This window comes from Pollicipes pollicipes, unplaced genomic scaffold (assembly GCF_011947565.3).
Source record: "Pollicipes pollicipes isolate AB1234 unplaced genomic scaffold, Ppol_2.1 Scaffold_4002;HRSCAF=4701_pilon_pilon_pilon, whole genome shotgun sequence".
Lineage (NCBI taxonomy): Eukaryota > Metazoa > Arthropoda > Thecostraca > Pollicipedomorpha > Pollicipedidae > Pollicipes > Pollicipes pollicipes.
Window position 1 is genome coordinate 13095454 of NW_023596420.1, and position 69168 is coordinate 13164621.

Below are 69168 nucleotides of genomic sequence, written 5' to 3' on the forward strand. Positions count from 1 at the left end.
GACTCAGGGGCCCTTATCATTGCGCAGAGCCTTTGGCTGGCATTGGAGCGTCTTCTCCGTTTGCTTGGTGTCCTATTGACGTCGTAGACACCATGCGGAAAAAAATGCAGAGACCCAATTCAATCGGTAATGACGTCATGATCAGCTGGCTAGTGTATGACTGTGCTACACCTACTTGAGAAGATATGCCGCAACTGTGAACAGCACTGGTGGTGAGGTTGGGGGCTGGAGAGGAGCGCTGTTATTATAAATATATGACAGTATATGAAAAGACTTACGGTATAAACAGCGGTATTTTCCAAAGCAATATTCTTGCGATGGCATGTCGTCAAGTTTTTAGGACAATCGTGTGATTGGAACCCATTGTTTCGCTACCTGAAAAGTAAGTGACGTCTACTTAGGCGGCACGTTGGTTACTTCCTACCACAGAAACAACTGGTCTGAATGAAAGAACAACATAAAATGCTGTTCAACAATGATGAAATGCCATGTAATATTTATGAAATGTAATTTGATAATCTGTACAATTATTGAATGCTCTGAAGCTGTTGGTTGATTCAACTGATGTACTGAAAATCTGACATTGGTGCTAGGCTGACATATTGGATGGGTTTGTCTGTGCCTTCTTGCAGCCTGGTCATGTCAAGCTGTAGGATCTTTATTTTGGTGCTGAGCACATGATTTTTTTTCTTTTGTTCCAGTCATGTGGAAGCCTACTGCTGCATTGATCAGAGGGATGAGTGTCCTGATGCAGCACCATGCACGACTTGTGACACCACATGCACCTGTTCTGTGGAGCTACAGAGTTCTGTCTGTGCTGCGGTCTCAGTATCTCCATGGGACAACTTCATCGCTGCGGCCATCAGATGTAATCTCTGCTCCCTCTGATGTTCCTGGTGACAGTGGTAAATCACCTGACAAGGCATCTAGTGCCTATGACAAAGGTGCATGATCCAGTATACCCAGCATCATGTGAGGCAGAGCCCACATCTGCTGTAGCTGACCCCAGGTCAGACCCTGCCAGTTCCATCACCAGCACATCCAGCCTCGACATTGGTGCGGCCAACTCTCCTCCCGGCACAGCCCTTTTGGACCCTGATGTGGCGGACGCTGACCTCCCCATGGTGGACGCCCGCGCCGATGTGACCCCGGCGCCGACCGCCGCCGAGCCGCTGCCCAATCGGAGCCACAACTTGGCGCCGCTGGTGCTGGCCTCGGCCGACCTGCGCCGGCTGGTGGCGCTCGGCGTCGACGTGTCCGGCTGGGACAGACGGCCGGGCATTGCCCAGTTCGTGGTGGGGCTCGACTTCGAGCGCCAGGTGTGGCCGTGCGTACGGTGGCTGCACGGCGCTGGCGTGCCTGACGACCAGCTTGGGCCCTTCATCTCGCGCAACCCGCTCATCTTCAAGGAGCGCCTCGATGACCTCCAGGTGGGCTGGCGGGCGGCAGCGGCGTCTGGCATTGGGGCGCGCAATGTTGTCGGTTTACTTCGCTCGTTGAAGTAGTTGATGACTACATGCGAATGTGACGTTTGGTGACAAATGATTGTCGCGGCCACGTGCGCAAGTGCGTAGGCATTAACAGTGTGCTTGCGTCGCCAAACGACAGAATTTTGAGTTAACATGTGCATTCTGCATGCATCATGATTCGCACGCTTAGCGACCGGTGTGGTTCCCGTACACCGACTCATGTCGTGTGGTTCGTAACCGGTGGAAGGCTGTGATGATTGCTCAGGTACAGGGATTTTGTTGTTTAGTTGGGTTTTATGACACTAAAACTGCTTGGTTATTTATCACTTACAACGAGAAGTACAGATAGGCATGAGCGTTGAAAAGGGAGGAGCGAATTGCAGCTGCAGGCCAGATTTGTGGTTTACCAACATGGAGCAAATCCTGTACAGTTTATTCAAAATCGGGCAGTAAACACTGCCGCCATTTAAAAACACATCCCTTTAAAACAATTTATGTTCATGCTTTCCTGTAGCCATCTGCACCATTCGCCAGTAATTTTTCACTCAATGTGTGCAGCTTCCTTTACAACGCTTCGAGCAGAGGATTGGAGATGGTCACTTGTCGCAATTTTTGCCGCGAACGATGACTGAACCGGGACTTGAACAAGTGCCGCCGGCCGCCAGGCGGTACACAGCGCGTGTTTTCCGATGCTTGGCGTCGAGTTTGACGTCGGAGACTGAGCGGTCGATCGCTGATAACTCGGATGTCGCGAGAATGTGAGATTGGCGTAGTTTTCATGTAATTAATCTATTGCCAGATTAGGCCAAAACATGTCCAACGATAATGCGGAAAATGTGTTAGGTAAATCGGGGCACATGGCGATGTAAATTTTGCTGTGACCCATGAGAGCTTTCATGTTTGGCCACGGTTTTGAAGGACCAACAATCCAGGCTTCCCCACCGAAATGCAGCCGTAATCCGCATCCTTTTCATGTTAGATTCATGGCTCCATTTGGTAGACTACCGAGGTCTGTTATAGAAAATAAACTGTCCAAAATCAATGAACTTTTCGGGACCGGCCCTGTAAACGTGGCAAGTGGCACTTGGTTTGGCGTCGCTCCGGCGCCTGCCACTCGAGACGTGGCCGCAGGTTTGCAACGGCTGCTCACCCTCTCAGTCCAGCTCTGCGTGTCACCTTAACGTCACGCAGGCCAATAGACTAAGTGGCGTACTGTCTTGCAGCGCGCACGTGAGAGCAACAGGCGTGTCATACGGTGCCCATCAGCCGTACGCGCACGCAACTTGTCCTCGCAAAATGTCTCGTGCGCACGTGTATCGTGTCAAAACGTCATATTTAAGCGGCCCACCGCCAGCGCGTGCAGGGCGCAACGCAAAACGCGCGCAGACAGACATGTACAAGTGCCCTAGCCAAGTCCCATGCTTTAGTGAATTGTCGTGTTAACCCTCCATTCATATTGCGTATGAATGGAATGTGAAAGCACCAGTTGTCCAACGTCATGCCCATGCCCACACGCATCACCAGGTGCGGGTCAACTACCTGGAGGCGAAACGCTTCAGCCGCCAGCAGGTGGCCTCCGTCATTACGCGGGACCCGTTCTGGCTGCTGTTCAGCACGAGCCGTATCGACCGGCGCCTCGGCTTCTTCGCCCAGCTATTCCGGCTGGAAGCGAGCGAGGTGCGCCAGCTGGCGGCCAAGAGTCCGGGCGTCATCACCAGCCGCCTGCGCGACATCAAGGTGCTGCTCTGGCGGCCGGTGATGTGGCCGTTCGGCCAGGGAGAGAGAGAGAGAGAGAGAGAGAGAGAGAGAGAGAGAGAGAGAGAGAGAGAGAGAGAGAGAGAGAGAGAGGAGAGGGAGAAGGGAGAGGGAGAGGGAGAGGGAGAGGGAGAGGGAGAGGGAGAGGGAGAGGGAGAGGGAGAGGGAGAGGGAGAGGGAGAGGGAGAGGGAGAGGGAGAGGGAGAGGGAGAGGGAGAGGGAGAGGGAGAGGGAGAGGGAGAGGGAGAGGGAGAGGGAGAGGGAGAGGGAGAGGGAGAGGGAGAGGGAGAGGGAGAGGGAGAGGGAGAGGGAGAGGGAGAGAGAGAGAGAGAACTATATATATATATATATATATATATATATATATATATATTCGCTCTTGTCATGGACTTGCGCGGCGCTGGATGCTCGGACTGGACGGCGCTGGATGCTCGTTTGGCTCCAATGACCGCGGCTGCGTGATACCGTCTATGGCGGCGGATTTGCGACTAAGCGAAGGAATTAGGCTGGCATTGTTTGGCCGTGTTGTAACATTGCATGGCAAAGAAGCGGCGCAAGGCGTACGCTGCGACTAGTGGGTCACCGATAGGTGGCTCCAGCATGCGTGGTTGCGTGTGGCGTGTGGTTATAACTGTGGTGATTAACATGCATAACAGTTATAAGGACTCACCATATGGTGCGTGGTTATAACTGTGTGTTGAAGGGTTGTTTTTACTATGTTTGTGGTTGACAGCGTTGCCGGTATCCGAACTGTAGATAAGCGACCGCTGTCGGTACCACCATCTGTTTGCTGATGGCAGATTAACCAACAGGCCTCAAAGTGGCGTTACCGCTCCAGATATTATATATATATATATATATATATATATATATATATATATATATATGCATTGTGCAGCCTGACAACGACGTGGTGCTCGTTCTGCCCTGATCCGTCCGTCTCTGGACGCGTTTCCCTTTTTGTCACTCCGGGCCGGCATCACCTTGATGCCGGCACCGAAGTTTCACACCGGACCAACACAACCACCGCGGCAGTGCAGGTCCCGGCCACTCGGCCGTGACCAGCCGGTCGACAGCACGGGTCCTGAGGTGCGGGGGATCACGCTTGTGTCGCACTGCTCGGGGCTCGACTTGTCAGCTGATGAGAACAACAGGGCAACTTCTGCCACCTTTCTTTGGCGTCGCCGAAGATAGTGACGAGTGCGACAGCACATATGAATGGCAAAAATGTCCTTTCAGCTGGAATAAGTACGTGGCAGGTTGGGTCAGGGTCTTGGCAACCAGCCACGGTTTGCGGGGATGGATCCCAAAACCATTCCTGGAAAATATGCGGTGTTCCTCCCTGCTTGTTCGCCTAGCATTATCGTTCTATGTGTATGTTCCTGTCAGCTGATTGGCCTTGCCCTCACAGGATATGCGGTTCACCATAAAGGAGGAGTTCGGCTTCAGTTCTGCCGAGATGAGGCTGATCCTGCTGGGGAAGCCCAAGGTGTGGACGTTGGCCCGCTCCACTGTGCAAGAGCGGCTTCAGTTCCTGCACAATGTGATGGGCCTTCCGCACCGTCTGATCGCCGAGTCGCCCAATGTGCTGACGTTTCGCACAGTGGCGCGTGCGGCAGCGGCATCTGATGCTCAACATGCTGGGCAGAGACCAGTACGACAGGAGCCGTCCGGGCTTCGTCAGCCTCGACAGCCTGGTGGGCTCCACGGACGAACAGTTCTGCCGGGATGTCGCCAAAGTGCCTGTCGCCACCTATAATGAGTTCTTGAAAACCCTCTGACCTGCGAGTTTGCCCGGTTATGTGTATGGCTTCTTTACAATAAATTATGTCTACAGTGTGAGCGTGTTCCGGTGGGCATCAAACAATATCTTGGGCGGAATGTTTCACGTTGGATGAATGCATTAAGCAGCTTGCGTACTCTGGCATAAAGCATTTCCATTGTTTTGCGTCTTGCTCCTATTCCGTTTTTTTCTATGGAAAAGACCATGTTTATTTCTAACAAAACTATCGGCAGTCCATGTACCGCGTCACGACCGAAGATCTGGTGCCGAGTGGTGACCATATACATATATGGTCATTGGTATGACTGTTATATTCATATATATATATATATATATATATATATATATATATATATATATGTAAATAACAGATTTCAGCTACATGCAGCATGAACGTTTGCACCCCAATACGCAGCACGCCACCCTCTCGGCGAGAAGGAGTCGTTTCGGAGTCCAGCTGGTTTATTGAACCTGAATATATATATATATATATATATATATATATATATATATATATATATATAAACTACATTGCGCACTATCAGAACGATGACGAGTTCAAGCCTGCGAAAGATCTTTCGAGTGTGGACGGTTAGGGTCAGTGAAGCATCGTCTTTAGGAAACTGAATGGCCCTGCTGTCCCGCGTCATGCCATCTGTGATGCGTTCCATGCATGCGAATGCGGCTGGCTTCCTGTGATTATGCCAGCGTCAATTCAAGTGCTATGGAATACGCACTGCCCTCCCCGTCCAGCGATGAGACCTGAGGCCTGGTCAGATGTTCGTGAAATTTAGTTGGTCACCCAAGGGCAATTGCCGGGAAAATGGTCTTCGGTTTTTTTCGGAGGGGGGGGGGGGGGCACTCTTCACTTCGGTGTCAGAAGTCTGAACGACGGATTTGATGTGGTGGATTGACTGGTTCCCAAGGAAATTTGAAGCCAGGGACACAGCCAGGGTTTGTCTTACGAGGTAAACTCAGTGTAAACGCATCACGCCGATCGCCAGCTTCCTGTCAGCAGCCATCTACAGTGGGAATAAAAAATGCGGATCTAAAGACGAGCCCTGCCTTCGCCTTGATATGAAACTCCAGCCATGAATTAATTCAGTGACCTATGTCCAAGTAAGCAGTGGCAGGACCCCTCGGATTTGGTGGGGATTACAGCAGTTATCCTGGTTTTTTTTCATGCAACTCGGGCCATGGCTCAATTTTGCCTGACACGGGAAGCGGCGGCCATCGACTCCAAATGCTCCACTTGAGCTCCGCAGAAACTATTACTGCATATGCTTTTGTTTCTTCCAATAATACAAATTTGTGATTGGTATGACTGTGCCAATCGCGTGTTCGTTGCGTTTTTCAAGTAAAAGCAAAACATAAACATCCACTGAAGCACATGTATTCCAGCCACGAAAGATTTGGCTGCGCTGGCTTATTTCCTCGTGCTGCGTTTCAGCCGCGTCTGCGACAGTTACATGCGTGTGTACCCATCGTATCTTGTTGCCACCATTGGGGTTGTGTGTCATATGGGTCTCTGCCAAAATACGGTAAAGCGGTATGTATGTGCCAGTTGCACCGATGTGGGTTTGATTTAGATTTTGTCGAACTGTCTGATACCGAAAAATTTGAACATCAGCAATAGTTTTGTTGCCATTTATAAAAACCTTTTATAATTCCCGATCACCATAAGGTAAGGAGTACCACCTATTTGGGACCATCGCAATGAGGGCTGTCCATGAATTTTGGGTCATTTACTGACCATCCCCTCTGGTCATGTGCTGATTATACTGAAATAACCTGCATTACCCTGGTGATGCTCTGTTCAATGTTTTGGCCCTAAAATTAGCAGCTTTCTGTTAAGTGCATTGGCTCAAAAAGTAACATCTATTTAACTCTTTATGGAGGTTAAGGTACAAAACCAATAGCATGCAAGGTTATTGCCATGGGAAGAGGCCAACAGCATCTAGATTTAAGGATTTAATTCGTGTTAAAAGGCCTTAGCTTGATTTGCAACTGCACCAAATTGTAACTCTGTGGTGTCCAATAGCTCCATATCCTCCATTGTTGTACTTTGGCTATGCCCATCAACTCCTACCAACTCAGTTGTGTTACATTTCATGCATTGCATATTTATGGACAGTTGCTCAGCCATTGAGACCCAGCATGTCATGGTCACTATGTTTATGACCAGTTAATGCTAAATCTGTTCTCTTGTAAAGGGTAATTTATATAAAGAGTAGCTGTAAATCTATCACTTGCCATTTTTAGCCAGGTCCAGACTGAGGGAGCTGCACTTGACCATAGAAAAACTTCAACACAAGCATCCTTTTACCTTGCTGTCACACTTCCTACAAGCTTAGGTTTGTCACTCCTGTCATATGTTTCATATAAAATCTTCAGCAACAAGAAGCACATTTTAGAATGCTGTGCTGTACCAACTATCATTCATTCACATGCAAGCCCTTTGATCAAGCAGTCATATCTGCAATATCACAGGATCACATTGACTGCCATTGCCCATGTCCTTGCTATTACATAGAAATGTGTAAATAGCAAAACCTTAATGGAATAGGCTGATATGGGTCCAAACTGTCCCAGTGTTATAGCATTGTTAAGCTGACAGATTTCATTGGAAAAACACAAACAATCATACTGGACACATTTGATTTATGGTGCAGTAGATCACCATGCACTTTCAAACAAAAATGAATGGTCTTCCCATTTTGACAAAAACTACTAGATCTCAGAAACTGGAGCAGATGTGGCTTTGGAGCTATCTACATGGTGTAGTTGTATGTGCCAGGTACTGCTACCAACAAACTACAGATTTCACAGCCACCCAACCCATTGGTGCACCAGTAAACAGCATGTGAGTAACTTATGCCGCTTTCTATTGAATGATCAGGAATACAAGACACTGTAGCTTTTGCTGAGAGAAATTGGGCAATTAAAACTTCACTGGCATGTATACTCCTAATCCTGCTAATATTCACTTCAAAGGTTGTTTTTTAGAATTATTTGGTCATGATCACCAAAATCCTGTAAATTGAATCTACTGACGTGCACTGAAATATGCACTGCCCAGCCACACTCATAGCCAAGTAGTTTTGGGCAATGCTATTCGTGGACTGGTTGTGGAGGCAGCATTGTTGTATGCTGGCTGTTGACTCCCATGAAGGGCAGAACTTCCAATACAATTTTCAAATGAAATGGGGGGGTTACCAAAAGTGTTGGGCTTAATTTGTGTAGTTTTTTATGTCAATCACATGGTGACAATTGACTGATGTCACTCATGTCTTGCTCATCTGTGCTTCATATGGTTTCTTGAGAGGTAATGGGAAGATGGGGAAACCAAATATAATTTTGTTACTTGTTACAGCTTTTCAACAGCAATCATGGGGGCGAAAAGTAAAGGCCGTATGCCAAGGCACAAGAAGAAATCATGGAAGAAACAAGTGAACATTTCTGAGGTTGAAGAATACCTAGATGATGTTCGCCTTCAGGAGCGGTTTGGGTGAGTTGAAGTGTCATGCTCAATCAGCCAAGGTCTCGCAAGTTGCAGGAGTGAACAGCCATTTTTCGTCATTTCATTCCAATCAATGCCCATGTTAGATTGGGCCGAATGTCAAGTTTTCGGAAAGTTGTCATCTTAGTTGGGGATTGGAGTCTCGTGGAATAAGGTGGCGGATGTTTGTGTTTCAGTGGCTTGGTGGCGGATAAAGAGAGCAGTGACATGTTCATCGTCGACAGCAAGCCAGAGGTCCTTAAACCCGACGTGTCTCTGCAGCAGCGACGACCCAGAAAACCGAAAGTGGACCAAGATAATTTGAGATGTTTCCAGAATTTGAAAGGTCTTCCCGGAGCCAAAGTGCCTGTAAAGACGTGAGTGAAGGGGTTGAAAAGATAATATGTGTAGTGATAACATGTGTAGTGTTTGCGCGCCTATTTATGTTCCGTAACATCAAACTTAATACTTTGGCATGTGGAAGAGAACATGATGATCCATCTGAGATCACTGGGATCACCTTGAGACCACCTTGAAATGACGACAGGATCCGTCAAGTAGCTTCTGATATCCCAGCGAGGGGAATGTTGATACAGGACATTAATCCATGGTCTCTGAATGGCGCAGGAAAGGGTTACCCAGCTTGGTTAAAGTGGAGTCCAATAATTTTGAGTTTGAGGCGATCCAGGCCCTGTCGTTTGTTGCTGTGTACACTCGCTCACGATTCTTCGCGCCATCTGTGGTGATGGTAACTGGATTAAAGGCCAGGGGACGTTCGAGCCGATGGCCATGATTTGAACAGTTTACGACGGTGCCCCCATTGCGGAAATGGATTCATGGTAGAGGTGAGTTACTTTGGCTAGGTGCCGGTAATAAGCAGAACATCCAGGAGCCAATCTGACGCTGCATTGTACCGTTTCTCGAACATTAGGCGCTGAAGAAAACTTTGTGTTGGTGCTTTAACCTTGTGCGTGCGCTTTCAGGCGCGTTATTAAAGATAAGCGGCCTGCCTTTGTGAAAGCTAAGACCAAGAAAAAGAAGACTAAAAATGCAATTAATGCTCTTCACATACATGATGCAGTTCAGAAGAAAGAAGCTACAGAGAAAAAACAACTTCCTAAAGACCCGTGGGCTGACGACCAAGATTGTAAGTATTCTGGTTATCAGCTTTCTGAGAATTATGTCCAGCTTTTTTAGTCATCGCCAGTCGTTAGAACATGTAGCGTCTCGAGTATTTTTTTCGTTTTGTTGCAATATCAGCAGCATTGGCAAAGGGCCTGACTGCACAATTTTTTTTTATTTCAGGCACTTTTAGGCTCTGACTTGTAAGTTTGGTTTTACTAATATTGCTGCTCGACCCCCTGTGGCATTAACGACACCTGTTTGAAGCAGCTTGACCTCTGCTCGATTGCCCTTCGTGTTCGCTGCTCATCTCTGCGCCCTGATTGGCCGCTTATTCGTTTGTCTTTCCGTCCTGATTGGCTGCCTGCTCGCCGTCAGCTGACGTGGACGACTGGACGGAGGTGGGCGCGACGCACCTGCGCCGGCTGCGCATGGACGGGCGCGTGCGCCGGCCGCTCTACATGCGCGTCAAGACGTCGCTGCTGCCAGCCGTCGAGACGCCGCATGCTGGTGAGGCTGGGGTGCGGTGGTGGACGGCGGGGAGAGCAGGCGACGGGTGGACGGAGGCTGGTGCCGGCACGCGATGGTTTTGGCAGCTGCAAAATGACCACCGCCGGTAGCCAAGAGGGCGAGAGAACGCGTGGCAGGCGTGTGAATTGTGTGATAAACGTGCGTCCCGTCCCCCTGTCAGTTATGGCTGTGGGTAGGGCACAAAGCAACCCGCTGTGTGATTGAGAGGAAAGCTTTGGCTAGGTACCGCGCCGCGGTCAAAATCACTCAAGGTGTATTGTATTCTGCTGAAATCAGTTGTTATCTCAAGACCTTCTCCTGAGCATCCTCCACAACTTGATAAATAGCTGCATGGTTCAGATCATGGTGAGCATCGCTATTACGTCGGCAGCGCCCGGTGTTTGGGCGGAGTTGAGCCGGCAGCCGGCGCGCCTGTACCCTGTCTGCTCCCTTGGAGTGACCCCCTCCTCATCCCCTGCGCCGCCCGCAGGCCAGTCGTACCACCCGGAGGCGGGCGACCACGCGGCGCTGCTGGAGAAGGCCGTCCAGGTGGAGCACCGTAAAGAGGCCGACTTTCAGCGCTGGGAGCGGCAGACCACGGCCAAGTTCCCGTCGGTGCGGCCGACCGAGGTACGTGCGTCCTGATACCAGCCCAGCCCTCGGTCGCCGCCCCAGGTCACCGGCCGTCAGCCTCTGGGGTGCGGCCGACCAAGTTACGTGCGTCCTGATACCAGGCCGGCTCACGATTCCCCCCCCCCCCCCCCAGGCCACCGGCCGTCAGCCCCTGGGGTGCGGCCGACCGAGGTACGCGCGTCCTGATCCCAGGCCGACCCTCGGTCGCCGCCCCAGGCCACCGGCCGTCAGCCCCTGGGGTGTGTTGTCTGATTGGTGGTGCCGAGACTGGTGGAGGGGAAGGGATGATTGGGTTTCAGACGCTGTTGCTGTCATTTGGCAGTGTTCCTGGTCATTTGCATGGCTCCCGTCGTTCATGGCGTTGATAGCGCATTAACTCCTTCGAGAAGTATATATCACTGCAGAGTGCCTGCTTCGCAGTGGGCGTGCCCGTGGTATGTTGATCTGCTACAGTGCTGGAAAGCTAGCGCTGTGGCGGCTCAAGGAATTTGATGAGCTTTTTTTGCGACCAGGGACTGTTGGTGGATCGCGTAACATTCCCATTTTCAATTATTGATCCATAGAATAAAACTCGTCTTTACGACTGCGGTGTGGTATACATGTTGTTTGTTGCCATCAAACTATACCATCTCTTCGGTGCACTGGCGGATCTGATGGGGCCACCAGCTGGCCTCTCTGAGGGGATGAGGGGGGTCACTCTGAAGGGACTAACAAGTCCTTAATCCCCACCCCGCCCCCGCCATTGAATGTAATGCATGGGGCCGTCTGTTGATGCTCGCCCAGCGTTCTAGCCACTTTTAGGGACATTACGGACAGCATTTTGCAGCGCCATGTCCACATTAATAATTCAGCTCTCTCTGTGGGAGTGTTGGTGTGTGGGTGTGCACATTTTCACAAATAACCGACGTCGCGGTATGACTTTGCGTTGCACATTGCCATTCGACATACGTGTGCATTGGGGTCTGAGGATTCGGCCCAGACATTTGCTGTTGCGGTGAATGTTGTTGTTTTTCTGAATGGAATGAGCACATTATGTCACTCGGATCCGACTGTCCACCTCGGCTTTGTAATGAGACTGGTGGCAGGGTTGCCCGCAAGGCCCCTTGTCAGCGCAGGAAGCCCCGAATGGACTTAAATCAACGCCACACTGAGCCCGCAACTTCAGCTCGGCTGCCCGTGTTCGCAGTCGGACTGGGTGAAAGAGATGTCGGGAGGCCTGCAGGACGACCACGACGAGAAGGGCGACGACGAGAAGTCGGCCACGGGTCCGCTGGTGCGGAGGGTGCCCAAGCCGAAGACGAAGCAACAGCGGCGCAAGATGCGGGAGAGGAAGGTGACCGAGCGACACCGGCTGGCCGCCATTGACACACGGCGCACGGAAAACGAGGTGTTCAGGTGAGCGGGGGAGGGGGATAGCAGCGGAAGGAGGACGCACGACCTCCGCGCGGTTGTAACGCCACCTGTGTGGAAGTGCACGAGGTCAGTTGTGACGTTGGACCTCCTGGCTCGTTGGCATGTTCGATGTGGGGTGGTCGAACGGCAAAGTAGTCACCCTGGAGGCGTAGTTTTTTTCTCGTTTGAATCATAAAACCAGTCGCTTGATTCATGGCGATGCTGCCTCGTTGCTCATCACGTGATGTGGTGCAAAATCTGACAATGTAACCTTGCTTTCGACCGGGTCATAGGCGCTGCAGTCTTGATGTTCCATCACGCCACGTGCGACGCCGCTCGAGCCCGCCGCGTCTGTGTCCCCACGCACGCCACCGACCTCAGCCCCGCTGCCCCTCCGCCGTCGCAGGGTGCGCACGCTGGCGCGCGAGCTGCGTGAGCAGGCGGCACGCACGGCGGAGCGCCAGCAGCGCCGCGCCGTGCGCCGCAGCGCGCGCGCCGAGCAGCCGCTGACGCTGGGCCGGCACCGCTACGAGGCGGCGCCGCTAGAGGTCAGCCTGAGCGACGAGCTGCCCGGCTCACTACGTAACGTGCGCACCGAGGGCGACCTGCTGCAGGAGCGCTTCAAGTCGCTGCAGCGGCGCAACGTCATCGAGCCGCGCGTCCGCACCACGTGAGCGCCGAGGGATGAGGCGGGAGGGGGGGGGGGGGGCGAACGCTGCTTCAGTGTGTGATGGTGGAGCTGCGGCGGGGTTTCGAGGAGTGACGTGATGCTTGGCTGTAAGGATACGTTCGGCAGTTGATTCAGGGTATGCTTAAGGTGTAGAGGCGAAGGATTTTGTTTAATAATGAATAGTGCAGCTTTGATTTGCAGCATCATTTGCTATGCCTCCGTCACGTCCTATGGGTACTGCAGACCAGAGGGTATGACTGACTTGTTGCGGACATTTACAGGCAAAAGAAGCAGCTGAAGAGGAAGCGTTTCGACCGCATCACTGGCTCCGAACGGGAGCCAAACAAGCTGAAAACAGAGAGGAATCTGTGATGAACATGGCACAGTGTTGGGGAATCTGGAGGGGACGTAACGGTGCAGGGCGCTGTGCTCTGCCCGTCGTTGGCATATGACGACGACTCGCGGCAAATAAAGATCCATTATTTCCCGGATCGTTGGCTTTTTAGGACCATTCTGGGAGACGTCGTTCCTTTTCTAAACTAGGAACGTTCAAACATGGGTTTTTGCAAGCCTAGACGTGAAATGCATGGAGGCGTGTGCGATGTGTGCTGTGGAACGTTGTCTCTCATGGACCTCATGATACAGGTCTAAAAAACTGACTGCGACGTTCGGTGCCGTTCCTGGGCATGTTCGGCTGTCCTTCATCAGCCCGCACACCTGGCGCCGTCGCTGACGCTGTCGGGGGGGGGGGGGGGGAGTGGGGGGCACCACACGCGCCGAGCCGTGGAGAGGGTGCGCGCACTTACCCGGTGCGTTGGAACTTCTTGGCACGCCGCTGCGTATCGAACGTCGGGAGCAGGCTAGCACGGATCATGTGGAAATAAAACCGGTCCATAGGAGCCAAATGCGTGTCGAAGAGAAAGTTGTCAACAATACTTCAGCGCGGTGCGTGGTAACCTCATCGTTACCTGTCTGGCAATGCTTGTTGCCAGTTTAATCGCGCGCGGGATGTCTAGGCGGCTGGGGCGTCCAGTTTGGCGCTCAATGTTATCGGGAAAGGCATGTGCCGCCTGTGCAGCTTTACAATGTACCATGACATATACCATATCATGCCTGTTAAAAACCAAAGGCCGTCGCCGCCAAGTGCTAGCCTACCTGCGGTAAGCTGGAGAGGTGGTGGACATGAGTGAGGCTCCGAGGCCTATTGGGGATTTTGGCAAAAATTTGGCAAAAGTTCTGGTGTTTCCAAATATTTTGCAATATTGGTAAAATATTGAGGGGGTGAAGCAAGCGCTAGGAGCGGCAATGCCCCATCAAAAGCGATACAAAAGCTCGAGCCTGGGAGGCAAAAAGTCTAGTGTTGATCAATTTCGCAATGCAATAGCACGCTTATACCTTGTGTTTTAAGTGCGGAACGCTCCTCCACGTTTACGCGCGTGTTCGAGCGATGAATTGATGAACCTTAGGCAAGGCCAGCCGGAAAATGGATGGCACCTGTGTGATGGGGAATCCCTGGCTTCCGTGAAAGAAATCCTTTCCTTCTGGAAGTATATCGATATGGTAGGACAATGTCACGTAGTTTGGCGCGTTTTAAAACTGGCGCGAAACACACGATGGCCGGATATATGCGGTAGCGGTGGTGGCGGGGCTTCAGCAAGGTGGCATTAAAGCATATGCATGGTTTATTTTGAATATTTTCAGCCGGGCATACTGGTAGTTATTTGTCTTTTGTGACAAAGTTTCGCTTGTGCAACTTGCGTCGTAAGTTATTGCGGATGGGAGCAGCAAATGCTGCGGTGCCCGCCCTTCCTGTTGGGGTGGGAGGCAGGCGACGCTATATAGCCTCAGCAGTTGAGTGCGTCGTAAAGCCCCAATGACATGACACGGGAGGAGCAATTGAAGGGTAGAGATGCTGCAGAATAGTTCGGTGTGGGTAATTTGTTATGCGGACAAGATCATGTAGGTTTATGACCGTATTGAGACGGGAGGGGCGCCACAAAGTACTCGACCATCAAATGTGTGCTGTTGATTGTTATCAAATTTGGCCGTACCCACACAATATGTTGGTATGCTTAATTATGTGATCTCCCTGTAGTTCTGGAGGAATTCTGCCAGAAATATTTTGATTTTGTGTAGTCTTGCCCTGATGTTGATTTTTGGTTCCTGGTAGGGGAATATTTGGGGTGTTTCTTGTGTTTATGGCAGGATTCAGATGTAGGTATGCATGTTGATTTCTTCATCAGAAGGGTGTGACCCTCTTAAGGGAGATCACTGGGGTCACACAGTGTGGTGTTCTTCAATGTGCCTCCCCAACAACATCCTGTGCATCTTGCCAATTGCATTGCTTAGGGAGGAGGTATAAGCTAGTGTTGGTGATGGTGGTTTAGTATTTAGTATATATATATATATATATATATATATATATATATATATATACATATATATTATGGCAATGTAAAGCTTATTTTTGCATCAGCTTCTTAAAATCATTTAATCTACTTCAAACACCATGGAGCAGAGTGTTTTGCATGCCCACCAGCTGATGATTGGGACATGGTGTTTCAAACCAATCCTCTTAGCAAGGTTAGGAATGTTGGTTTTCATAAAAAAGGAATTTTAATGTTTTTTAAGGATTTGTGTCCTTGTGTGGTTCCTGCCATTGTGTAAGCTTCTGGCTAACCTTACAGCACCTATAGGGCCCAATAAATTCATACTTTCTATGTGTTTGTACCTGAGAGTAAATACAAATTTGAGCAAATTTGTTTTTAGGTTGCTTACACAGCAGCTATATTAACTGTTCAGGTGTTAACCTGCATAGAGACTTACTCTGATTTGTGAAGAAGCTGTTTTATTGGTAACATATATGTTAGTTGTAAGATATATGTCAGCCAGAACATATATGTCAGTAACATATATGTTCATTGATGATAATGACTGGATCCAGCATTGTTTTTCTGCTATATCATAACCATTGTTTTTCAGTTACAGCATACACCTAAATGTGTTAAGATGGATTTGGATGCCAAAATAAAGGAATTTTCTGATGGCAAGAACACTGCAACACACATCATTTCTTCAGCTGTCCCAGATATTTGTAAATCTGAGCCCTGCATGCTGGGCATTGATGAGGCAGGCAGAGGACCAGTGCTGGGTAAGCAGATGTGATGGGTGTAGTTTCAAACAGGAGTGTAGTTTCTCAGAATGTGTTGGGGTTGGACTGCTGAACAGTTAAAAAAAGACCAAAGTGCACCTAAAATATGCCAAGAAACATGCTTATCCCTGGATTTTTCCCACTTTCTAACCAATGTGGGCAGGGAAGCCCTCCCCCAACTCAGTAAGAAACTACACCCCCTAAGAAGTGATGAATGTAGTTGAAACTGTATTGAGTAGGTGTTGTGTTTCCAGGGAACATGGGCTAAAAATATGCCTTTGTGGTGATGTTTGGATACAGTTTGCTATTTTGGTAACATGATACACTATCCTTAATTATTTGAGTACCCTGTGTCTACCTTGTGCATATTAACCAATGCATTCATTGATGCCAAGGCATGCTCTTAATCTAGATATATTCCCCAGGACCAATGGTGTATGGCTGTGCATACTGCCCAGTCAGTAAGCTGGCTGAACTGAAAGCCCTGAAGTGTGCAGACTCTAAGACTCTGAGTCTGGAGGCGAGGGAGAAGCTTCTCATCTTGCTCAATGATAGTGGTGACTTCCTCGGTTGGGAGGTGGAAATCCTCTCTCCCAGCTTTATCTCACGGAACATGTTCAAAAGGTGAGCAACAGTCAGTGTGTCAGTTTTCCTGTAGAGTCAAAGTTGAAAGGCAGTATTTACTGAATGCTAATTTTCTGATATTTTGGTTGAATGCCAATTTGCCAAAATGCCCTGGAGTGGAATGCTGATTGCTGAGATGTTCTGGTGTTACAGCATTAATGTACTGAAATGCTCTCATCAAATATTCATCAGCTGAAATGTTCCTTGATCAAACATTATGTACTGAAATGCATTGTGTTATGAAACAAGTAGCAATGACTGAATGTATTTTGGTTGAATGCTTATGCATCAAAATGTTAATGGGCAGTGGACAGAGCTTCTGTAGGCCTTTTTTCACTGTCACCCCACGATGTGAGATTCCAGCAGTCTTCTCCCCTTGATACCTTGAGAACTATGCAAGCTGAAGCCATGAGAAGGATGCCATTGAGATGCTCTTGTCGCCTGGATCCAATAGTTATGACCGAGCTTTGGTGAATCAGACTTTGGACAGGTTCGACAGTTTTTCCTCTTGTTGCGGCAAAGCCAAGCACGCTACGAGAATACCGAAAAACGGGGTTGAATAGCCCATAAACACCGTCGGATGGGTTATAGTGGACATTAACAGATGTTACCTGTAACATTCATCGATGTTAAAGGGGTGGGCCATCGTTCTGGTGGGCTAATGGGCTATTGGCCCATCCAACCATATTTAGAACTAAACATGTCAAACCGAACCGAATTACTCCACGTCCTTAGCAGTATGTGTTGTCCCACCAACCCATCCCATCCCCATCAATTCTTAGCGTGGCCCATTGGCTGCCCTCGACGGCCTGCCGGCGTATCACTTCAGTGATTTCTAATCGTTAAATCCACATTCAGGTCGTTAATTGGCCAGTCAGTGAATTTCCATTCGAATAATTGACATTCTCCTAAAGGCTGTTTTCGCATCTTGGCATTCATCTTATGAACATTTCGGCTAATTGGCGCGTAGCTAACTAGCGTTCCGTCTTTATTTGCGTTTCGTTAATCGCTGTTTTGCCCCTTAGCCGCCCACCTTTAAGAAGGCGGCAAAAGGCCTGCGAGTTTTTCACATCTGGTGAGATAACATTCGGTTAATCGCCCTTCGACGCTTTGTCTTAGAACCCTTGTACCAGGTTGTAGCCCACTTTTTCATTACAACCGTCATTAATTCACCGTGGATATCACAATATCATCGAAGCTTGTGAAAGTCTTAAACGAGATGAACGTGCATTTACTTTTTTCAAGTCATGACATGGGCATGCATTTTTTCCGTGTCAGTGGCTCATACGTTGTCAGGTCTCGTCGAGATGACTATGTCAAACCGCATCAGCTGTAACGGCACGTTAGTGAGGACTGGCTGCACTGACTCGGCACGCCGGCGCAGGTCCAAATACAACCTCAACTGGATGTCGCACGACGCGGCCATCGCGCTCATCGCCCGCTGTCGAGAGGCGGGCGTCAATGTCACCGAGGTGTACGTGGACACGGTCGGGCCGCCCGAGAAGTACCAGGTGAGCGTACAGTCAGGCCGTCCGTCGGGCACCGGCAGGCCGTCCGACGCGCCGTCGGCGGACGGGTGCAGCTCTACTGAGGGGGGACGACAAGCATCTGAGGCGTCGTGTGAAGCCGGTGCTTCACGGATGTCCTCGCTCCACGCCTGCGTGTCTGGTTACGCTACGTTGTCTGTCGCGCGCTGGCGGCGCCTTCTCCGCTCCGCCGATGGTCCCGCTGGGAGAGGTCGTCACTGCCGCTCGTGCGCGGCTGTGCTGACCTGCCAGCCGGTGTCCGGCCGTGTCGCGTCCCCATCAGTCGCTCGCTGAGTCGCACCGCCTCCCCCCCCCCCCCCCCCCCCCACATACGCACACATAGACACTGCGTGAGAGCGTCGGCTGTTCGTCATACACGTGCATGCTGCCTGGATGAAGACACGTCAAAGCAAGCCGGCAACGGGCGCGCGTGGGCATGCTCTGCACCAGTGTCGACAGCGGTGACGAGGTTCAACAGACGTCGGCGCACGCGCGTCGTGGCGCCGCGTCGGCCGCCGTCCCGCGCCCCGGCACCCGGGCCCTCATCTCAGACGGCTTCCGCGGCCCGCAGGCCAAGCTGGAGGCGCGTTTCCCCGGCCTGAAGATCACCGTCAGCAAGAAGGCCGACGCGCTCTTCCCAACCGTGTCGGCGGCCAGCATCTGCGCCAAGGTGGTGCGCGACCGCGCGCTGGCCCACTGGACCTGCCCCGAGAAGATGGAGGTGGACGTGGCTGCGCTGGGCAGCGGCTACCCCGCCGGTGAGGGAAACGCTACCAGCGGAGCGAGGGCTTGCACGGTTTGGACGTCCGGACTCGAAATCTCGAGTCCGGCACAGTGCGGTCTAATTGGGAGGCTTTCAGCCCGATCGAAATGGGTTAAAACCGTGTGGTGCCGGGGTGGGCAATGGCGAGCCCTACAGCCTCATTGGGCATTAACGGGACCGCAAAACCCCGAAGCCCTCGGTCTTCATGTGTAGAAGTTGAGAATGGACATGTAAATTAGGAACGAACTATGTCTAAAGCAACACCATAGACTTGTGACAATTGCAGATGCGTTATTGTAAGTTTCATGTGCTGTATATCTGCATTTGGCGCCACCTCACAGTACTACTACGCTATGTCCCTCCTTGAATGGGCTAGCGTAAGCATGCCGACACTAAGCCCTGCGTTGTTGATCGCAGCGTGTTTCTTAATGCTCAGTCATGCTGTTAATAATACAGAGAGTACAGAGACAGTATAAAAATAGCATACCCACACACATGCATGAAAAGCTCAAGTAGCCCATGAAACGTTCATAACGCCAGCGATCTCCCCGCCGGCCCTGGGGCCGCTAAAGTCACCAGGCTGCCGACCACATCATTACAACCCCCTGTGAAGCTCGGACACTAACGCGTGAGGCCGCTGACCCCGGCTCGTGCGGCCGCCGTCGCCAGACCCGCAGACGAAGCGGTTCCTGGCGTCCAGCCTGGACCCGGTGTTCGGCTTTCCCAGTCTCGTGCGCTTCAGCTGGTCCACCTGCCAGACCATCCTGGACACGTCGGCCGTCGGCGTGCAGTGGTCAGTGACGGCGGTCTCGGTCCCTGGCTGGTCTTGGTAGCCGGCGGCGTGACCTCCGTCTGCGGTCCGTCTCGTGGTCCGCTCGAGGGCGTCGGCTCACAGAGCAGTGGCGTGGCGTCTGTGCCCGTCGCACGGCCGTCCTGTCATCTGAGTGGTGTGATTTGGAACATGGTGGTAAAATTGTGTAATAGTAAGTGGGATAAATCTGGATATGTTTGTGCGGATGGACGATTGTGTGGTAAGGTGCAGCAGGAGATGTGTGCATGATAGGATTCAATGGATTTGTGGTCATGCTTTGTATTTTATTGCAGTCAGTTCTTGGCTGTCGGTCACATTCTGATCCAATTTCTTTTCACTGGATCTGCAGCCGCAATTTTCTTTGAATGGGGTCGTGAAGACAGGGCTGTGCCGCTCTTTGATCGCTGAGCAGATGCGCTGCAGCACGCTAGCCGGCACGCTACCCGTCTGTTTGTCTCCCCCGCCATGTCTTCCCTCGCGGCGCCTGCATCCCATGCCCCCCCCCCCCCCCGTGCCATCCCACCTACCCCACCACATCCCTCCTGGTGACGCTCGAGTGCTCTGCTCCAGGGAGAAGCCGGACGACGAGAACGCGGCGGCGCGCGACACGCCGTCAGTGGCCGCTCTGTTCGGCGGCCAGGGCGCGCGCCACGTGTTCTTTACGGAGCGCCATCTGCGCCCGGCGCCGCCACTCTGACACGCCGACTCGTGCGCGGCTGGCACTCGCGCCGGTCCCCAGCGCTGGTGGGCGGCACACTGCGAGGACAGGGGGTGACGCAGACTCGTTGAACGGTGGGAGGGGAGCGGCCGGGAGGGCGCTGCGGTGTTGGTCTCGGAGCTGAGGGGGTGTGGTCGGGCCTTTATACAGGCGTGGCGAGCGAGTGCGCCGTATTCCTTGTCCTGGTGTTTGCAGCGCTGTTTGAAGGCTTGTCGTCCCAAGAAAAGCGCCGCTTTTTACATCGCATTTTTGTGTTGCTGGGTCGCATGGAAAACCCCGGACCCTGAGTTGTCAACAGAAGACAATCGCTTCCGTGAAAAGGTGCTTTTGTGAATGCTGAGTGCACGCCACTGAAATGAACTGCAGAATGAGCGTGGCTTTTGACTGAATAAAATGCCGTGAACTTGGGTGCGCCTTGCGTGCTCGGTATCCGTGCAGATTCCGCGTCCCTGTTCTTTTTCTGCGTTTTGCGTTTAATTTTTGCGTCTTTAAAATGAAATGGCAACGGTTGTTTATGGCATTCATCGTCAGCGTATATTATCACCACGGCTCCAGGACACCCGCCCTCGCCACACAGGGCCCTCACAACAGGTCACCGTCGAGCCCCGGTGCGTCAGCAATGTCTCGCCCGCCCACGCGGGCGCTCCGGCGTTGGTCCTGAGCGTGACTGCTGCACGCGCGCGGCCTTCGCGCCGCAGCCACATGCACTACATTCAGATCCGGCGCCGGACCTCGCGGCTGCGGCTCTGGGCACGGCCTCGGCGCCGGCGCGGTTCCGGCCTTGGCAGTCGGTGCTCGGTCGCTCATTGGGCGATGGTCCGGCTGATCCAGTCGGTGTAGGCCTGCACGCGCGTGTACAGGCCGGGAATCTTGCCGCCACAGATGACCCCGCCCAGGCTGACCACGCCCACCAGCTCGTACTGGCCCCCGCCCGTCTCCTGCAGCACACGGTCACGGTTGGGTCTTCGGGCGCGCGGCGACACGGGGGTGGCGCGATGGAAACACCGCGAGGTAGGACGATGTTTAACAGCCATCCAACGAAGACACGACGTGAGGCTGTTGAAGCAGCCGAGTTACCAAGTGAAATGCAAAAGTCTGCAGCTGGGCCCTGCACACACGAAATGTGCGGTAGTCATTGATTATTTGCTTGAACCAGAAGTGGCATAATCATTATGAGAGAGAATGAAGTCATGAAACTAACTGTACTTTAAGCTCACCCGCGTCGTTCTAGGCTTAGCACCAGAGGTCCGACTGAGCTAGTAGGGGCTTACCTGCACTAGAGGTCCGACCGAGCTAGTAGGGGCTTACCTGCACTAGAGGTCCGACCGAGCTAGTAGGGGCTTACTTGCACTAGAGGTCCGACTGGGCTAGTAGGGGACTCACTTGCACTAGAGGTCCGACTGGGCTAGTAGGAGCTTACTTGCACTAGAGGTCCGAATGGGCTAGTAGGGGCTCACCTGCATCAGAGGTCCGACTGAGCCAGTAGGGGCTTAACCGCACCAGAGGTTTCCCCAAGTTAGTGGGATTACCTGCACCAGAAGTCCCCCGAGCTAGTAGGGCTTACTTGTATCAGAGGCCCGCCTGAGCTGGTAGGGGCTTACCTGCACCAGAGGCCCGCCTGAGTCGCCACTGCAGCTGTCGACGCCTCTGCCGCCAGCACACAGCTGGAGCTGCTCATCCACGGGAATACCGAACCTGGTGGCACAGGAGGCGCCAAGGGTGTTGCACGCTGCCCGCAATAGGGAGACCAGCGAAGTTGTGTCTGTAGCACTGTAGACTAGATGCACTGATGTACTGCTAGATGTACTGTAAGCACTGTGGACCAGATGTGCGGGGGAACCGGTCTGCTTAGAACGAAGGCAGTATCAGCGAAGTAAGCAGTAAGTATTGAGCAGAGCGAAGCAGCCCTGTATCAGGAGCCGCGGCGTTAGGAAACACTCCGATATTCCGATCCATGAGACGCGCGGTAAATGCAACACTGCCAAGCATGGCTGCGTAGAAAATATTGTGAAACTTGGAAAGATCGCAAACTGATGTCTACGATGTGGTCAGTAGCATCGGCACGTCGGATGTATAGCGATGGTACCAGAGACCCAAAGGAGGGTTTCTGATGAAGTCGCGAGGTTGTTCCCGCCAAGGGCCGTTCATGCCCTTCTAACGGGAGCCAGGTGGCGCTTTTGCACCCAGGCCAGCTCGCGGGGCCCTGCATGGCATGGTTGCTCGGGTCGCAGGGTTTCCTAACGGCCATCACCGTGAAGGCCCATCATCGCCTATTGTCCGGCTTTGGCGAAAGAGCTCGTTCTTGGCATTCGGCGGCGTGAGTCAGCGACTCTTGGGCCGCTCGTGATCGGCGACGGGGTGACGCCGGCGCATTGGTTTAGAATTATGTCGGGCTCTGGACGAGGGTGTCGTGTCGTACCTGGCGAAGTGGCGCCTGCAGAGAAAGCCCTCCACGGGCTGGACGGAGACCTCCATCAGCCGGTCGGTGCCGTGTTTCACACCTGCGGCCGCGGCAGGGCCCGATTAGCGCGCGCTGGCCGCGGCGGCCGGGCGCCGCCTCACGGTAACGTCAGACATGCCACCTCTCACACGTTGTGCACTACAGGCACGATAGCCTGACGGGTCGCTGCATTGATCGCGGATCTGCGCGAGGACGCGTGACCAGCTCTGAGGGAGAATCTGAAGTACGTATTGTGGCATGGCTATCGACATGAACGGCGCCCGGCGTGCAAATACCAAACCATCGTTTCCACCACGCGTTCAGGGGTATCCGCGCGTGCGCGATGCGCGCCGAGGAGTCCAGCTCAGCTCCCAGCCGACCGGGTGGCGACGCGGACCGGTGCCGCTGCCCCGGCTCTGGGCGCCGGGCGCGCCCGCCGGCCACGTACCATCGCTGCCCCACCCAGAGACGATGAGGTTGGCGCTGGCCAGCTCCGCGGTGGCGTTGCCGGCCTCGTCCGTGACCTCCGCGATCACCATCGGCGGCCGCAGCACGCCCGGCAGGCACACTGGCGATATGTTCTCTGCGGGCGGAGGCGCGGTGGCCGTTGGCTTGGAGCACGCAGTGGTGGTCCGCGATGGCGGGGAAGAGAGGTGGCGCCAGCGGTCTGTATGCCTAGTCTCCGAGGTATGTGCCGATCGTGCTCACCACCCAGGGCTGGTTCAGGTGCGATAAGCCGGCCAGATATATGAAGACGATATATGCATGTCGTTGTCTTGCGTAGAATGCAACCACACCCAGTATTTAGTGTGTGCTGGGTGCGGCATATTTCCTGTGTGTGTGTGTGTGTGTGTGTGCGCGCCGTGTGTGTGTGTGTGTGTGTGTGTGTGTGTGTGTGTGTGTGTGTGTGTGTGTGTGTGTGTGTGTGTGTCTGTGTGTGTGTGTGTGTTTGTCTGTGTGTGTGTTTCCTTTGAATGTGTGATATTCCTGTATGTATGTATATGTATGGCGACAAAATCCCGGTTGTATAGGCAGGTGCAAGTTCGAGCTTTAAGGCTGCTGGTGAATTTAGCGGTGCAGTTCAGTAAGTACAGTGTTATATCACGACAGGTATGTGGCTATTTCGAATGCCAGTTATGAGTGGAGTTTGTACCAACTACTAGAAAGTCGGAAAAAGATTGCCTTTCGATGGTCTTTCACCCTCCCCCCCTCCCCCCCCCCCCCACCTCACTGTCCTTAAAGAAATCTAGCGTTGTCCCAACCCGTTCTCAACAATGCGGTTCCCAACAACACGCCAAACACATAACTACAATCCAGCTTAATGAATGCCATCTCCCGAGCTGCCTCACCGAGGCGCGTTGTGGAGCGTACCACACCTCCGCAGTCGGCCGGACCCGCTTACCCGTGTAGTTGATGGTGCGGTCCAACTCGATGAGCGCTATGTCGTTGCTGTACTTGGGTCGTCCGGTGTAGTTTTCGTGCACGACAATGCGCAGGGGCACGGCGTCCACCACAGGGCCGTCCGAGTCGTCGAACAGGTCATGCTCGCCGAGGCGCACCTTCTTCCTGAAACGGAACCGCGCTCAGACGTGCGGAGGCGCGTGCCAGAGTTTCCCGCTCGTCGCCTCCCTGGGCGGGGGACACCCGTGTCCGGCAGGCACGGAGCCAGAATGTCTTGAGCAGGAGGGCAGAGGACAATTCCCCCCCCCCCTCCCCAACTTCTGTGAATGGACCGAATTCCTTTGAAATCGTCCAATATCCAGTGCAAACCTTTTGGTTCCATGGTCCCGTGCCCCCTTCGTCTTGGTCACGTGACATGTCCCTTGCATCAAGTCGCGTGCCCTTCTCAATCTCTGGGGCCAGTCCGGCGTGCAGTGGTAGTGCAGTAATGTAGGGCGCGTTTGGCCGGCAGATAATCTTGGAAAATTATCCGGAATGTTGGAAAATTTTCCGGAATGGCGTTCGGCACTGCCGTCACGGGAAATTATTCAAGATAACTTTCCGTAGCGGGGGAGAATCATGGAGGGTTTTCAAAGCATGGTCAAGAAGGAGAATCTGTTTTCGCTATGCATAGCTATGACCGTTGGCTGTGGATGACGCACGGGAGACTAATCTGGGGGATAATTTCCGGACCGGCCGAGTATAAACGGAGAATCTCCGTGGATGATTATCGGAGAGATAACCATTCGTTGAATAATTTTCCCTCGGCCGAACGTGCCCGTCGTGTAGTGTCAAGCACTGCTTAAGGGGTGGTTGCTGTCGGTTTGCCTAAACTGACTGAAGTTGAAGAGACAGCTCTCGGTACGGTTCCGTCGGAGTGGGTGTCAGCTCGCGCCGACCGGTTTGACAAGTTCTCCGCAAGGCCCCGAGTTCTCTCAGAACCAGTTGGGGGGTTTCCCGACCGCAGCATTCGTTTCTTGATGTCCGGACGTGCTGGTAAATGCTTATTTATACGGTCATAATCGATGGAATTTCACCCGCTTCTTCGTAACCAGAAGAACCAGCAGAAGTCTGCAGAGTTGCCCTCCGCGAATTCCAAGAACTTTTCTGCGCTGACCACGATCCATCCTGGACCAAAGCTGGACCGGACTAAACGTATTTTCAAGTCTTCCGTAACTGGTTTTCCCCTGTTATTACTGAGCCGTTTGCGCGTAGTTCATAGCTTCAGTGTTGCACATGACCGACGTCTTTGGCCAGTAGCGAATCCCATGGTCTTAACCCCGTCCATAGCCGCACATGGATATGTTTTGTGGAGGCATGGCGTTGGGCCAAAGTGCTCCAAACGTAGTTGTGTGCGGGTGGCTCAAACAGGGATGGCGTGGTTGGAACTGATGCCGACCTGCCAGCTCCGTGATCCCGGCGCATGCGTGACCAGGTATCTGTCAACTGTGCCGCAACGTTTGGAACTGATGCCGACCTGCTAGCTCCGTGATCCCGGCGCGTGCGTGACCAGGTATCTGTCAACTGTGCCGCAACACGAATTTAAATTAGCATACTGACAACAGATACTGGGCTAATATAACACCTCGTTCCATGCATTATGTCATGTGAGTAACACTGTACATAATAAACATCGTGTCCTTGTGCAAGCCTGCCTGAGCAGTGCGCGTGAAGGCTACCAGCTATTGATGATTGATGTTACCTGGTAGTCGCTGATACCTGGTCGCATCGTCATGGCAGAAAACCGGTTTGGGCGACCTATCTGACCCCAAATAAAGAGCGGCCTCTGCGATCGACCCACAGTATGTCACAATTCCATGAAGAGGCGCCGGTTGTGCGGAGGTCGCAGTGACGGGGGAAGCTGAATCAGCCGTTCCAGCACCACTGATGCTGTGATGCTGGGAGTTTCCGTGTCCGCGGGGGGAGTGCTGAGCGTGATTAGTCGTAACGACCGTACAGTGACTTTCTCGCTAGCTCGTCACGAGGGTGGTTGGAGGGTGCGAGGGCCCAGGGAATAGGCACCCCATTGCTAATGTGACCCAAGATGAGTGAGATAACCGTGGCTAGCGTGGAGTAGCGTGAAAAAGCCCGCCTTGAGCCCGCGTGGCCTACCGGTGACTTAAGTCAGACCCGCTTGTAAGGAACAGTCGAGTGGCTGTGCAATGCAGGCAGCGGCACGAGCCAGTTTACATTACCTGAGAGCTGTTTAGCTCGGAAGATGTTTAAATGATGCGTCATTTTGTCTCGCTGCTCAAATTGGAGCGTGTTACCGCCCATCGTCTCCCACACCTCCAGAACGACTGCCGTGAAGCTCCGGACTGGTACCGATACGACACCTAAGCGTCTAACCTAGCCACAGGTCCCTGGAGTAACCCCGCCCCCGCTCTCCCACTCACAGGTCCCTGGAGTAGCCCCACCCCCGCTCTCCGACTCACAGGTCCCTGGAGTAACCCCGCCCCCGCTCTCCCACTCACAGGTCCCTGGAGTAACCCCGCCCCCGCTCTCCCACTCACAGGTCCCTGGAGTAGCCCCATCCCTGCTCTCCCACTCACAGGTCCCTGGAGTAACCCCACTCCTGCTCTACCACTCACAGGTCCCTAGAGTAACCCCACCCCCGCTCTACCACTCACAGGTCCCTGGAGTGACCCCGCCGCTGCTCTCCCACTCACAGGTCCCTGGATTAGCCCCGCCCCCGCTCTACCACTCACAGGTCCCTGGATTAGCCCCGCCCCCGCTCTACCACTCACAGGTCCCTGGATTAGCCCCGCCCCTGCCCCCTCCGACTCACAGGTCCCTGGATTAGCCCCGCCCCTGCCGCCTCCTACTCACAGATCCCTGACGATGTTCCTGCCGGCCGGCGTCTCCTCCATGACGCAGTGGGCGGCGGTCACCACGTGGCGAGGTCCGATCAGTGCGGCGCCGCACGCCCAGAATACCTCATCCGGCATCCGCGGGTCTGCCGACACGGGACAGGCGTCAGTGAGGGCAGGTCCCGGGCTCCTTGGGCCTGTCGACACGGGACAGGCGTCAGTGAGGGCAGGTCTCGGGCTCCTTGGGCCTGTCGACACGGGACAGGCGTCAGTGAGGGCAGGTCTCGGGCTCCTTGGGCCTGTCGACACGGGACAGGCGTCAGTGAGGGCAGGTCTCGGGCTCCTTGGGCCTGTCGACACGGGACAGGCGTCAGTGAGGGCAGGTCTCGGGCTCCTTGGGCCTGTCGACACGGGACAGGCGTCAGTGAGGGCAGGTCTCGGGCTCCTTGGGTCCTGTCGACACGGGACAGGCGTCAGTGAGGGCAGGTCTCGGGCTCCTTGGGCCTGTCGACACGGGACAGGCGTCAGTGAGGGCAGGTCTCGGGCTCCTTGGGCCTGTCGACACGGGACAGGCGTCAGTGAGGGCAGGTCTCGGGCTCCTTGGGTCTGTCAACACGGGACAGGCGTCAGTCACGGCAGGTCTCGGACTTTTCGGCTCTGTAGACACGGGACAGGCGCCAGCCACGACAGGTTCCTGGCTAATCGGGTCTGTCGACACGGGACAGGCGTCAGCCACGCAGATTCCGGGCTAATCGGGTCCGTCAAGAGGGGACAGGCGTCAGTCACAGCAGGTCTCGGGCTCCTCGGCTCCGTCGACACGGAACGAGTGTCAGCCACGGTAGGTTCCGGGCTAATCGGGTCTGTCAACACGAGACAGGCGTCAGTCACGGCAGGTCTCGGGCTCCTCGGGTCTGTCGGCGCGGATCAGTTACGGCACGTTCGGGTGTCAGTTACGGCAGGTTCCGGGCCATGCAAGCACTGCATAATTTGGAGGTATTTCGTTTATAACAAAACATCTGATATATTTTAATATGTTCGATCATCACAACATCCAATATGTTGCTGGAAAATATACTTAATACATTGGGATAACTGAAGAGCTCACCTCATCGTCCTCATTAAAAAGCGGGCTGCAACTGAGCGCAAACTTCGTCCACCTGTACCGACAGGTATTACGGAAAACGAGTGTGTAAAGTCGGTGTGGTTGGATTTCTCTTGAATATTGGCAAAGTTAGACACCTTTCTGCGAAATCTGAGAGTTCAAGGTGTTAATGTACGATCTTTACGCCGTTTTGTGGCGGAGCGCACCAGCAATTAACGGTTGCGACGAAAAAGCCTCAAAATAGGCAAAGGAATTGCGCGTTTTGTGTACCATTCTAAACAAATAGAATCCACTACGTGGGGTGGCCGACTTAGCTGTCGAAGTCTATCACAACGATGGACTTCGAGCAACATTGTGGTGTGTACTTCGCTAGCGTCCAAAAATGTGGCTCCTGACATGGTTGTCCTGATCGGTAAAGACGAGCGGGATGTGCACTCCAGCGCTGTAAGAAGGACGCGGTGGGCGGGGTGTGATCGATGCGATTGCATGAACCCGTGCCCGGGTGGCCGGTTGAATGCGACTCATTCGGGTGGGGAGGGTTACTTTGACCAAATATTAACAAATATTTGTTTCCCAAATATTAACCAAGCAAGAGACAACAATTCATAAGGTAGGTGTGTATCCCTACAAAAAATTTCCCATTGAAGTAATTTGAGAAAATATTACGTTCATGCTGTTAACGAAAAATATTAAAAACGAGTCCTGTTCTGCGGTACGAGTTTCCAGCCAAGCCATCCTCACGCTAAGCGCGGCTATCCCTCATTCCGCGAAGAAGACCGGATGTTGGTGGGCAAACCAACGAAGTTAAGTCTAGGGAGCCGGTGTCTGACCTCAGCATAATCCAGCTCCAGACCTAATTTAAACAGTGTGGGCTATCGCACAGAAAATATCAGATATGCGTCATGTCAAATATTCCAGCTGCATCCAGCGTTTAGCAGCTGGTGGAGCAAGTCAGCAGGCACACTGTCTCGCCGGTGTTGTTGGATAACCCGGCATTCGTCTCACCGACTTTGCTGAATCACCTGGTTGCATAACAGCTCCAAAGATACAAACAGCCCTGAAAAGCTCTGAAGGTTGAGATACCGGTAAGCAAGCAACAAATTAGTCGTGCAACTTCCCACTGATGATTGGCAGGTGGCGTCATGCTGGCGCTGCGCCCTTGCATCCTGTATGCTCACCAGGTTCTGGTGAATCCTCCCGAGTCTAACCTCCCATTGTGTGATGTCGGCCGCGCTGCCCAGAAGTGAACCACAACTGTGCTCTCGGCTGGATTATGCCAGTGATGTCATGGGTGGATGGGTTCTGCTGCCTTGGGTGGGCTCTGAGATCACACCAGTCAGGGAGAGATGCAGCCTTCTGGAAATTATCGAGCGCAAAAGTCGGTCTTTTGAATCACTTTCTCCATACGAGGTTGCTTAGCGCGATGTTGAAGCCGTCAAGTGCGCGGCCATTCCCCGACCGCTCGGAGAGTCGCCGGTGCAAGAGCGGGGGGGGGGGGGGGGCAGAGAGTCGCCGTTGCAGAGGGAGGGGGCACGTCACGGGCCGTGCGAGGCAGCACGTGTTGTGGCACGGGGCTCATGGCAAGCCCTATATCCAAGAAAATAGGGCTGAGGGCGTTTCGTGTAGCCGTACAGCCGTGCTGTGTAGTGTGTGCCCATACAACACTGCATAACTGTAACAGACGCGGCCGCATCCCATAGGATCTATGGCTATCCTTCGTTAGGTATGTAACAGACATCCGCCTGAAAAACGGTACCCCGATCAATAGCCTGATAACAGTCGGCGAACAATACTTTGGGATCCAGGATCCGCCTCTGGGATGTGGCATATGCCGACCAATAGGGTACGTTAAGTACACGAGAGCCGGGTTATAGCATGACCGTATGCGACACTGACGGATGGGTTGATGGTGCTCTGGGCCGGGGGTGAGATGGAGGGAACAGTGTGGCGTTGCTCGCTGGCAGCTCTTGCGTACAGTGGAGAGATACTGCATTGGAGTACTGCATGCTTGAGGCAATGATGTTGGTTGGAAAACGTGGTGTTTCCCACTTCAGAGCAAGTCATGGTAAGAGGTGGAGGCCAACAGCACATTTGACCACATCAGTATATTTTTCTACCGGCCCCAGCCAGGCACTAGGGCTTTCACGTCACTTCGGGTAGGGCTTACCGACCTCCCTTTCCAAGACCTCGGTTTTTCTGTCGTTTGCATTGGATTTCCATCAGTCTGTGCCGGTCGGAAAACCTGTACACGGCACGCAATCTGTTAAAAAAAGAATGATGAGTGGAAACTGGAGGGTTCTTGGCAGATGCCTGTTCCCTAAACTGTTTCATAACGTGCTGACGTCGGTGAAAAACGATTGAAGGTAACTAATTCGATGTAAAAATAATACGCATGAAACACTTCGCCGCCGTGAACCAGGGATGACGCCCGCAGCAGATCGCTATCATTAATCATCTCGGCATGCACACACGAGTGGGCGGAACTGCGTGTGTTCTGCATGGAGTGCCGCTCAGCTGCGTGTGTTCCGAGTAGAGTGCCGCTCAGCTGCGTGTGTTCCGAGTAGAGTGCCGCTCAGCTGCGTGTGTTCCGAGTAGAGTGCCGCTCAGCTGCGTGTGTTCTGAGTAGAGTGCCGCTCAGCTGCGTGTGTTCCGAGTATAGTGCCGCTCAGCTGCGTGTGTTCCGAGCAGAGTGCCGCTCAGCTGCGTGTGTTCCGAGTAGAGTGCCGCTCAGCTGCGTGTGTTCCGAATGGAGTGCCGCTCAGCTGCGTGTGTTCCGAATGGAGTGCCACTCGCCATCGACCAGCGTTGAGTTTTGTTCCGCAACGAAACGCCTCAGACCAGCCTTGATGGAGGCGCGACACCGTTCGTCCCACGTTTCAGTGTAATTCGTGGCGCAAGCCAGGCACATGTGCTGCCTGCTGCAAGCTGGCCGCGTGACGCGCAGCAGCTTCGGCCAAAATGGCGCGCGTATGGAAAATGAACAGGTGTACGGCGCGCCTGCTGCGCTTGGCAACTAGCGGCATCGATTGCGAGATTACTATGCTACTCATTGCAGAATTACAATAATTTCAATTACGAATTACATTATTCAGAGCAGGAAAGAGGTGCTGTTTCTGGTTCAATCAGGAATTGAAAGGCTGCGTTATGCAGTTCGGGTCAAGGGCAAATTGTATAGTCATTCGACACTGACCTCCGTCTTCGTTTTAACCTGAATGTGTTTATTCAGGCCATTGTACCTTATACTTTCACAACTAGCATTTATATTCAAGGAACTAAGATATTACAAAAACCTTCACGTGGATAGCCAGTCAGGTCAGGATCATAAGCAATGACAGCATGCTAGGGCCGTCAGCTCGGCAAAGCCGACAACAGGGCAGCACCATCTGGCGCGCCTACCGAAACATCACATTTCAGTGAAATGAGGAGAAAGCTTCCGTACGCTCTTCCGAATCATCATGTGGTGCCTTCTTTTTGCGAAGAGATATCTCTTTACGCTATGATGATTTTGCAATGTTGGGCCTTTGTATAATCCCTATGTTAGACAAGTAATACACGGTGACGACGCGTTCACCATGTAAGTATCGTCATGAGTCCGAAACGTGGACGAAACGTTAGGACGAAAATGATCGCGGCAAAGTGAAAATAACCTGATGTGCGGAAGTTGTGGAGCTGAGGGACTGTTTTTGATAAGCACGATTGCTTATCTCGTTCTATAGAAGACATAATCAGAGACCATTTTGGTGGGCAAAGCTCCGTAGTGCATCAGCGGTCGACCTTGAGTCCCGTCAAGGTACTCACAGGATGTGGCGGAGGAGATATAACGAGCAAACACACCCACTTAAGACATTACAGCCGCGCGCTAACGAGGCGGAATTTTCCCACAGCGGCAGCCGCTGCTGGTTGTGGTTAGAGCAAACCTACGTCATGCACCCCTTTTACCAGCACGTGACACAGCGTGGCAGGTGTGGGAGGAGGGCTTACCGTCGGGCACGCGCCCACGTCATGCAGCTGCTTTAAAGCGGATTGACGCTGTTATGTGACAAGAGGGCTTCTCTCGATTCGGTGTAAGCCAATTTGTAATGTCGTTTACGTGCTCGCCTTTTCAGCATGCGCTGCCGTCCCACAGTATTGACAGCTTGTTGCTTATAATCGTTTCACGGCACAGGATGGATGTCTATCAGCGTTGGGACAAGCGGCTAAAACATCGACGGGTTCGCAATACAGAAATAAGCTGAAGATTTTCGGAAGAGCACAGCATTGCCATGCGGTTGACGCGGCCCCTAACACCAAGCACTGGCCATACCAGGCGCGGCTCTTTCCAAGCATAATCGGTTGTTTTAATAACAATTCTCTGCGTTCTGATGCTATTGCTTCTAAGCACCGTTGCAGGCCTGATTGGAAAAATCAGTTCGGTTGCCGAGAACTATTTTTACTGTGGTTTACCCGACCGGGCCGAATCGAGGATTCCCTAAATATGCAGGCGGGTGGAGGGATTGAATTTATGATTGTTAGCACGCTTTGGACTAGATCATAACAATGCAATCCATAAAGAGTTCTCATGTCCCGTACGTAGTGACCATTAAAGCCCCAGGAAAGCATGATCAGCCCGCTGGCGTTTTTCGTATGTTTGGAGCTTATTTCGCTCAGATGGATCGGCGACGCGTCAGGCAGTCCTTCTGAACATCAGAAGAGCCTCGAGGAAGAGGGCAAACTCTAGTTCCTGAGATCTGAAGCTTAATCTCTTACCGCAAGTAGTCTGTTAAAGGTATCTGATGTACGGGGATTTAACAGACTACCGCAAGACGTCCATTAAGGCACGATGTCGTCAGGCCATTCCCACCGCCTCGACAGAGAAACACTCGGATCCATGTTTCGCGCCGTCCCTGGTGGCTGCTCCCTTCCCATCCCCCACGACGCCGGTCCCCGCAGCCGGCGACCAACGCACACCGCAAGCGAGCATTGAGGCCGCAGCCGAATACGTACCGAAGCCGTAGCCGAGGACTGCGATCCAGGGCCAGGTGCCTTTCGGCACCTCCGTGCCGCCGAAGATGCGTGTGCTTAGGCGACCATAGCCGCACTCGGCGCTGTCTGCTTCGTCCAAGTAGTCCTCCGCCGGCTCGTCCGTCGGCCCGATCGTGGACAGGCCCTCGTCCGCGGGCGCCGCGGCGGCCGGCACGTGGCGCGAGGTCATGGGCTTCACCATCGACGGCTTCAACGGAGAGTTCTCGGGCGACAACGCGGGCGGGCTCAGCGATTTGGCCAGCAGCACGTGATCGGTGGTGGTCTGAGGTAGTTCACTTGAGCCCTGAGGTAACTCGCCCTGCACCTGAGGCGCGTCGCTCGGAGCCTGCGCCACCTCCTCGCGGGGGCTCGCCGCAGGCCGCGCCGCTGGTGGATCCGTCCGCTGCGACGGTGTTAGCGTGGACGCCGGGCCGGCCGGGTCGCTCGGCCTGGAGGCGGTCTCCGTGGTCCGTCCGGCCCCCGCCGCGGTCGGCTTGGTGCAGCACACGTACGGCTGTTCTCCGTCGATCCTGTCGGCGGAGAGCGTGGAGGTCAGCGTCGAACGCAGACAGCGGTCGGGTGATAGCGGTCGAACGCAGACGGCGGTCGGGGTTTCGCGCCGGGCACGGCGGCGCGTCATGCATGTCTGAGAAGGGCAGGCCATCGCCTGCCGCGATGACTTTCCTCCGTTACTCGTCACGGATGAAAAGTCCGGTTGGCCGCGTCATGCGAGTTTCGGTTACTCGCTACGCGAGTTCCGGTTGCTGCGTCCGGATGTGTGAACGCTTGCCCTGTAATTCATTGTTGCACCGTGCACTGCTGCACAGCTCGCAGGAAGGCGCTGATCTTCCGGATAGTGGCTCCGTCCCACGTCTGTGGCCGGAAGCTGCTGATCTTCCGGATAGTGACTCCGTACCAAGTCCGTGGCTGAGGTGTCGTCGCGCTATTCAGGCTGCAGCCACTCCGCTCAAGGCGTGCCGTCTCTTCGCGCCGTTACTTGATTTCGCAGGAGGGTTGACTCAGAGCACAGCTCTATCCGGCTCCGGATTTTTTTTCTCTGTGCCGGCTCCGGGCGCCGCGCAAGGGCGGTGCTGGCCGCAGGCAGGGTGATCTTTAGAGCGGGCCCGCTATCCAGGGGCACACGGGTACACCAGGGGTCTTCTTTTGTCCCGGCCTGCTGACCCGGGGTACATGGGGTCGGCCGCGCTGCGGTACACGACCATTCCAAAAGGAGCGTGGCTAGGAGCCCGCTCGATCCCCGGCTACATATGCCCCTTGATCACTGTGAGAAAACATGTGAGAGTAGTCCGTGCGGTGCAGCGTCGCTTCCCCCGCGGAGGTCTGACTCATGCACGCTTCCCGCCCTCAGCCGTGGCGAGACCCCAAGGTCAGCAACTGACCGGGGGAGGAGGGGAAGCGGTGGCAAGAGCTGCCTTGCCCCATTGCAACATGGACTGACAGACGCTCAGGTTCACTGGCAGACTCAGTGGAAAGGATCCAGTCGGTTGGTCACATGACGTGGATTGTAAATCGATACTCCGTCGCCCACCGGAAGTGCATCAGCCTGAGTCAAGTATCGCTTTGTCTGTGGCGGCTTTTTTATCTGGCACAGAGAGCCATGCTAAGCAGGGATGCGTCATTTGGCCCGGATTTCTCGGAACCACCCGCAACGTACTCCACGAGCTATTTTTGTCTCGTCCTATTACCGCAAAGACCCAATCCCGGCATCCATGGCCTGGCGAACGCAGACGTGGCCGTAGTACAGGTCAGCGACTGCGCGGATCAACACGTGAGGCTGGCCTTCAGCAATGAGGGGCAGCGCTTAACGCTGGGTCCCGGGCAGCCGTAACTGCGTCCTTTCTCCCCGGGATTTCCGTTCCGCGATGCATTCCATCGGCCGTCTACACCCCCCCCCCCCCCCCTCCCTCGCGGCGTCCAGCTCTGCGTGGCGATGACGGCGGGATTCCCAGGCTGCTCCGCCCGCCCACCGAGCACCGCCCTCTCTGCCCTCTCCGCGGGCGCGGTTCGCGTCGCGCGCTTGGTGCGGTCCGCACCGGTGCTCCGCTGAAGCCCATGCGTCTGCTCAGCCGAGGACGTCGGCCTCAGCCCAGGCCAGGAGTGTCGAGGCACTGTCGCGGAGAAGTCATGCTTGGATGCTTGGAAGTCATGCAGGAGAAGTCTTAAATGTTCAAGGCAGGGAAGCTAGCGAAGCTTTATTAAAACTGTTTGAGACGTCAGTCATAGACATTTTCAAGACAGCGCCAGATGTATATCACATTTTATGAAAGCTACATGTGCAGAATGGCAAACTCATGTATTGCTGTACGTTATGGCTAGTTGCAGACGGCACAAACAGGCAGCTTAATCACATCGTTGAATTACCTACCCGCTCAATGTCGCCACAAGAGCAAGCCAATAGCCCAATTGTCAGAAAAATCCTCTGCAGCTCCGATAATTCGATGAAGACGCAACCAGCGGCCACTGCTCAGATGCGGCGCACGTGCCACGCTGACCCCGGTCGCGACCTGGCCGTGGACGCGCCCGTCGAACCCACCTGCACGTGTTGGCACGTAGAGTGCGTATGTCGTTAGGGTCGGACGTGGTGAGCAGCCGCATCATCTGAGGGCAGCGGTGCAGCGGCACGCACGTGGCGCCCGTCACGTCCCGGCACCGGGCGCTGCTCACGCGCGACTGCGAGCGCGCCTGCACCGCCCCCGGGAACAGGATCCGGTCATCTGCCGGCAGGTCAGCAGCGCCGTGAGGTCAGAGCAAACGCGATCTAGTCGTCTACCGGAAGGTTAGGACTACCCCAGGTGGTAGCTTTTACCGCGATCACGGTTTGGTCATCTGTCGGCAGGTCAGGTTCACCGTGAAGCCTAAGTTGTCCCCTCTGGATGTACTCTAGTCGTATTCGTCCAGTTGCACTGGTCCGCCCTTTTGCGGGCAGGTCAAAGTTGTCATCAGGTCACAGCCACAAGGCCTGTTGGGAACACGGTGTGATGGCCTGGGTGTAGCGGCTGGATATAGCGACTGGGTATCCCAGCCGCAGGATATAGCGGCTGGTATATCCGTTCTGCTTCGGGGAGGCGGACCAGGGGTATTTTGGCTCGTTTTTCTGTGCACTTCCAGACAACAGCCGAGGAACAAATTTTCCCAGATGTGGGGTTGCGGCGCCCACAGCCCCATCACGCTACAATTCCAGTGCCTATGAGTCACGGCAGCCGTGAAGTTGTGGCTGCCCCCCCCCCCCCCCCACACACACACATAATGATCCAGCCACCTGGCGGAAGGTCTCCGAAGCTGACCCCGGCCCCGGCCTGACCCCCAGACCCCGCACTGCCGGCCGTTCGTGTTCCATCTGCACGCACACACACACAGGCGTATATTTCGCCCGCGCGTATACAAACGCACACCTCTGGTGGGTGGCCTTTCTGGTTCCGACCGACTGACGGCGCTCTGTTTACAGAAGCGCGGTGGCTGCGACCTGCTGCCAGCCCCGACCGGCGATCGGGGGCCACGGAAGGCTCGGAACGGCGCGTATCGAAAGTGGAACGGCACACGGAACGGCATGTCTGTAGCAGAACGGTGCGTGTCTGTGGCGAAGAGGCATGTGTTTGGTACAGAGGCACGTGTCTGTAGCAAAACGATAGGGGTGTTTTGTAACATATGTCTCATTAGCGGGACGGTTCGTTTCAGTAGTGGAACAACATATACCTCTGGGGCGAGAGAGAGAGAGGAAGGTTGAAGCAGAACGTTTCTGTAGCATGTTTCTGTAGCGGAATATGTTCCTGTAGCAGAGAAACATGTGTCTGTGGCAGAACGGCATGCCTTTGTAACGGAATGGCACATTTATCAAACAGAAATATAAGGGTGAGAATCGAGCGACATGTATCTGTAGGGAATCGTCGCATGTGCTTGCTACGTATACCGAATATATGTATATATATATATATATATATATATATATATATATATATATATATATATATATATATTGCTTCCTCCAAATTTCGCGCATGACCTTAGGAGTATATATTGTTCCGAGCGAAAAAAGAGAAAGGAAACAGTTCTACCATCCCAGCCGAGCACGACTTGTCAACCACCGCCTCAATAGCGCACCTGCTACTGAGAGACATCGGCACTACACCATATCGTATTCACAAAGGTCGATATTACATGCGCTAACGGGTAAGACTACGGCAGCACGGGAACGAGGCACCACGGACGGTGCGGAAAGTGTTGGCGTTTCGCCGGGACCGGCGACACGCCACTGTGGTGGACCGGCGCGCTTCCGCGGCGTACCGCCATGTTTCTGTACCGCAACACGTCAGAGAAGACGGTATTCGTGCACAACCAACAACGTAGTCTATAGGAGAGCAACGGTGTCTGTATGGGTGCAATATATGTTGAAGCGAAGTATTTCTCAGGGAGAACGCCGCACGTCCGTACCAGAAAGAGAGAAACAACACCATAACAACACGCCGTGCTCCCAGCAAAACGCTACGGCATATTGTGAAAGACTGGGACAACCGACTGCGTGTAGCGTTGGGAGGGACGTGACTTCGCTGCCAGGGACCGATTACGGGGCTCACCCGATAACTGGCCCCCAACCACCGGTGTTGACGCCCGTAAGAAGGGTAGAGAAGCGGCTTAACGTCGGCTTTGTGGTTTCATACCAAGGCCGGCGATACGGTGCCCTGGATATAATGGCCAACTGCAGAGTTATCAGAACTGTGCACCGGTGGTAACTCGAGTCAATAGGCCGAACCTTCAACTTGCACACTCGTCTATCTCACTGTGAAATAATGTGACCAAAAATCCGCTCCATTGTGCCCACCTAACACAAGCATCATGAAGGGATGTGATGATTTGGTGACACGTGGCGGTTTACGATCCGTGTCATGCAGCGCAAGTAAAAGCGCACATTCCTTGCCTTGTTCTATGAAGTCGGTCGCTCGGTCGGCTCATAGAACATATCAAGAAACCCCTGGCATCCCCTCTGTGCCAGAACAAACAAATATCCCGCCACTGCAGGGTCGAGCTGCGGCACCGCACCGGCCCGTTTGCCATCTGCGCGATGGCGGACGGCGACCACGGCCTCCAGCGCGACCGCCGCACCCGCGCAATGCCTGTGGCCGGTCACAACAGGTCACGCTAGCCGAGGCCTCTAAACGACGCCGAGCGCGCGGGGCAGGCCACGGCCAGGCCGGGCGGACGCTGGGCGGCAGTCGAGCCTGACACTGGCCAGGCTGCGGTGTGTGTTTATGTGGCCTTCCCGGGAGTGCGCGCTTTGAGGCCACGTGTTCACTTGCATTTAACGTCGATCTTGAATGATCCAGTTACAATGATGCTTTTGAAGTGCATTTCGATTGCTTTTGCACGCGGTAATGGGAGACCAGTTGCACGCTTTCCTATCTGCTTCGGCCACGCGTCGTAACATAACAGCATTGTTGATTTATTATTTTCTGCCTTTTTGCTTTGCTTGTACCGATTGATGGAAGTAGACAAACAATTCTAGCTCACAAGTCAGTTTGTTGTTTTGCTTCTGATTTTCGCTTAGTGCGCTTCTGTGAGATCAAATATTTACCGTGTATAAACGCGTTCGCACAGTAAAATTGACTCGAACATGGTCGTGTTTTGGCTTAGGTTGGTTTATTCAGATTACGCCGCTGCCACCGATTCATACAGATCTATCACGGACAAAGCCTGAACTGTGTTTCTGTAGCTGTGGTTCGTGTTAGGCACCTTTTGTGCCATGAAGAAGTGCACATCTGGGGCGTCCTTTCTTTCATCTGGGGTGCCCCATAAGTACACTAGTTTCGAGGTCGCCCAGTTGTCACTTGCTACATCATAGGTAAGTTGCCGTTAGAACTGCTGACAAAGCTGTGATGCAGCCGCCAGATATGGCATTCTTACGCCGTCCAGGGCGGATCCAGCACAGCATCTTCGGAAGCATAATCGGAGGGATCGAAGTCCGATTGTGGGGTCTTAATAAAACACCTAATAGTTTGTGGACGTCGCTTACCAACCCGATGCATCGTTGTTTGCTGACTGCCATCGTGATAAAACGTCACGCTTTAAACTGTTCTCTGGTTTATTGTGCAATTCTGCCACGTAGGCGTGACACGATCGCAGCCAAATCCGCCCCTACTCATAACCTCCTGTGCATCCGAATTGTGTTTGCGCTGTTGGCAGGCTCAAATCTCCCGTGCTCCTGCATGTGACAGCCAGCTCTCAGCCGTGGAACTTCGCGTTTGTTTACAGCGGCGGAGGGAGGACAGCACGCCAAAAGGCCGAGTCCACACGGCCCACCGCTGTGACCCAGTGCACTGGATAACGATTGAGCGGCATTAGTCTGCGCCCCTCACCCGCACTGGTATCACAGAGGCAGCACAGAGCACGTGGATGTGTCAACACACGGTATGTGACAGTGGGATGATCAAGGGAACGAGATGTTGGCCAGATCCATTCCAGAACTCCGATAGCTGCCGCCGACGCTTGCAAAAGTGGGCAAGGACAAGTTTAGCTTATTATCCTCATCCTTACATTCTGAAGAATGCGAAGCCCATAATGCCCTTCGTAGCACGCACATTCCGTCTCGCACAACTTTAAGTACACCCCACTAAAAAACCGGCATTTACGTTGTTATCCAAGCAGCACTGAAAATGTACAGTATATGCGCGTGGGTCTCATTCATTAAATATCACATATGCATCGTTTTACGTCACTCTCGACCTGCGGGCGATATTCCAGTTGCTCCAACACACACGTCGGAAAAATGTCACCTCTGTTAGCGCTACAACGCACATCACCTTAATTGGCAGCCGCCGAAGTGAAGCCCGTGCGCCGGCTTCTGCGCTTACCTTGCGCGCCGGCCAGCGCGGCGAGCAGCACCAAGAGCAGAGGTCGCACCATGGCGCTGCAATGTCGGGTCGGGCGGCGCCACCTCGTTACCGCACTCTCGTCGCCCCAGATGCCACTGCCCGCGCCAGGCCGAGCCGGCCGAGTTTTCCTGTCGCCGATACACAGCCGGCGCGGTCGGAAATTCCGCCGGCCGACGGCTGCGTGACGTCACGGCGGTCCGAAGCGGCGGAGCGCGCCGGGGACCGGCGGCGGCAGTAATTCTGTATTTTCGGCTTCGCGTCCGCCAACCGCTGATGACGCATTTGATGTCAAGTGGGAGCTTTCATCCGACGTTGTGGTGTTAGTCGTGAGGATGCCTTGATTGCTCGGGGCCCTTCCCGTGCTCTGATCATGGAAACGCGATCATTCGACGGAAAAAAGTTCATATTAAGTCTGGAAGAATGTTGAGCTGGACACTCAAACTTGGTCCAGATGGGGACAGCTTTTGAATGTAAAACGTTCCACAGCTTTCCTATTCACGTAATGTACTTGCACAAGTTCGCGCACACTTAGCTCAGAAACGTGAGGATTTTGAAGCCTTAAAAGAGTATCACTGTGAACTTCAAGGAATGATTTTGACAATGGTTATCCAAGCTCCAAACCTCATTCAGATGTGGAAGAGTCCCTTTAGGCATTGAGCGTTTTACTAGCTTTTGGGGACACGGCCCGTATGACTATCAGGATCGCATCAGGTTGAACGTCGAACGAGCCCTGTCGAGGCCTCTGCACACGCCTTCCTGCCGGTCAGCCAACGTACTAGAGTATTTCCGTCGTGGAGTATTTTCGCCTTCAGCAACGCACTGTGAATACGAGCTCCTCTGGTGGAAAGGTCTCCGTTTCAACGCTCGCGTTGCGCTTGGCAGGAATGCTTGAAAGGGATGTTCCACATTTGAAGATATTGAAGCAAGCATCAGACGTAATGAAATAAGTGCACTTATAACAATTGGTACACTTTTAAGCGGAAAAGTCTGCTCTAGACAACACAATTTTGCTATTAAGTGAATACGCGCTTTAATACGCCAATGATTGAGTGCATCATCGTACTGCAAAACATTGATTGAGATGAGAGCCAATTGGCAGCCGTTGTATCGGAAAATGGTGTTTAGGAACGTCAGACATTAACGATTCAACAATTAGATTTGTAGTTGTCTTGGTCGTCGCATAGCCAGTGGAATGACGAGATTTAGATGGCGTTATTATGTTGTGCTGGGTGCCTGGGTGGCACTGAAATATTCCACGCGAAATAGTCTGCACATCTCCGTGAGCGTGTAGCTCAATAACTAGACGGGTTTAGATCTTAAGAAGAACAGGGTTGTGAACTGCACCAAATTATCTTCAAGATGACTATTTCAGCTTAAAACTTCGTGCAAATATGAAGCATTCCATTTAAACGTTTTCATATAAACATTGTCATCGCCACTATGCCGTGTCATTATGGACGTCATCCACGTTTCAAACGTTTCTGCGGTCCGTTTTTTTGTTTGTTCCCACTTTACCAGGTTATGCAAGGGATATTTTTCATATTTGTTTTGTGCGCTCTTTCATTTTCGATTTTGGGTGCCATCCCCTCACCCTGATACTGGCCATCATTACGCTGCGCGTCTTTTCATATTTGCCTTCGGCACGCAGTGTATTTTACACTTGCTGTTTTCTTGAACTCTTTATTTTGGGTGGTATCACACTCATCACCATTTATGTTATACTTATCCACATAATGTTAGCTACTTCTCAACATTATTTTCCAACATTACAATACGTGGATTACTTAAGTGTATTTATTTTCTTTAGCTTGATTTTGTCGTCGGCATAACTTTGAGCAAAAACTGTTCATTTCTCTGCGATTTAGCCAGGCTCATCCGACTGATTCCTCATTAACATGAACGGCAATCACGATATTCCCAAGGCCTAAGTTGCATAAAAGCAACAGGTGCCGTAACTGAGCTCATAATTCAAGCAAAGTTTCTGTATGTCCGTGTTTTTTTCAGTTACGTACACACACATGATGACTCCATTATCAACGGTGTCTCGCCTCTTCATCTTCCCTAGCTTTTAGCAGACGGTAATTGTACGCATCAATAATCAGGCTGATAAAAGAAACGCTGCTTGGGGCAGGTACTTCTACCAACAATAATCGCATATGTTTGAATTAGTTAAAATGTCGTAGTTACTGGCGGCTGCTGGCCCGCATGCCCACTGCATTGATTCTTACATTGTGGTTATTGTTGGCGTAATGCTCTATCAAAACCGGCTAGTCGGGGCGACTGACTGCCAGTGATGGTGAAGGCACTGACTCACCGACGACAAATAGGCTTTTACAAAAAATGAGTTTTTGTCAAGACATGCTGGGGGGCAAACGTCATTTCACTGGATTTCCGCAACTAGCATTCACACATTTACGCCGCCTGCTACATGCTTGTTTCTCTGTTATATTTATGGAAGGCCTATAGTGCGGTCGCTACACACAGCCCGCCGCTGATGTGTAACGATCGAACCCCTCAATTGGGAGCGGAACACTACAGCCCGGCACCGCGCAAACCTCGGATACTGTCCCAGTAAACAGGAGCCACCGGGTGTAAGGCTCACCGCAGCGTCACCACATAGCCTTCAATCTCTACCGTCACTAAGCTATGCCGGAATCACTCGTCGGCCCGCTGGAATCTCTTTTCGGTCCGCCGGAATCTTTCGTCGGCTCAAAATGCGTAGCTGCCGCAATCACTGGTCAGTGTGCGCGAACCTCGCCTTTTGGAGTCGGTGGAATCATCTTAACAACGGCACCCTCAGTAACCGAATTTACTGCCGGTGGCAAGGGTCACCTACTCGTGGTTCGTCCATACGTAAATCATCCGCACGTGTGGAAGGTGTGCAGTTTTTAGACTGATAATGGATAGGCATGCAATAGCGCACCACAAACATCACAATCTCCTGAAGCAATGGTTGATCTCTGTGACTTGTAGTGTCTTTATGTTAATCCCTACACGTATTGAACCCTAAAACTGCATAGGTAAAGTACAAACCTAAGTTTAACCCTTGAGTGGTGCGAACTAATTAAAGAAGACTTCTGAAGGCATTGTTTCACGACGCATGGTCACTTCCGTGCGCGCGCCACCTGGTGTTAGCAGCAGCGAGCAAAAGTGTTCTGTTTGATGGGAACTGCAACGCCGGGTATTGGTGGTATTGAGTTTAAACATGAGCGCATATGCCCAAAACTATCTTATATAACTTTTTTGCCAGTCGATTCCGAAAAAAGAATATATGTACGCAGGATTACGTGTCTGGTCCATGTAAAAACAAGTCGTTGTCCCGTCTTGATCCACCCTATCAAAGACTGAGCAGACCGTCTATCTTTCCAGGGCAGGGGCCCACTGGGTAGAACAGTAGGTACCCGTTACGTTTCCCTGTCAGGAGCTGAAAGGCTCCTCCGTCCCAGCCGTGCACACCGTCTGTCATTATGACAACACGGGAGCCGGGGCCCAGGACCGATCCGGAGGCTCTGAAAGAGGAAGGTTTGTGATGCATCGGTCCCCTGACCCTCCCTGACTCTGCAAACCTTCCAACTGGAGCATTTGAAACCCGGATCGACGCAGGGCCTCCACCAACGTAAACGTATCCCCAACCGGTGTCGGGTCTAATAAACGCTACAGGGACTCCAGTTCAGCTTATGGCCCAGGCTGAAATGGGGCGGTGTCCCCCTTCGGTATTCGGGCCTTTTGCCTGACACAAGGCCCTTTCATCGTCTAATTGTGGACTCTTTGATCGCCCTCTGTCCTCATATATGATTGAATTGTCAGAGGAATCCGCCCAAAGCAAGAGCCCTTGTGACACTCGGGTCCGTCCCTGTCCCTCTTCAGCAAATGTAGCCCTGTCCGACTCGGGGATCCCTGCTCATGCAGGGCCCATGTTAGGCGGTTTTGACCCCTGACCGACAGAGGAGGCCCCTCATTGTTGCAGGGGCCCAGACTAATGTAAATTGCGGGCTCGGCATTGTCCCTCGATGGGAAATGGGCCCTTAGGGCGCAGACCGACGCGGAGGTGGCTGCTCGCTGTTGGTGGTCCCTGACCGACATGAAGACTCGCATGTCACATGGGTCCCCCCCCCCCATCGGCGCAAGAGGCCCTCTGACTGACATTTGAGGGCCCAGCCCTGCGATCCGAGGCCCCGAACACCGTGTTCGGCCAGCCGTTTAGGCCCTTAATCGTCGTTTTTAAGGGGCCAGGGGTGGGGACATGCGCCCTCTGTGCCCCCACCTTTTTACATCACCAACAGCCAATTCGCTACATTGTTGTTTTGCCATCAGGATGGAAAAATTAGGATTTTTTTAATTTTTAAGGATTTTAAAGTCAACACTTGTCATTAGTAAGATGAACCCACATTTGGAATCAGTCACAACGTTTGGAAAATCCCCCCCCCCCCACACACATACACACTTCAAAGTCCATAAAAAGCCCCGACTGCAGCAACGAATCTTTTGGTTGCCAACTAAAGAGCGAGCGTGCAACAAATGTCACGTTTCAGCCTTTCCACGGCCTGGCTCTTCTTCGATATTATCAGGCCATTGGTACTTGTTTGTTTGCCTGTAAAGTTTGCATTTTTTCAGAACATTTTTGCAATCGACATAGGAAAAGGTGTGATAAAATAAAACTACATATTTGGACCGAGTAAGCTCCCTGGCTCAAGGCAAGAGCGTCTAGCTATATTTGTTTCTACGAAGCTCGTACACCTTTGCGAATGCTGACGACAGTTTTTCCACATTTGTCCGCCTGATTTCGGAATCCAACAATCTAAAGTATGTTCTGGACAACGTCTCTCATCTTTTTTTATACAAATTCGTAGCTGGAAGACTGTTTCGCGGCAACAAGCTAAAATCGGCTTAACTTCCTGCTTTGGCGGTACTTTATCAGTAGACAATCAAAAACTTATGCACAGCCTTGACACGGGTACACCGAGGTGGTCTGCAAGCCGTCGTATTCGTCTTCGGGAGCGCCGTGTTGGAATGTTCGTGAGTATGGGAGCCCGAAGCTGAACCGTGTAGGGAGTGTGTTATTTTTGTGGTTTCATTAATGCCATAGTTGACAGTAGACTTATATGAATGTCGTTTTATGGTATGGCAAGTTTCTAAGGGTAATGGGTGCCGCGTTATGTTGTTTAAAAATTTATCCACTTTTAGTTAATTTTTTATTACTTCATAAGGACGAATTTTGGAGTTCAAGCTTCAGAGGGTACCGATCTGTCATTTTTCCTCATGGGATACTCATGTCACCTCAAAGCTCCATTTTTTTAAAAGATGTTTGGATAACATTGCGAGTTCATACCTGAAGTCTTGGCTGAACAATTTTTTGTTCCATTTGTTACAATAAATGAGTTACCTTCCACTGATCACAATGTTTGTTTCAGGGCTACAGGGGACCCAACTCTTGCTCTGGGGAAAACATAACACTAACCCAATGAAAGTGCATTAATGGGCCTGGCCACAAAAATATGTTAATTCACTGTGCTTGAATTGTGATGGTGGTGTGCCGAACCTGTAGCATGTATGCTGTATCTTAAGGGCAGGCCAATTTGCACTGAACTGTCAAATTTCTATTATTTTGGAACTATTTTAGTTGGCTTTTGATTATTTATTGCAATTATGTAAGCAACATCATAGTTTCTTCAAACATTGGTCCTCTGTGTTCAGAAATTGGTGGTGACCATTCATAAAGCTTCAGGCTGTGTGATTTATGCCTGGTTTGCCTCTTTGGGGTAAGCATTTTTGCAGTGAAGGTGCTTTAATTAGGGTGCTTTAAGCCCCCGTGACCACAATTTAGGGGCTCCTGTACCTTGTCAAAAGTGCTTTGTAGGCAAAGATAGTGAGCTTTTAGTGTCTGGTTATTTTGGAGGTTTTGAAATATCAATTAAAAATGAGATATTGAGCTCTTAAGACAGTAAGAGCCTGGAAGAAAAAATGCACTGCTCATGTTATTCACACATAACGAGCATTGGCTCACCATGTTTATGTGACAAAAAAATGTGGGAATGTTTTAAAGACAATGAGCAGAAAAGGGTGCCAACTTGTTGTGTGGACAAAAATGCATAGCTGCACTGCAAAACTCTTATGCAGTGCCAGGATATATTTTGCAGTAACAATTTCAGCCATTTTATTCCAGATATGTATATTATGGCACAAAGTTACTGTTGGGTGCATAGAAAATGGCATCTGGTATTGTACTTTTTAATCCAGGGTCAACACATCTTGTTGTCCCATGTATGTTTTTTCATATGTTCCATTCAACAATGTTAAGAATTGCATATTTATCCTGATTCACAATTTTCAGAGTTCAGAAAAATGATTGCATTGCAGTGTTACTGTCACAGTGTTTGCAGTGTCTTGTTGTGCCAGATTAACATGCACCTCTTCAGGGTTTTGCTCCAAAAAGTGCTTTTCAACAGCACAAAGTTGTTGCTTGTGGAATTTGGTCCATGAATGATGACAGTGTTCAATGCATGCACTGGTGATACCTGTGTTTTCTGAACTAGTATGACGTGAGATATATGGGAAGGGCTAGCAGACTTCAACATAACATCCATATCTGTTGAAATTACTTGAAAATTACCATCACCTGCCTTGTACTAACTATTCTCAGAACATTCATGCCATGGCAGCACCATTACTGCATCATGGAATGAGACAGTAGGCAGCACGTTGCTTTTGAGAAGCTTCGGCCAGGTTGAAGTCTCATACAAATTTGTGTCTTTTTCAGTGGAGTGACACTGCTTTAGCGTCAGTCTCATCATGGGCTCGACGCAACAGTTCTCACTAAAATGGAACAAGTATAAACAAAACTGGGACAAGTACCTGTTGAAGGCTCTTAAGTCCCATCTCTTTAGTGACGTCATGGTGGCCTGTGACGGTGAAGTGTTTCAGCTCCACCGCGTCGTACTTGCGTCTTGCAGCACCTATTTCGAGAAAACGTTACAGGTAAGGTGACATGTTGATGTAGTAGCTGTGGTGTAGAAGCTTGTGAAAAATGTGTGCTGTTTTGTTTCTAGAATGCTGCTTCACAGCCAATCAGATCTGTTTGATGGTGAAATCAAAACTTTAACTATGTCTCCCCCATTTGGGCGGTTTCATGAACTTGACCATCACCAGCAGCTCGACCATCACCATATCGAACAGTCACAGTCACACATTAGCCAGCGTCACTGCTTCGCCTGGGGAGGGCGTGTGTCCCCGCTCACAGCACGCCGCCCGCCCCGCAGAAGATCCCTGCGAAGGAGACGCCTATCGTGATGCTGAGCGACATCTCGGAGGCGGAGATGCGCACCCTGATCGAGTTCATGTACTGCGGCGAGGCCACCATCGACCAGACGCGGCTCGAGTCGCTGCTGAAGGTGCGTCGGCGCCGGCCGCGGGCCGCGCCGCCGGCCTCGCCCGCCGCCAGGGGATGTCGGGGCTTGGTCGCAGAGGTACCGCACGTACTCCCGGGCAGATCTGGCGTGCTGCTCTGGCTCTAGCGTGGCATTTGTCATTTCAGTCGCGGTGGAAATGTTTATGGTATGATTGTGCCGATGTGATTGGGATCAAATGTGTGAGACAGTGTATTGCAAGATGAAAATGATATAGTGAACAAGTAAAGATATAATAGATAAACAACTGAAATTAGAACTTAACTACAACTGACTACCATAGAATAAAGAAATAGAATGACGTGAATTCAGATGGGATAATAATGAATCGGAAGTAGACGTTCGTGTATAGAAGGGCGCTCTGTTGTAAATCTCTGTATCCCCCAGCCCCCCCTGCGACCTGGCCGTGACCCGTCGTGCGCCCCAGCCGCCCTGTGACCTGGTCGTGACCGGTGACGTGACGGACGCGCCTGCCGGCAGGCGGCAGAGCGGCTGCAGATCCGTGGCCTGGTCAAGGCTGACGGCGAGAGCAGCTCGGACGAGGAGCCAGAAGGCGCGTCCGAGCGGCGGCCCTCGCGCCAGGCGACCGCCGCCGCCGCTGCGCTCGAGAGCCGCGCCCGCTGGCGGGACCAGCCGGGCTCCGCGGCGCCGGCCGAGTGGGGCGCCGCCGCCAGCGCGGCCGGCGCGCCGTTCGGCGGCCGCGCCGACTGGCCGGCCGGGCCGGCGGTGCTGCTCGGCCGGCCCGAGTGGGCGGAGGGCGCCGGCGCGCTGGCGCGCTGCCGCGCCGAGCTGGCCGACGCGCCCAGCTCGGTACTGGGGCTGCGCAGCGAGTGGGGTGACGGTCCCAGCTCGATGGTGGCGAGCCGCGCCGACTCGCGCGACAGTCCGGGCCCGCCGCGGCCGACGGCGCTACCGCCGCCCTCGCCGCCCGTCCCGCAACAGGTGCGGTTGGACGCCCCCCGCGGCGCCACTGAGGAGGGAGGAGCAAGCGGTGCTCCCGGCTCAGTACGCCGTCCGCGCCGGTCAAGTCGGCGGAGCTCCGGAGGCGGCGTTGTGCGGTGGATGAGTGTTCGGATCTTACTTCGCATGCGTGGAGCTGTTGCGTCGCCTCTTGCTGCAGAACGGGTGCAGCTTGGTGGTATTGTCACACAGTGGTGTTGGTGCTGCTAGTGATGGATGGTTTCTTGTTTCTGTGAAATGTTAACCTGTTAATAGGTTCGTATGCCTGTTTGAATCATGTCGTTTTTCATCAAAATCGTTTCCCATTGAACTCCAGCTCCAGCTCCAGCTCCAGCTCAGCACTCACTCCCCCACGGCTGTGCTTCCCCGCAGCGTGTGCGGCGGCCGCAGCCGTGCGGGCCGTGTGCGTCAGCTGACGGGTGGGCGCCGCCGCCAGGTGCCGCCGGACCCGCTGGACGTGAGCGGCATGCTGGCGCTCTCCGTGGACAGTCCGCCGTCCGAGCCGCCGCCCATGCCGCTGCCCCTCTGCGAGCCGCCCGTGCCGCCCGCCGCCGAGATACCCTTTCAGATGCAGGGTGCGTGATGTCGCCTCTAGTGTTGACCCGATCGCGCGCTCTTCGTGGGTGATGGGGCTGTCGTGGTCACAGGGCAGCGTCATGGTCCGCAGGCGTGGAGGGGGTGTCGGTCCGTCAGACTTACCGATTCAGCGCTGACTCACGGGATCGATCGTCAGCGTCGTCAGCTCGAAGCGCGCGCACGAACGCTCCTTTTGGTGGGCACGGAGCCCGGCTTCAGTTCTGTCAAGCGACATCGGCCGCGACACCTGTCGCCACCGCCGGACTGGAGTGAATGGACATGCCGCCAGCTGGCGAAGTCGCGGCGTCCCGTCACATGTCTCGCCCGTGCCGCAGGCTGCTCCAAACGCAACACGTCCGACTCCCCGCACGTGCGCGCGGCCCTGCAACGCATCTCGAGCGGCGAGGCGACCGTGGCCGAGGCGTCCATCCAGTACGACATCCCCATCCCGACGCTGTACCTCAACATGCGCCGCACGGGCGTGAAGGCGCGCGGACGCGTCGGCATGGCCGGTGAGCGGCGCCGGCCCAGCTGGAGCTTGCGGTGGGCCGGGGCATGGCAGCCCTGCCGCACCCCGGACTGGGTGGCGTCGAAGCGGATGCATCGGCTGCTGGGCTGGCCCTCTGACCTCAGGGGTGGCGGATGAGGGCATTTTGAGAGCACTGATCGTGGGCTCATTGTGACGGGCTGGTTTTGCGGCGCTGTTTGGTGTACTCTCCCGTTGTGCTGGCGCGAGGTGTTCCTGGCACGGGCGCGGGGCTTCCGTGTCGCGTCTGGTTCCAGCTCGTGCTCGGCGTTTGGTTCATTGATCCTGGTAAGGCCGTCATGCGAAGAGAATGTAGTCAGTGGTTTTCCCCGGGTGCTGGGGACTCGCGGTCGCCTGCTGGAGGCCCGCAGTCGCCTGCTGCGGGCCCGCGGTCACCTGCTGGGGGCTCGCTGTTGCCTGCTTGGGGCCTGCGGTTACCTGCCGCGCTGACGGGCGCTGTTCGGTGCAGGTAAACGGAAGCCTCGCGGTGCCGCCATGAGCGTCGAGATGCGGAGCGCTCTGGACGAGATCGGCGCCGGCACTATCACCGCCTCCAAGGTAAGGCTCACTTCGGCAGGAGATGGGCCTCATTTTGGGCTTGGTTCCGTTGTGCGTGGGTTGTTTTGAACGCCAGAGCCAGATCGGGCGCTGGTGCGAGCATAGTTCGTGATAATCAAGTCATGTCCCACGAATCAGGTGTCTTGTGTAAGCGCCTAAGTATTTTGCTGTTTTGTATCAGTGTTGCGGCATGTGGTGTGCAGCGAGCGTCATGACTTAATGACCCTGCGTGGCCCGTGATGACCTTCATGGTTCATGCCCTTCTGCTCCTTGTGCGGCAGAGGCCGTCGGGGTGACGCCCCTTTCAATTCGGCACGCGTACCAGATGCGCCATTGTCAAGGAACCCGAGCGCAATCCTTAAACACAAAGAGCAGGGATGTGGTTTCAGTCCCAGGATGGTTAAACTGTTATTGAGGCAGATGCGTCGGGCTGTCCTTGCCCTGAGCGCCCAATGTTCAAAATATATTTGGCAATATTCCCCATCTAATTGGCTAACAGGATGGCGTGACGCGGCTGGGTTGTAGTGGCTGAAATCAGTGCCGAATGGTACATGGCATGCCGCTCCCTAGTCTGTCTCCACTTTCCGATCGGGCGGTACGGCGGGTTGGCCCCTGTTGTGAAATAAGCAAGCAATGCGTCGGGGAGAAACCATCGAATCGGTGGGCGGTTTTACCTATGTCCCCGGCCGGTGCTGTTCTCGTGATCGTAGGCGCGTGCGGAGCCCGTCCCTGCTAGCTGCCCCCCCCCCCCCCTCACCTGTCGGTGGCGTGCCGGCCCCAGTCCGCCGTGCTCTCCGTCCCCTGCATGGCGCGCTCCCTTTGCTCGTCACGCCGCTCCGGGCCGGCGTCCCCCGCCGGTCAGGAGGGGGATTGGGGCGAACTGTCTGGCGAGACTCCCGTAGACGCACGTGACAGACAGCGCGCGGGCCGGCGTCCCCCTGTCGGTCAGGAGGGGGATTGGGGCGAGCTGTCTGGCGAGACTCCCATAGACGCACGTGACAGACAGCGCGCGGGCCGGCGTCTCGCCGTCGGTCAGGAGGGGAATTGGGGCGAGCTGTCTGGCGAGACTCGCGTAGATGCACGTGACAGACAGCGCGCGGGCCGGCGTCCCCCCGTCGGTCAGGAGGGGGATTGGGGCGAGCTGTCTGGCGAGACTCGCGTAGATGCACGTGACAGACAGCGCGCGGGCCGGCGTCCCCCCGTCGGTCAGGAGGGGGATTGGGGCGAGCTGTCTGGCGAGACTCCCATAGACGCACGTGACAGACAGCGCGCGGGCCTGCTAGGCTCGGGACCGACTTGTCCATCCGGGACATGCATTATCTGAGCGGATGTTCCATGATAAAGCTTCTGCCATGTTTCGTTGGTTTGTAGACTTTGACGTCACATGTGATTACGACAAGCACTAGCGACAGCACCCCAAAGCGTAGAAACTGCTGTGAAGCGCTTACATGTGACGTTATGGGTCGCCGCTGCGGAGGGCGTTTGACGACGCGGCTCTGGTGTGCGCTTCGTGAGCAGTGGCGCGTGGCGAATGTGAACGGATTGGGCACTACATTGCTCCACGCACGCACGGGCAACCTGTTTCCTGCGCGATTGTCCCCGTATCAGCAACACCCAATGCCGCCGACTGCTCCGGTGCTGCGCTGTGGTGATAGATGTTGCCTTGTTGGTGTACTTATGTCCAAATACCTTTGTGATGTCTCGCCGTGGTGCGTTGTGTGACCTCATTTGGATGTTTAATCAAAGGCTGATATCCCTTCCTTGCGGTGGCACGATGGGTAAAATCGGATGCTCTTCTGGATATCGCTGCTAATTCTGCGTCGTATGCAATTTCAGCATTTCTTTTCAGCGGGTAGTTCATTGAGGTGGAATCCAGCTCATAGCAGTCACTCTTACCAGCATCACTTCTCAGCCAGTGCAAATATCTGGGCCGACAGGTAGTACCGACTTTTGGTGCCAGGGTGCCGGCAGAAACGGGCCGCAGGTCAGCGGATGACTTCATACACCGTCACGCGTAGTGTCCCGTTGTCTAACGGCGTTGTCTCTTCTGTCCAGGCGTCCCGGAAGTACAACATCACGCTGCCTCGCATCATGTCCTGGATGCGCAAGTTGGGCGTGCGAAGCGCCTACGCGCGAAACAACACGGCGGCGCCGCCCGAGATGCGTCCGGGGCCCGAAGCCGAAAGTCCTGCCATCTGACGGGCTATGGAGCAACCTGTGTCAGAGAAAGCGGCCATGAGACGGCGCGGCCGACCGCGCCGCGCTTTACGAGTCTATCTATAGCGGTTCCTGAGTCGTGATTCTGGGCTCGCCAATGGCACTCGCTTTCTGTTTTCCAGACGCTTCACTCCCGGAATTCGTCGAAGGCACGAGGTGTCACACGGAACCGGCGAGGTCTCCAATGAGCTCAAAATCGCGACTCGCCCCAGCTGTAGGCAGCAACAACTGTATCCAGAACCGCTTCCAGGCCGCCTGTAGCCTGGACGTGACTGCGAGGCCGATGTGCCCTGTCCGGTCCGTAGTGTCTGCGCCTGTCGCGAGGGCCGCCGTCAGCTCTGCCGGAACGTCGCCGGTCACCTACGGCCGTGACCGGGGCTGGCACGTGTGCATACTGGCGTCGGCGCAGCGCGCGACGCGAGCTGATCACAGCCAGGTAGCTACCACTTGCCAAAGAGCGGCGTATATAACCTTTGGAGTGGCTAGTCAGTCAGTGAATCCTCGGCGGCGTGGCCCGCCGTTCGGCGGTGGCGGCACCATGCGTCGACATGGTCGATGCGTTCGCACGGATCGTGCGGGCCGACTGGGCGTGCTCCCCTCCGGCGGGACGGACAGAGGCGCTCCGGGTCCCGGACGCGCCGGCTGGCCGGCGCGTCAGGTCCTGGTCGGGCCGCAGTCATGCCGGCCCGGAGGCATGCATGATTTGCTGTCGAGGAAGGCCGTAAGGAAGGCTTTTCAGTTCAGTTTCAAAGGGAATGTTTCACACCAGTTTGGTGCTTTGAATTCGGATAGTTGGTTCGTTATACACAATGAGATATCCACAACCACAACTGCATTGAGGCCTAGCGTTCTTGTCGAGCTTGAATTCCGCGAATCGGCGGGTTACTTAAAATGCCGTGGCATGGCTGGGAGGTGTCCCCAACGGCTGGCTAGGCCGTTGGTCGGCCGCGCCGCGCTAGCCGCCGCTGCCGGCCGTGGATCGACTGGACGTGACGCTGCGCGCGGCGTGACTCGACAAGGCCGCGTCGTTCCTGTAAAGATGTGATACTTTTAGCGCTGCTATCTAAAATTTCGACGTTTCTAACTAAAGCGTTAACATGACCATGCTCCGGCGGGGATGATGGTTTTGTCCTTGTGCGGTGGCCCGTGAAGGTGAATCATTCCTTTAAACCAAAACCTCATTGAGAAACCGTTCTTGCTAGTTTCAGCTAAACTGATGGCCGGCATTGTTGATGCTAGAGTGTGATGAGCGCACTGACACCTGGTGAGAGGCATTATGTGGGCATCTTTTGCGTATGATGTGCGCATCAATGTGAACGTGGTTGACGGTGGGGAGGTGGGACGTTGCGCCCTGTCGCCGCCTCTGCCGTGGTGCTGTGGGCCGGACTCTCCCTGTTCGCTCCCAGACCACGAGGCTCCTGACGCTGGGGACGGCCAGCGGCACCGACCGCCGCCAATGTGCTCTGTGTGGGACGTTGCGCCCTGTCGCCGCCTCTGCCGTGGTGTTGTGGGCCGGACTCTCCCTGTTCGCTCCCAGACCACGAGGCTCCTGACGCTGGGGACGGCCAGCGGCACCGACCGCCGCCAATGTGCTCTGCGTGCCCCACTCCGGCAGCGCGTGAATGGCGTCTCAAATGACCGAGGAATACTGAAGCGATTTGTACTGTCTGTGCGCCGCTGGTGGGCTAGAACGAGCCGCAGACTGTGTTGAGGGGTGCCTGAAGCGTCTGGGTAGCGAGCGCCCCGGAGGGGCCGCTGAGTGGCTGCGTGCGCTGCTGTACGCGCCACGTGCAGATGTGCCGTGCGCCCCATGAAATGGAGACCAGCCTCCGCGCCACGTGCCGACCCCGTGTCACCGTTCACGCGAAGAAGTAGTCACTAATCTGACACCTCTGTACGCTTTTGTATTTATTTTTGTACCTGTTCTAGTGGTCGATATTATCCGCGCCGCCTGAGGCGCGGTGGTCGTGAACTCAGTTTCTCCTGTATTGGTTTGGTTTCTTGGCAAGCGTCAGGCGTCCGTCGCGCCTGTCTGTGAACTGGCAAACGATCACATGCATTAGCACGGGCGCATCGCGCCACGGGGCCAGCCCGACGTGGAGCGCGACCGCGTCGGCAGACGAGGCGTGCGCATGATGCGTGTGCCGCTGCACCGCCGCAAGCGGGGGACTGAGGATGACCTGGAGGCCTCCCGACCACCTCCGCGGTGGCGGCGTCGCCTTGGTCGCCTGCCCGCGCCGGGCTGGTGCGACCCCCGGCGGATGGTCGGTGAGACCTCGGGTACCGCGTGCCGCGTGGTCGGACGCTCCGGTGCCGTGGCCGCCTGCGTGTGGACTCGGAGACGGCAGTACAGCGATTTCGGTGATCGGTTTCTTGTGACGATCGCCACCGGCGTGTCTGGCCAATAAACAGCTCGGTGCCGACCGCTGCCAGAATGGTCGTTTGCGAGCGTGTCGGTCGCGTGCGCGTGTCGGCACCAGCCAGTCCAGTGCGCTGGGCGCCAGCCGCCTGCGTGGCGAGGTTGTCACGTTCCGACCGCGAGTGAGGGATGGCGAGTATTTCGCGAGACGGCTGCGTCCAAGTATTGAGCTGGCCGGCGTGTTTACACCGGGGTCGCAATGACCTGGCGGCAGTGGGCTGGAATAGGCCTGGCGGCAGTTTGGGTGCCACGTTAACCCTCCCACTTATTCAGCCTTTTATGGTATGACAGAGCTTGTCAAAGACCCCGTTGCCTTCGAGCAGCCTTTAGGTGCAGCGAAGACCGCAGAAGTCACAACATTAAAAAGGCGAGTCACGGCAGCGGCGGTGGCGGCGGACGCGTCTCAAACGGCGCCGTGGAGCTGGTCGAACTCGAGCTGACGCGGAGCCGGGCAGCCCGCCAGCGCCGCCGTTAAAAGCCTGCCACGGCCGCCGCCTTCTGTAAACACGCCGCGGCTGGCGGCGGGACGGGGCCCGAACGGGTCGCTGCTGGGCCGACCCGGACGCCGTGCTGGCCCCAGCGCCGGTCGGGTCAAGGTGGCAGCGGCGGTGGCGGCCCAAGGCAGACCCGTGGGTGCGAAGAGCCTTTTCGGTATCACAAGTAAATGGGGTTTGGCCGGAAGCCGATATAGATGCAGCTGAATCGAGGATAACAGCCCGTAGTGGGGCCCAGAAGTGATGTCCAGAATATGGTGGTACCATTAAGCACACCCTGGATGGATGGAGGTATATACCTGCCTACCGCTCCACCCCTTCCCGGAATCCCGGAACTTGCATACAAATTGAGGGCATGTATTTAAGTATGTTGGTGTGGTTAGCAGATCTGCGCCAGTTGGTAATATCCCTACTAACAGGATGTCATGTTCAATAGATTTTGATACCTCAACTAACAGGATTCAATACCCCTCCTAATAGATGGCAAAACCTCCACTAATATGGTTCAATGTCCCTACATGTAAGGTTAAATGTCATACTAACACCATTCAACACCCTACCAGCAGGGTTCTGTTCTTTGGGAGGGGGAGCAGGGCTGCTGTAATCGCCAATGTCCCGAGACGACCTGACTGGTTGCCACATCACCCCAAACGCTGAATAGACAGATAGCAACGCGCAGTTCTGATTAAAACAGGAAAACCATACTGAAATTCTTTGAAGATAACTCTCCCCCCCTCGCCAAAAAATGTGGAGCTGTGACATGAAATCCCAATGAGGGCAAAACGTTTAAATTTTTTCGTGCTTTTTTGATAAAGCTTTCCATCAACCTGCCATGACAAACACCAGGCTAACGCCGTCCATTACGGAGTTCCCTTCTCACCACAAAATGTTGAAAATCGCGAGACAGTTCGTACAGTGTTGACATCGTCTGTGGTGCGAGATCAGAACCCTTCCTTGGTTGCTCCGCGCCTTACTTATATACGAATGCATATATATATATATATATATATATATATATATATATATATATATATATATATATATATATATATATATATATGTGTGTGTGTGTGTGTGTGTGTGTGTGTGTGTGTGTGTGGGTCTCCTTGTGCATACGTCTATCATCCTGTCTCCTAATGCATACATCTATACGCCCTGCAACATTACTCCTGCTTAAGATACGTGTCGCGTGGCATGGCACATTTCGCTGCATGCTAGTGGCCAACCAAAGCGGTCGCCTTGGTGGGAGTTCGAACTGAGACCGACGATTGAACGGCCACCGGTCTCCGAATGGTGAATAAGTGGTGCCGGTAATGTAGTGGTTAACGCGTCTGCGTTAAGCACTGTGCGTCTGGGGAATTCGAGGTGCGGGGCTCGATTCCTCGTGGTGCCCGCCCTTCCTGCCAGGATGAGAGGCAGGCGACGCCATATAGCCTCAGCAGCTGAGTGCGTCGTAAAGCCCCAATGACACACACACACACACACGAGCGCGCGCGCGCGCGCACGCACACACGCACCCACGCACGCGCACGCACGCACGCACATAGAATGGTGAATGGCATGACGGTCGCGTGCACCCCAAGTGCATCCATGACACTCAGGAACCTAACTGGAGTGTGATTGGAGGGCTTGTGTGACGATGCCTGCCTGCCATGTTTCCAGTCTAGGCCATGATTTCTGCAACTCGGAGGACCCTGAATTCAACATAAAGCACGCGCACATGGGTCACATCTTAACACTGACATTCTTAGCACTGGTACGTATAGGCAGCCTCCGAGTCAGAGGGTCTATGCACTACATTTGGAAAATCTAACTTCTAAGGGTGCTAGTTCAGACGCTTCAAACTGTAGGTGGGTGCATACAGCGCAAGCGTTCCGTACACCAAAGGCTGGAGCTACCGGGCCTCGAAGCAGCCGTTCATCAACCGTCATATATGTCACAGTCCTGCATGCCAACACCGTCATATATGTCACGGTCCTGCATGCCAACTTGCACCGCATTTTTGTAACTGCAGGCTGGCGGCAATGGTGGAGGGTTGCCAGCCTTTGGTCACGCCCCACGCCCGAGGTCCAGCCCAATACCGGCCGGGTTCGCCTGACACCGGCCACCCGGCCACCAGGTCACCCGGCCACCCGTCCACCCGTCCACCCGTCCGCCCTTCTATTTCGGAGCTCATTGCCACACCATGTTCTGTCGTATGAGCCCTTGCAGTGAGGCCCCAAGGAAAAGGGGCGCGAAAATTGAGCCCGCACACTGCACGAGAAGCACGGGCTCATGGGATCCACGACCGCGCCGTGGACCGAGCAGCCGACGCCGCCAACAGGGCAGGGGACGGCGTCATGGGATCCACGACCGCGCCGTGGACCGAGCAGCCGACGCCGCCGACGGGGCAGGGCGTCATGGGATCGCCGATCGCACCACGGACCGTACAGCCGACGCCGCCGACAGGGCAGGGGACGGCGTCATGGGATCACCGACCGCACCACGGACCGTACAGCCGACGCCGCCGACAGGGCAGGGCGTCATGGGATCACCGACCGCACCACGGACCGTACAGCCGACGCCGCCGACAGGGCAGGGCGTCATGGGATCGCCGATCGCACCACGGACCGTGCAGCCGACGCCGCCGACGGGGCAGGGCGTCATGGGATCGCCGATCGCACCACGGACCGTGCAGCCGACGCCGCCGACGGGGCAGGGCGCCTGGTCACCTCCCCAGCGCCCGGACGGCTGCTGGCCACCAGATGCAGAGGGAGGGCGACGCGCTCGCACCATGCTACCCGTTCCTGCCGCTCACGCCTGGCCAGTGCCGATGAAGGCGGGTCACGCTCTTCCAGCTCAGAGTACTGCCCGCTGCCGCGAGCGCCCGTCCACCGGACAGCCTGGCGGCAGACCGCTCCGCAGGGAGCGAGGACGACGCGGGACACCTCGCCAGCTGCGCCGACGCCGTCGCCGCAAGGGCCGGTGCTGGAAGCGCTCCCCCACCGGCAGCGGCGTGTGCTCGGTGCTTTCCCTCCACACTGCAGGATTCCTGCAGCGGGAGGTGTGGACGACTTCCCTTGCCGACGCGTCCTCGTCCGACCATAGGCGGGTCGTGGGGGGGGGGGGGGGTCACGGGACCATGGCCCCCCAAAAAACTGAGAGTATGTTTTAGCCCCCCCCCCCCTCCCCCCCCAAAAAACATTCCCAGAACTTCATAAAAGTTTTGTCTACTTACCGTCTGTTTTAACTTTGATGGTGCGGTATCAAACATTTCTTTCCGTTTCGGAAAAAACTTCATGAAAAAGTTGGCAGCGATTTCAAAATCAAAACAAAACACATGTTGATGCGGCTTAGTCATGCTAGGCGCAAACATCGTGTTTGATCAGCACGTGGGACCCGCCCAGTACCTAGAAGTACTAGGTACTCGCGAGAGGCACTATGCACTGGACCTCGGATCCCACACCAGCCAGATGGCGACGAACGGTTGCCCCCCCCCCCGCCCCCCCAGAAAAATCCAGGCTAGATCGGCTCCTGCGTCCGACGCACCCTAGGGCACCCTAGTCCGACACTCGTGTCGTGCAAGAGCTCCTGCGTCCGACGCACCCTAGGGCACCCTAGTCCGACGCTCGTGTCGTGCAAGAAAAACAGAGTCTCGGGAGAACTGACGGCGGCAGGATTTGGCCTTTGGTTGGCGCTGTTTTGTGAGGGAGCTCGGGAAGCGGCACTTAGTTGTTGCATTCAGGGGCGCCGCCATGGATTTTGATTTGGGGCAGGATTTTCCAGCGGGTCTCCTGGACAAAATAGGGCCTCCTCTCACTTACAGGGACCTCCTGGGCAGTTCCGTATCAAGGGGAGGGCGTCGAGAACATGTGCCGCTGCATCAGAATGCAACATTATCCAAGCAATATCCAGAATACTTCTGATTATCTAACGAGTTTTGCTTCTCGAAAATAGGGCCTCCTGTTCCAGAAAAGGCCTCCGGATGCATGGGGGCCTCCTAATCCAGAACAGAATGTTCCGATTCACAAAGAGGGCGTCCAAATATAGCCAAGGGGCCTCGTTATCCTAAAACAGGACATCCTGATCTGGAACCGCGGCCATCTGATGCATGAAAGAGACCTGTTCTAGAAATGGAGCCTTCTGTACAGAGGAAGTGTCTCCTAAACCAGAACAGAAGCCTCCTAGCACCAAAGCTTCCTTATCATAGCTGCCTGTTGGTAAGACGGGCAGATGCTCCCTCTGAGCCCCCCCCCCCCCCTGCTGTGCCGCTCCAGGTTGCATTTGTGCATCAGTTTGTCGTACTATTGGGCCCAACGGCAGTGTCCTACAGGGATTGGCGAGTTCCTGTTCTGGAGCTGTAGGGTCGACATTGCAGGTAACACTACTTGCTTCGGTGCCATGAAGATGACCTCTTATCTACAGCATATCATCGTCGCAGTCGACTCACAGAAATGGCTGTAAATGAGAAGCTGGTCCGATTCGCAGGCGGTAGGTCCTTGCGCTCCAACAAGATCCCCTTCCTCGTATCATTATCCTGATATTGGACTTCAAACACGTTCTGAGTAACGACCAGGGATCGGCGAGCTGAGACTGGCTGGCTGGGGGATGCTGAGGTCTATGGTCCGTTCTGGCCAGGGGCGAGGCAGTGGGTCTCCAGCTGGTGTGCATCACGCTGCTCCGTAGTAATACCCAGGTGCCCATACATGCACGCGCTTGAGGGGGGCAGTTTTCCACATTTGGAGTTACTGAGGCAAGCACCAGATATGATGAAATAACTTACTTATAGTTATTGGTGTATTGTTTAAAAAAAGACTGCTCTATGCAACACAATTTATCTGTGTACTGAATATGCCCTTCAATGCGTCATTGTTTGATTACGCCATCGCACCTTGCAAAACATTGATTGAGGGCCGAATGACGGCCGTTATATCTGGAAATCGTAGTCACGAGCCCCAGATATCACCGATTCGACAAATGTGTCTTGGCCTTGATCACCGCATGACTAATGGAGTGGCGCGATTTTATTGGCGTTATGGTGTCATGGATACCTGGGCGACCTTGAGATAGTCTCCCCGAAAAAGGCTGCACATCTTCGCGGATGTGTGGCTCAGAAATTTGAGGGGTTTAGGTCTTAAGAAGGGCAGGGCTGTGAGCTGCACCGAATGATCATAAATAAAAAAATCAAATATTTCAGTTTAAAAACCCGTACAAATGCTGAACACTCCCTTTAAAATACGGGACGAGCGCTCACCATGAGGTGTCACATGCAGCGGAACAGAGCCCATTCAGCTGCTGTTGTGAATGACCACGTTCAGACATAACTGGTAAGCGCATGCTGGAACGCGGCAAGTGCACGAGCGTCTTCCATCCGCCAGGCGGTTGACCTCGATCACAGCAGCGCGGCCCGCACAAAACATAAAACTAAGCGGTTCCCTGTCGGAAGCGAACGTGCGTCATCTGTGCCCCGGCCTTTCTGGCCATTCTTGCTTCTTACTGGTGGTTGCTGTTAGGCCAGTGCCATGGTGTGCATCTTTTCTTCCGTCTACCTCGTTGCCTCAATGATTTTTTTTTCTCGCAAGAACGTTGGTGTTCATTGTGAGCATGTGTTGTTGCGAAGCTTTGCAAAAATAACTAGTAGTAATGCAAAGTTCCCGCGAGTATGAGTCACAACTCGTCAAAAATTCCGCAGGCTTGGAGCGGGTCACGGGGCAATCAATGTTCGGGGACCGGACGAGTTCCAGTGGAGCGGTGGTAACGCCCGCATTCATCAGCGTGCAGCAGCCCTGCTCGTCGGGCGTCCTGGGCTATAGGGGCGCCGATCGCACCCCTGCAGCGCAATTCAAAGGACCACCAAGCCGACCAGACCCTCTAGGGAGTCCGCCAGCGCCGGTCGCGCCGCACCGGAGATCAGCATCTGTATCGGGCGGCGGTGACCAGGTGACGTCACCACCGCCGCGCCCGCTGATTGGCTGCCGGGCCGCCGCCTTTGATTGGCCTCCATTTGAGCAGCCGACGCCCTCAGATTGCCGGCAGATACGGCGCGGGACCGCCGGCCGGGCGCCGCCCGCAGCTGGCCCCACCGGCGGAGCATGGCCGCGGCCGACAAAACAAAACGGCAGCGACTGGCGGGAAGGGTCGTCTTTCAGGCTGGTCTTCTGTGGTGGCGACTTGACACCGTCGTCAGGTTCCCACCTGTGACGATGCATAGCGTCTGGATCGGTGCTACGAGGTGCTCTTACTGCTGTCGGCGGGAGTGCACGCGAACGTTCCCAGTAGAGGGAATGCAAAACAGGTCTGGGTTTAGTTGTTTCGGGGCATCAGTTCAGGTATGTTGCGGGTTGGTTGTTGCACAATAAGTCTGAAGAGAAGTCGTGTCGCGCCCATTTGTGGATGAAGCCGATCGGTGTGGCTCCACCTTTTTGTCAGGTGGCCTGCCAGACACCCCAAATCTGATTTTCTTGTATTTAGGTCCTCGCACTTTTCTTTCAGATGAAACCCAAAAACATTTCCAGAATCCTCCAGAAGTACATTGGAAAAGTTAACTGCTGCAGCCTCCAGGAAGGTACCTGGTTTTTCGGCTATAACCAAACACTTTAGGCCAGTTCTTTGAAACACGGGGTCGACGGTAGGTGAAGCAATCCAGCTTTCGAACCAGTGTTGATAAAGTATGTCACTGATTCGCTAAGTCAACCCATCTGAGGATGCGGGACAACCGAGCTGGAAAATGACGCATAAACGCCCCTCGGGTACGATGCGTTCCAGCTTTGGATTAAGATATTTCACGGTCAGGCCAAAGATGGCAATAAATGAATACAAGGAAATGTGACATTGACAACCTGAGGGTAAGGCCTGAATTAAGTATGACAATTTACGAGTACGCAGAAACAGTATTCTGGCTATCGTCTGTGTTCAAAGCACACTAAGAATAATGAATAGTTTGGTCTTTTTGCCCGTGCCAACTTGTTTCAACCAGCTTCTATCCTTGCTGATGATGTTTCAGCACACGATGGAAATTGGCCCAAAATCTGAAACGGTCTCCATAACCTGCCCAATTTGTTCACCTGCATTCCTATTAAGATACGTGCCTCTCTCTCAAGCTAAGGTCGGTCGTCTAAGCTAAGGTCGCCTGTCTCGTCATCTTCTCCGCAATCCCCATCCCTCCCCCGCTTCCCGTCAGTCCGGCCTGGGCTCTGCCTGTTTCAGACGAACAACCAGACCGTTCACCTGGCGTGCAGGCGGTATGTTTTGAAGGGTGCTTATGTTCAGAAGCATAATTAGCCGCAATGCTGAGATAAGCGGCTGAAGTGTCCCGAGCATACCGTTCAACCAATCCTTTACAAACACAAAGGATGTGTTCTTGTTCCCATCTGGCATTGTTGATGCCGATTTTAGCTTCAGAACCAAACAATCCACTTGCGGCGTTTTTGGGAAGTCTTTAGGGTCCAAGAGATGTCATGGCAGGGTCGCAGGAACTAATCCTGCCGGGCAGGCTGGGCCCCAAGCACTCTGAAAATTTAGCTTTGGCTCGTTGAGAAAACTGGAAAACTGAACTGGAAGAAAATAACAAAAATGCATGTCTCAACGCAACTTTGGAGTACTTCCATTGCCCAAATGATGGTTCGTCTTTTGGGCGTTTGGGAGCCGGGGCGAGCCCGAACTGGTTCCTCCCTGGGTCCGCCGGTGATCGCGAATCCGAACTGGTTCCTCCCTGGGTCCGCCGGTGATCGCGCCCACCTGTGACAATGCCCCTGATGAAGGTGAACATGCCTACGATTCTGTGACATGATGAAGCCTTCCTCTTTCTAAACGGAGACGAATCATGTTTACATTCGCACCATAATACTCCAGGGCAGAGAATGCCCGGTTATTCCGCACCGAACTTGCCATGCCGGCCACTTCGTCAGGAACAACACCGTACGCCAACTGCCGCTGCTGCTGTGATTGGTTGGGTGAAATGTGACGCAACGGGGCCTTTCGCAGAGCTGTGACGTTTTGGACAGATTCTGACACGGGGAATTCGCATGACCATTGGTCACATCCGACAGTGCGGCTCACTGCTGTTCTGACCTCTGTTAGCCGCGAACTATGAAACGCGTCATGTAACGGGCTGGTAGCCGGCCCAACCCAACGCTAGCTGGCCGTGTTGCTGTGAGACCATTTGATCTGTGGGTGAGCTTTGGTCCGATGCACCCGCCTCATGCAATTCACTGTCTTATCAAATGCTCGCCACTCTCCGCCGTAGTCTCAAAAATGAGCAAAACACGACCAGCTCCTCCCCAGGGCGTGGCAGCGGGGTGCAACGGTGTAGAGCACGGATCCTGTTCGCGGGTTTGAGATGCCCTGATCCCCAGCAGGCCTTCCAGAGCGGACCACTGCCCCCGTCCTCTGGGACCTTCGCGACCTGTAGGACCGCTGTCCTCGTCAGTGCTGGAGACTAGGGAGGTGCCGTCCATAGAATGGGACACTTGTCTAATGGGCCGTTTACTGCCGCGCGTCGCCGCCGAAACACTTACCTAACAGGCCGTTACCGTCTGCCCAAGTGGTCGTTTCTGTATTGCGGCCAATTCGGCGCCCAAGTCATTACGCGCCGGCCGCAATTGGCCGCGATCGGCCGTTTCGCCAGCTCCAGTTTTGTGACAGAATTCCTGCGGAGGGCGGCTGTCGACGGCGGCCAATCAGAGGGCCGAGGGCCAATCAGAGGGCCGCACGCAGACGAACGGCGCTGGCGCTGCTGTCCGGCGAGGAGGCCTCCGCCGGCAGCGGGCTCGTAGTGGCGGCAGTGGCACAGCCAGGGTTTCACAAGAAGGGGGCGAAATTGGAGGTCCTTATGCCATGAACCTTGTGTAGCATGTGGCCATTAGCCTGCGCAGTTTATACACTGACTTTCATTATTTCAGGATTCAAGGAGGTTCAGACTTCGTCGCCATAGGAGTGTATTTTTTTATAGGTGGACCTTTTTTGCTCCGAAGGCCCGTTTTGGTGGCGATTTAGAAGCCTTGCGGTTTTTAAACTGTGGAAAAGTTCTGGGGTTTTCGGTCCCAGGGGATCGACCACCTCCGGAGGAGGAGGGTACAGCCCCAAAGCCCTCCCCCCTTGCTACGTCACTGAATGACAGGCGGCCGCATGCCACTCCCTGCCGTACACGCACTGCTGGCGGCCGCATATCACTCCCTGCCATACACGCACTACTGGCGGCCGCACGTCACTCCCTGCCGTACACGCACTACTGGCGGCCGCATACCACTCCCTGCCGTACACGCACTACTGGCGGCCGCACGTCACTCCCTGCCGTATACGCACTACTGGCGGCCGCACGTCACTCCCTGCCGTATACGCACTACTGGCGGCCACACGTCACTCCCTGCCGTACACGCACTACTGGTGTGACGAACGTCTGACAGACATCCTGTCTGCGGTTTGACATTTTCGCCGTCGCACCGTCACACGGTACCATTATAGGAAAATGATTTTAGCAATAAACTCCTCTCCGTTTTTCGTGTCATATACATTTCCCCACGCAGTCCAGGGCTGGGCAGTGTTGGGCTTCCCGTTGGCTCCTGGCCGTCCCTGAGGTATGATGGAGACGCTGGTAGTCCAGAGGCTGCGGTACCTGCCATCCCTGAGGTATGATGGAGACGCTGGTAGCCTAGAGGCTGCGGTACCTGCCGTCGCTGAGGTATGATGGACACGCTGGTAGTCTAGAGGCTGCAGTATCTGCCATCCCTAAGATGTGAAGGGGAGGCTGGTAGTCCAGAGCCTGTGGTACTCTGCCGTCCCTGAGGTATGATGGAGACGCTGGTAGTCCAGAGGCTGCGGTACCTGCCATCCCTGAGGTATGATGAAGACGCTGGTAGTCTAGAGGCTGCGGTATCTGCCGTCCCTGAGGTATGATGGTGACGCTGGTAGTCCAGAGGCTGCGGTATCTGCCATCCCTGAGGTATGAAGGGGACGCTGGTAGTCCAGAGACTGATGGGGACGCTGGTAGTCCAGAGGCTGCGGTATCTGCCGTCCCTGAGGTATGATGGAGACGCTGGTAGTCCAGAGGCTGCGGTACCTGCCATCCCTGAGGTATGATGGAGACGCTGGTAGTGTAGAGGCTGCAGTATCTGCCGTCCCTGAGGTATGATGGAGACGCTGGTAGTGTAGAGGCTGCAGTATCTGCCGTCCCTTAGGTATGATGGAGACGCTGGTAGTCCAGAGGTTGCGGTACCTGCCATCCCTGAGGTACGAAAGGGACGCTGGTAGTCCAGAGACTGATGGGGACGCTGGTAGTCCAGAGGCTGTGGTATCTGCCGTCCCTGAGGTATGATGGAGACGCTGGTAGTCCAGAGGTTGCGGTACCTGCCATCCCTGAGGTATGATGGAGACGCTGGTAGTGTAGAGGCTGCAGTATCTGCCATCCCTAAGGTATGAAGGGGAGGCTGGTAGTCCAGAGCCTGTGGTACCTGCCATCCCTGAGGTATGAAGGGGACGCTGGTAGTCCAGAGACTGATGGGGACGCTGGTAGCCCAGAGGCTGCGGTATCTGCCGTCCCTGAGGTATGGTGGTGACGCTGGTAGTCCAGAGGCTGCGGTATCCAGCCCAGAGGGAAGCCACCAACCCGGTGCGACCGTGCAAACAGACTAACCATACTACCAGCTATACATTCTGGCCGGCAGTCAAACAGCCAGAAACAGTCATCGCGGCACGCTCTTACGTGCTGTGGCACGAACGTGGTCCCCCTGCAGTGCTGTATGGCGAAGAGACCAGGCGCTAAATTACCCGCTAAACTGGGACAGCGCTTGTGTGGTGCTTCATGACGCAAATAGCAAGCTCTACTTAGTGCGAACTCAGTGAACACTTCTGAGAGTATCAAACGTTATGAACGCAGAGCACTGCCCGCATCAGCAGTGGAGGCCCGGGGGTAGAAGCATGACCAAAAGCATTGGTGAATGCATTGAACAACTGAAGAGATGCAACCATTGTTCAATTCGACACCAGTGTTGTTTAGAGGTCAGTGTTGTTCAGCGGCTTGACATCTTAGAACCCTTAAGCTTGAGGAAGAGCCTTGTCTTTCTCGCACTTTTTTAAAAGCTCAAGACGAGTCGTCTAAACCAGGACTTAGATAATAAGCATACGAGCACATTTTTGGCTACTGGTTGTTTAGGACCAACCAACTGCAGGGATCTGATTGATCTTTGTGAGACACCTAACCGTGCTCAGCTGCTGGCAGCCTTGGTGTTAGATGTCTCAGCGGCATCAGGTCTGAATGATCCACTGTCTCAGTGGCGTCAGTTCTGAATGATTCACTGTCTCGGTGGCATCAGGTCTGAATGATCCACTGTCTCGGTGACATCAGGTCTGAATGATCCACTGTCTCGGTGGGATTAGGTCTGGATGATCCACTCGCCTCTCACCAATACCGGTCTCCTTCGATCGGCTCGAAATCCCCCAACAGCCTTCAGCCCGTTGCTCGTTTTGAGAGCCAGAGATATATTCAGCCAGGGATCAAGTTGATCCAGTCAGATAACCAGCCAACGAACAGCCAAGACAAACGGGTAGATCATCAGTAGCGCCGAGTCAGTAAGGTCCCTGGGACAGCTGATGACGGTGTATTTATCACAAGATTCACGTTATGGTTTTTCACCTAGACACGTCGTGGTCAGAGAACAAAGTAAAATAGCAATCCTGTCACTGGAACGAGAACTCACACACTCACAACATGAACACATGGACAGCATGTAGACCAATGTTGCAAAAATCACAGGCTCGAGTTTGGTCATCCATTTCGATAGTGTACCCGGTTTCACATGACGTCGAAAAGCTGGTGCCTTGAGGGTCGATGCCAAGCGTTTTTAGCACATCCGCGCCCCGACAGCACAGCCGACGTCTTCCCGGCTCTGCGCGGATGTACGGAAGGATGCGGCGTTCGGCACGTCCCTGTCGTGTTCATGCCCATTGTGCACGTTTTTCTTCACCCCCAAATCCCCTAACCAGACAAAGCGACTGCACCAAACATGCTCCAGCCGGAAACACTTGGGCTTGGATCTCAGAATAGCGCCGGACGGACTGCAAGATGCCGCCTTACTCCTGAGGAAAAAAATCGCATAAGTTTATTTTTTGGTGTGGGCGGGAAACAGCCATGCCGCCTTTTCGCCAATTGTTTGGTTTGAATTGGTTGGAACGGAAAGGCTTAGCTTTGATCAGTTTTGCAAAATGCACACCAGACAAATATGAGTCGGCACAGCAACGGACTCATCCCTGTTCAAGAAACGAGACCGGCGTGACGAGATGACTTAGGCATGCAGAACCCTACTAAAAAAGCACACTGAGGCCTCTATCCCAAATTCGCCTGCTTGCGGAGTCTATGGGTAACCACGTAGCGAAGTCCATCTCAATATCTGCCCATACAGCTGCAAAATAGTTAATGTTTTATCGGACAGCATGGCCAACCGCGGCTACACAGTAACTAATTACGAATCGAACCACTTTTAACAGGAGCGTTTGCTTTTCGCGGCTTAAGTCCGTCCCATCACAAAAAATGTCTGTTTAACAAACTACAAGGTAGCGTATGCAGATTCTAATACTTTTAGTATGTACGTTATGCCTACAGTTGCTTTTTTCTCTCATTGTTCTCCATGAACCAAGGAATATGGTCACCTATGCGTCCCCAGAGCCCCAAATTACCGAGAAAATTGAGACAAATTTTCTCCAAACCGGGGAAGGAGGGCACAGTTCTAAGGAGTTGGAGAAAATAATGGCGATACAAATGCTGTGTGGATTCGTTTTTTTCTTCCCGTCAAAGCTCAGGAGACCCATTAGGTAGCCTTGTCCAGGAAGCCCTTTTGCGAGGAGTTCTCAATTTGTCTAGAGGGCCCGAAGCCACCTGTAAAGATCCTATTACTATCACCTGAGAGCTCCCCTTTACGATCCAAAGCTAAGACCCGACATATGCTCCTTCCGCGTTATCATGGCGCCGATAAACGGATTGTTCCAACTGGCTGAGCGGGGCGGGCCTCAACTCTTTCCTCCTTAGCTTACCCCCCACCGATGGACACCTGACCAGCGACTTTCGGTGACTTTGGAACCATGTGTAAGGCAGGAATGTGCTTCTTTGATAGATTGTTTTGCTGTGTCCATATAACTTTGGTCTCTTTTGATTTTTCGTGTATTTAAATCTTGATTTCGGCTTTCGTCTGTTCCGACTTCTATCCGTTCGAATCTTATCCCTTTGACTTTTGTCTTTGACTTTTATCGATCTGACTTGTATCGCTTTCGACTTTTTGTCTCTCTGGCCTTTTGAATTCGACATTCATCCGTTTCACTTTTTTGCCATTTACTTATTGTCCTTTTGACTTTTTGGTTTTTTGCCTTTTTGCATTCGACTGTCTTTTAACTTTTTGTAGTGGACCGATGCTTTTGCCTTTTGCCACAAGATGTCTGGGGATCTGGATTTTTTTGTTCATTTACACGGCTGGCATCGAGATCATGGACGCCTTTTCCGAGTCTACGAAACTCTCAAAGGACCTGGAGAAGGCTCACAACAACTGAGACGGCCACCTGGTGCAAACAGCTGTTTGATTTTATTCAGTAGCCTTTATTTAGATGTGCCTATCGGCCGCATGGCAGTCCGCATCAATCAGCTCTGGGCCTGCATGATCGGGCCTCTCGAGGCTTTCACCTTAGAAAGACGACAGTAAGTGAGCCACCAAGACGAAAGTAGACTTCCTAATCGACGAACCAGCAGGGCGGTTTATCCGGTGGCGTTGTGAGGCGTCCCGTGGCACGAGCAAGGAATAATGCAGGCCAGTCCTGGACCTCTTCACCAAGACTATGCAATGTTGTGGTGAGCCAGAATGTATGAATGGCAGCGGGAACCACCTTTATCTGTGCTCTGTTTTGTCAATGTGATCGACAGGAAAAACAGCGACGTGTGGCATATGAATATTTG

At 53.9% G+C, this 69168-nt stretch overlaps 5 protein-coding genes across 18 annotated transcripts; 4 read left to right on the forward strand and 1 right to left on the reverse strand.

Moving 5' to 3' along the window:
• Window positions 1-207: 207 nt before the first annotated feature.
• On the forward strand, window positions 208-5061 carry mTerf3 (mitochondrial transcription termination factor 3). The gene is given in 5 exon segments (XM_037217126.1): window positions 208-382; window positions 702-1430; window positions 2994-3206; window positions 4636-4824; window positions 4826-5061. Coding segments are annotated over 4 exon segments (1125 nt in total). The 5' UTR covers window positions 208-382; window positions 702-887; the 3' UTR covers window positions 5006-5061.
• A 1439-nt stretch (window positions 5062-6500) lies between these two features.
• LOC119093956 (ribosome biogenesis protein NOP53) lies at window positions 6501-13324 on the forward strand. Of its 4 annotated transcripts, none has more exons than XM_037216979.1 (9): window positions 6501-6556; window positions 8381-8515; window positions 8704-8883; window positions 9490-9653; window positions 10007-10138; window positions 10629-10768; window positions 11958-12166; window positions 12570-12833; window positions 13115-13324. In XM_037216979.1, exons 1-9 carry the CDS (start codon window positions 6528-6530, stop codon window positions 13203-13205), a joined length of 1344 nt encoding a protein of 447 aa, XP_037072874.1. In that variant the 5' UTR covers window positions 6501-6527; the 3' UTR covers window positions 13206-13324. The 4 variants fall into 4 exon arrangements, with proteins under 4 accessions (XP_037072874.1, XP_037072876.1, XP_037072875.1 ...); XM_037216981.1 differs by having other exon boundaries at window positions 6509-6548; XM_037216980.1 differs by having other exon boundaries at window positions 6556-6691.
• Window positions 13325-14441: 1117 nt separating this feature from the next.
• LOC119094632 (ribonuclease H2 subunit A) lies at window positions 14442-20872 on the forward strand. Of its 11 annotated transcripts, none has more exons than XM_037217726.1 (7): window positions 14442-14463; window positions 15816-15984; window positions 16410-16608; window positions 17993-18119; window positions 18706-18892; window positions 19567-19690; window positions 20279-20872. In XM_037217726.1, exons 2-7 carry the CDS (start codon window positions 15843-15845, stop codon window positions 20403-20405), a joined length of 906 nt encoding a protein of 301 aa, XP_037073621.1. In that variant the 5' UTR covers window positions 14442-14463; window positions 15816-15842; the 3' UTR covers window positions 20406-20872. The 11 variants fall into 11 exon arrangements, with proteins under 11 accessions (XP_037073621.1, XP_037073614.1, XP_037073617.1 ...); XM_037217719.1 differs by having other exon boundaries at window positions 14452-14491; XM_037217722.1 differs by lacking the exon at window positions 14442-14463 and adding an exon at window positions 14498-14594.
• Window positions 20873-20934: 62 nt separating this feature from the next.
• LOC119094631 (CLIP domain-containing serine protease 14D) lies at window positions 20935-40212 on the reverse strand. Its single transcript, XM_037217717.1, has 9 exons — window positions 40083-40212; window positions 35774-35954; window positions 33202-33749; window positions 27136-27262; window positions 24269-24432; window positions 23315-23449; window positions 22846-22927; window positions 22028-22121; window positions 20935-21364 (listed from the first exon to the last, which is right to left on the reverse strand). Exons 1-9 carry the CDS (start codon window positions 40132-40134, stop codon window positions 21230-21232), a joined length of 1518 nt encoding a protein of 505 aa, XP_037073612.1. The 5' UTR covers window positions 40135-40212; the 3' UTR covers window positions 20935-21229.
• An 8115-nt stretch (window positions 40213-48327) lies between these two features.
• On the forward strand, window positions 48328-54778 carry LOC119094633 (verprolin). The gene is made up of 5 exons (XM_037217730.1): window positions 48328-48448; window positions 48903-49041; window positions 49378-49554; window positions 50038-50126; window positions 52182-54778. The coding sequence occupies exons 1-5, from the start codon at window positions 48359-48361 to the stop codon at window positions 52323-52325; spliced, it is 639 nt and encodes a 212-aa protein (XP_037073625.1). The 5' UTR covers window positions 48328-48358; the 3' UTR covers window positions 52326-54778.
• Window positions 54779-69168: the final 14390 nt, after the last annotated feature.

Excerpts from the sequence above, each read along its gene's own strand:
- LOC119093956 (XM_037216977.1), top strand. The coding sequence starts at position 7,689 with ATGCACTTTCAAACAAAAATGAATGGTCTTCCCATTTTGACAAAAACT. Across the intron at positions 7,871-8,380 it reads GGTGCACCAGTAAACAGCAT|CTTTTCAACAGCAATCATGG; the intron begins GTGAGTAACTTA and ends TACTTGTTACAG. Across the intron at positions 9,654-10,006 it reads GTGGGCTGACGACCAAGATT|CTGACGTGGACGACTGGACG; the intron begins GTAAGTATTCTG and ends GCTCGCCGTCAG.
- LOC119094632 (XM_037217718.1), top strand. Across the intron at positions 16,609-17,992 it reads TCACGGAACATGTTCAAAAG|GTCCAAATACAACCTCAACT; the intron begins GTGAGCAACAGT and ends ACGCCGGCGCAG. Across the intron at positions 18,893-19,566 it reads GGGCAGCGGCTACCCCGCCG|ACCCGCAGACGAAGCGGTTC; the intron begins GTGAGGGAAACG and ends CGCCGTCGCCAG.
- LOC119094631 (XM_037217717.1), bottom strand. The coding sequence starts at position 40,134 with ATGGTGCGACCTCTGCTCTTGGTGCTGCTCGCCGCGCTGGCCGGCGCG. Across the intron at positions 33,750-35,773 it reads CTACGTGCCAACACGTGCAG|GATCGACGGAGAACAGCCGT; the intron begins GTGGGTTCGACG and ends CTCCGCCGACAG. Across the intron at positions 21,365-22,027 it reads CAGGCGGGCCTCTGGTGCAG|GAGACGGGCGGGGGCCAGTA; the intron begins GTAAGCCCCTAC and ends CGTGTGCTGCAG.
- LOC119094633 (XM_037217730.1), top strand. The coding sequence starts at position 48,359 with ATGGTGGCGAGCCGCGCCGACTCGCGCGACAGTCCGGGCCCGCCGCGG. Across the intron at positions 48,449-48,902 it reads CGCCGCCCGTCCCGCAACAG|GTGCCGCCGGACCCGCTGGA; the intron begins GTGCGGTTGGAC and ends CGCCGCCGCCAG. Across the intron at positions 49,555-50,037 it reads CGGACGCGTCGGCATGGCCG|GTAAACGGAAGCCTCGCGGT; the intron begins GTGAGCGGCGCC and ends TGTTCGGTGCAG.